The sequence below is a fragment of the Cygnus atratus genome, chromosome 3 (assembly GCF_013377495.2).
Source record: "Cygnus atratus isolate AKBS03 ecotype Queensland, Australia chromosome 3, CAtr_DNAZoo_HiC_assembly, whole genome shotgun sequence".
NCBI classification, from domain to species: Eukaryota; Metazoa; Chordata; class Aves; order Anseriformes; family Anatidae; genus Cygnus; species Cygnus atratus.
Genome location: NC_066364.1, coordinates 43,972,530 through 44,044,618, shown reverse-complemented (window position 1 = coordinate 44,044,618; position 72,089 = coordinate 43,972,530). Strand labels below are relative to the sequence as shown.

Sequence of the window (72,089 nt, the reverse complement as noted above, 5' to 3'; positions counted from 1 at the left end):
AAGGAACCAAACAGATAATGTGCAGCTTACCTGGTCATCCAGAGTGCACAAGAAATAAAGTATGTTTTATTCAGACAGCATATAATGCAAAGCCATCAAACAATTTTAATTTCCAAATCTTTTATAAGAAAGAGGTATGACTGAGCAGCAGTGTTGTAAAACCCCATTTTCAGAGGCTTAGTACTATCAGATGAAAAATACCATTTGGATGCGATTTCCAATGGATATTGTTAGCCCAAAGAAGACTTGAAGTGTGTGTTTGTGAAAATAGTTGGTAAAATCTATTCATTTATCCTAAGACAAACTGTTTTTCAGCTGCTTTTCATCTCCTGCCTTCAATATTCCTCTCCCCAGTGAAATTACATAGAACATCTGTCCAAGAAAATGCCAAATACATCTTGATAGATTAAGTAGAAATAAGAGGAGGAGCTCACCCAGCACAAGAGGGTGGCTGGAAACATGAGAGAATTGCTTATCCAAGCAGAAGAGAGGGGGTGAAAGAAGTGATTTTGGTATGTTTAAAGAAAAATGGTTACAAAACAAGGTAATAAGTCCCTGAAATTTAATCCATATGCACAGTATTATTTTTCCTGAAAAGTGTTTAGTAACATACACACTCCTGCCAATTCTTATGACAGATATGTGGTATATATGTTTTACCATTAAGTATAAGTTTATAGAGTTATACAAAAATAAATAAATAAATAAATCCCAGTTTGCTTCTTTTTGCTCTTGGCAATGGTGGTTTCTACACTTGCAGCTAGAGAAACTTAAACCCTAGCACATCAAAAGCAGGATAAAAAGTAGATTTTTTTCAATGCAGTTTCATGATTTTTAAATTCTGAATGATAACTCTGCAAATCTTGTCAGCTGAAGGTACTACATAGTATATGTCCCTGTCAATACTAACAGAAATGTTACTCATTTTATGCTAACTCCATTTGGCTCACCTCCTGCAACATGAGAAGCAGAAGCAATGTCTTCTGCTCAAAGGAGGGTAGGTACAAGATAACTGACTACTAACGTGATCATTCCAGTCTGCAGTTAGACACTGTGACTTTGGCATGCCATACATTATCAAGCCTGTCATTATCCGGATGGTTTGTCTCTATTGGAGTGAAGATGAGATGGCAGAGAAAAGAATATTGAAACATAAGAGATTGCAGTCAGATAGATATCTTATCTAACTAGGTTCAGCTATAGCTACAGTCAGGGAGAGACACTTAGAGGAGAGACACTTAGATGAGGGGAGAGTATCCTTGTAAAGTAATCAATCTCATCATGAAGACAGTATCTAAGATAAGCAGCTCCAGAGAAATTTTTTGTGGATAACCAACTTAGAATCATAGAATCACAGAATGGTATGGGTTGGAAGGGACCTTAAAGACCATCAAGTTCCAACCCCCCTGCCATGGGTAGGGACACCTTCCACTAGACCAAGTTGCTCAAAGCCCCATCCAGCCTGGCCTTGAACACTTCTAGGGATGGGGTTTCTCTGGGAAACCTATTATAGTGCCTCACCACCCTCATAGTAAAGAATTTCTTTCTAGAACTTGAAGGAGACCACTATTTTCACATGGCAAGAATTGGACAAAGTGAGAGCTAGTCAGCCTGGACAAACTTTCAGTGTAATTTACCTCAGCTGGTGTATGTTGAAGTCTCTAAACTGCTGTGACACAGTATTATCTGGGGTAGTTAAATTTTGTTCAGGTATGCATACACGTATTGCTGTTATGTGTAATTGCAGCATCATTCTATCCAATACAGACCCCACTGAAATACATTTCACCAATCTTATTAAAGAGACCATTCCAGTAACCTGACTGGACTGACATTGCATTTAAAGGGAAACTGGTTCTTGAGAAATAAGAATAGCGTCTAGTGATTGTGAGACTCTTTCATAAATGGTTACCCTAACTAAACAAGATCTGTGTTGATTTGAGTGGACTGAGAATATGGCTGTTTCTACAAGCCCCAAAAAAACAGTTAGCCAAGACTTTTGGAGGTACTAAAAATGGACTTCGGAGCAGTTAAGATATAATTAAGCATTAAAGATCATTTACACTAGAAAGTAAATGAAGGTACACTGGAAACCTGGAAAGTGGCCAACAAATCTTTACTATTCCCATGAGGTATTAAGAATCACCTTTAGATTTGTAAGGCGCATACTTAAGCCAGTGAAAAAACAACAGAAAAGAAATTGTTGGTGACTTCTACACAATATTCAAATGTCCATAAGAAACCATCGTTAAATCAGTGAAGTTTCTGTTGTCTCTTTCATGTTTTCCAGAAAATGATATTCAAAAGATGTAGCTTTCTATGTCTTCTACCTACAGAGCTGTAAGTGGTTGTTAACTGACTCTGCACTCCAAGTTAGAAAAACCCCTTATGGCAGAACGGAAATAAGTCTTCCAAAAGCCTTCAAAATTTGCCCTTAAAGCTGTGGAGGAAGTGAAAATAAATGTGTGGTTTTTTTTTTCTTGTAGGAGTTTTCAAACATCTTTGCCAGTCTCTGCCATGCACTCAACAGTGCTGCGTGTTCATTATCAGTGAGAAAATGTTAATAAATTACATGTTAATAAATATTACTAAATTGTCACATTAATAGTAAATAAATATTCTGTATGAGCAATTGCTTTCAATTATAAAACAGTTCAAATTTTCTCTCCTCATTTTCTAAATTGTAGCATTGGCCAGTTTTGGATATGTGAATAAACTTCAGGTAGAATACTTTGTTACTGATTGCTGTATTTTTCTCCAACTTTGTAGAAATCTAATGAGCTCATGACAGGACTGTTGTTTCTCTCCCGACTCCCAATGCAATTGGAGTATTTTAATATTCAGTTTCTTTTTGTAATTTAGACTGATACCATTACATCAAGGGCATGTAAGGGTCAGTAGAGCATCTGAAGCTAATTTATAGCCCCAGGAAATTACTGACTCCTAAGGTTTCATACTAGTGCCAAATTTCTGTAACACTTTCTTTTTCCAGCCGCCTTCATTTATAAGGATTTTATAATATATTGTAGAAGGTCATTAATTTTAATCATTGTGTCTATTCAGCAGGTCCAATTATTGGTTGTGGCAAGTTTAAACTGGTATTTTACCAGGAGAATATAAATCCTTACCCCTTGACTCTTACAGCATTATGATCTTACAGGCACAGAACAGTAAATTCTCACATGACTCCAACCCTGCTCTCCATACAGACATATCCTAGAATTCAATGATAGAAAGAGTCCAACTTGTGAGGTGGCATCTTGGCTCCATTAAAGTCAATGGAAGAATTCTCACTGCCTTCCGTAGGGATTTTAGTAATACATTTCTTTGTCATTGTGGTAGCTCTTATTACTTTACGTGCTGCAAGACCTTGTCCTTCAACAGTCCTGGACCACACACTGTTTTAAGAATATTAGACTGCCTTTCCCAGAATAAAAAAAAACATTGCATATTTGTTCTTTTTAACTTTTTTTTTTCCTATCTCTATCAGCCTACTGTACCAGCATCTGTGCTCATAGAATCATAGAATCATAGAATGGCTTGGGTTGGAAGGGACCTTAACCACCACCAAGTTCCAACCCACCTGCCATGGACAGGGACACCTTCCACCAGACCAGGTTGCTCAAAGCCAATCCAACCCGACCTTGAACACTTCCAGGGATGAGGCATCCACAGCTTCTCTGGGCAACCTGTTCCAGGGCCTCACCACCTTCATAATAAAGAATTTCTTCCTAATATCTAATCTAAATCTACCCTCTTCTAGTCTAAAACCATTTCTCCTTGTCCCATCGCTCCACTCCCTGACAGAGTCCCTCCTCAGCTTTCCTGTTGGTCTCCTTTAGGTACTGGAAAGCCACTACAAGATTTCCTCAGAGCCTTCTCTTCTCCAGGCTGAACAGCCTCAGCTCCCTCAGTCTCTCATAGGAAAGGTGCTCCAGCCCTTTTATCATCCTTGTGGCCCTCCTTTGGACTCATTCTAATACATTAATGTCCTTCTTATACTGGAAGCCCCAGAGCTGAATGCAGTACTCAAGGTAGGGTGTCATGAGAGCAGAGTAGAGGGGGAGAATCATCTCCCTCAACCTGCTGGCTACACTGCTTTTGGTGCAGCCCAGGACACAGCTGGCTTTCTGGGCTACAAGCACAAATTGTTGGCTCATGTTGAGCTTTTCATCAGCCAGCACACCCAGGTCCTCTCCAGCAGCCTCCTCAGGGCTGCTCTCAATCAATTTCCCGCCCAGCCTATATTTGTGCCTGGGATTGCCCCATTCCAGATGTTGGACCTTGCACTTGGCCTTGTTGAACTTCGTGAGGTTTGCACAAGCCCACCTCTCAAGCCTGTCCAGGTCCCTCTGGATGACATCCCTTCCCTGCAGCATGCCGACCGCACCACACAGCTTGGTGTCATCGGCAAACTTGCTGAGGATGCACTCAATCCATCTGCCCAGGATGTTAAAGGGCACCAGTCCTAACACCAATCTCTGAGGAACACAGATCCTCACTGATCTCCACTTGGACATTGAATGGAGATCGTAGAAGGAAGTGGATCATCTTAGAAGGTATAAATAAAAGGCAGGGGAACACAAAGAATGACAGTAGGACCACAGAGCACAGCTAAGCCATGGCACACCTGGTTGACTCATAGGTTCCTGCTGCCTATTACATCATAGTCAACTTTGCACTTTGGCCAAAGGGCACTATATTTTCTTTCTTCTTCACCACAGTACAAGCCTAAACTTTTGTAATGCTTTCTCAGCTCCTATCTGCAGTATGTGATTTGGTTTTTGGCTTGTCTCAGATCATATGTACACTTCGAGAGCCCATTATCATAAAGATTTCATTGGATGAAATAACCAGGAGCCTATACTGCACATTTCTGAGGAGTTAAAGTAGTAGCTATTTGGAGGGCAAAAGAACTTACTGAGATGCACCTTTCTGCACATATGGAAATATTTAGCTACTCGTTGTCACATAGGTGTTTTCTACAGATTTGGCATAATACACAGTAGTAAAGTTGCGACATTTCATAAAATCTGCAAGCAAGTAGTTTAAAATATTTACAGGATATACTTTTAAAGCTCCCAGGAGCAGGTAGGTTTGGTCTCAATATATCATTTGCACATTTCTTTTTTGGTTTGGGGGTTTGTTTGTTTTTTGGTGTTTTTTTTTTTTGTTTGTTTGTTTGTTTTGTTATTGGTTTGGTTTGGTTTTTGATATTTTTTTTGTAATTATGATTTTTTTAAGCAAAGAATAAATTTGAGATGAACTGATGTCATAAAGATGGCCAAGTAAGGAACTAATTTATATAAACTCACGTACCACATATCAAGCATCTGGCTCTTGCTGTAAAATGCATAAAAAACACCTAAAAACAGTATTTATGCAGGACACTAGAGATTCAGTTATCGAGCTCTACAGTGATTGCTGTCACTTTATTTTTAGCTGCTCTTTATTATATATCCTCCACTGAGTACTTTTTCCCCAGGTAGCTGGAATTCCAAGATTTTTGGTCATCAATCAAATCTTAAAGAATGATAGAAAACAAAGAAGGATTTTTTAGGCCACTAATATATATCTCATTTCCTGCAGTTCTCACATAAACAAAATTTCTTTAAACAGATAAACTGATTTAAGCAAGGGAAGTGGAAGTTAAGAATTACAGCTTTGGTCCTGCAATGAGATCTCTCTGTGTGAGAACTTGGCAAGAGTAAAGCCTAGCTCATAAAATCTTTGGAACATAAGGACACAACAGAATTGTCAGTAAAGTTAGGGCAATGAGGTAAACTCTGTAAAGCTGAGCATTCATTTAATAATGCTCATATTTTAAAACATGCATTCTGAATATTCTCTAGAGATTTAAATAATTGCCAGTATGTACAACATGATAAAATCCTCCTCCAAGTCGTACCCCCCCCTCCCCCCCCCAGTTTTGTAACTGTGAAATAGAGGAATTCATTCATTTATATATTTTTTCTAATAACTATAAATGTAGGTAAAATGTAGTTTGCTACAAATTCTTAATATAAGCATTTTGTTGATTATATCAAGTAGTTATATTATTCTAACTTTGTCTTCTATTATTTCATGTATGCTGCACCTATAGGGTCAACTTCAACCAGGTATGGCCCAGTATAACATTGCTTCTTCATGCAAGTACTCCATTATATAGTAATTGCTTTCAGAATTCTAGTGCCAAAACAAATAAGTTGTTTTAAGAATTCATTCCTTCCTAACATAAAATTTTAAAACAAACAAACAAAAAAATCTTATGAGAATATATGTTTGAATTTTAAATATGTAAATGTCTAAAGGGGATACAAATTATTCTGTCATATTTTTACTGCCCAGACATGGTACATAGTTACATTTTTTTAGTGATTTATGTTCTGTTGTACATTTTACTTCTGTTTTTTGTGTCCAGACTGTGATCCTCAAAACCAATGAGCTGACTACCCCTTAAGCATGGGGTTTCCAAAATACCTAGATTTTTCAACTTCTACCACTGAAAGCTTAGAGATAACTTATTTCTAGACATCTCTACATGCTCAGTTGTACTCCATTCCTGCCCCAAAAAATTCTCTATTTTTGCTTCTATGTACTCCAGAATCACGATTTATAGTCTGGGGACTGTCCAGTGACCCCAACTGAAACTTGTCTCTTAGTCAAAAAAACAATGCAAATAGTTTTCCATCAACCACTCTGTTGAATTGCAAATGAAAACTAATTCCATTTAAAATATGGAAAGTTTAGCGTTCCTTAATTGGCATTCCCCCTTTTTCCCCCCCCAAAGCAACAACATAAAATCATATTGTGAAATCTGTCCCCCAACAGTGTTATCATTTCTTTGGGGCAAAATGAAGTAGGAAGAAAGTAGGTACTAGCTTAGTACTGACTGACCTCAGCTCTGACTGACTATGGACTCATGGTCTTTGCACAAAGTAGGCACAATCCAGTATGATACACAGCATTTCTTCAAAGGATCATCCATTTTAAATACGTTTCAATCTATCTCATCTGCATTAATCTTCAGCTGCTGTGGCCATTTATAAGGGGAGTCTTCAGATGGTGATTAGGTTGCAGGGAATCTTCAGATGATTGCTTAGCTGACAACAGGCCAGAAGTTTTTGAGGTAATGCATCTACATTTTCTCGGTCCAGCCCAACCTGGCTATATTCTTCATTAATCCATCTTTTCTACTACATCTAACTACCACTGTATCATTGAAATGGAATCCCTAAGGTAGGGAGGAGACCTTTGGATAACCTTTCTGAAAACAGCCAAAAGAAGCATGAGAGATTATGCATTTGTTCTGCTTTAGTGACCAAGACTCAGCATTTAAAATAACAGGCACATTACCTTGTGTCTGAGCAGGCTTTGTAGGTGCATAACTGCATGGTGATCCAATGGGTCATTGTATTTGGAGAACTAGTACAGAAAGTTCCCAAAAGTGTTTGTCAGCTTCTGGTTGTAGCTTATGCTCGTCTGGTCAATGAAAGTGTTGCCACGTATCATCTCAGAGGATATCCCATTCTCACACAAGACTGTCTAGATTTTTCACTCAAATTTGGAAGCTGTTTATTCCATTTGTATATGGCTGCTTGATCATCCTCATCTCCAAGAGGTTTATTGCCATCTGTACTAACCAACCTATGCCTCAGCCTACCAGTGTGTATACATGGATGAACCCATATCCATTTTGTAGTAACAGCATGAATCATGGTTTGAAGAAGAGTTCTATTTCCAGATGGACTTTCCACCTAGAAAGTTATTTTAGTCCCTTTTCAGCTTTTATTATTTTTTTTTTCCCTGTCCACCATCAGGTATTGTATATGGGCAACAACAATTGTCTTTAAAAAAAAAAAAAAAAGCTACCAAGACACAACTTTAAAAAGAAAATGCAGATTATAGTGGTTCACAAGCTGAACATATGCTTACAATGTTATGCTGCTGACGCTGAAAACATAAATAAATAAATCCAAAGATCACATTGAAATATATAAGCAGGAGGGTGGCTTGCAAAATGCATGAGTAGTAAGGCAAATAAAGACAGCGTACCTCAAAAGAGCTTCCTTTACTGATGAGCAATCTTAAAGAAAACTTACTCCATATGTCTGTTCTCAAAACGGAAGCTCCAACTGGTCTACTGCTGCTTTTTCTGGGAATAGTCTTGGGAGACATCAAGCTAAAATTGCCTGTAGTTTCAGCAGATCTTGTTAACCATTCTCTGAGTTTACTTGATTTTTATTTCTTGAAATTCAGTTCTTCCTTTTGCCAGTTTCTGTGACTGATGAATTCTTACTGTATTCATCATCACTCTTGTCCAAACTGCTCTCACCTTTTGATTCTCAGCCACTTTTAACTCACTTAAATCTTCTGCAGATGTAATCTGTCAATATTCTGTACCTCAGATGAAGTGTTTGAACCCTTGATATTTCCTTTTCTCCCACCTGTCATTCTGAACAAGCTATACTTTTTATATGAAACAGCCACTCATCAGAGTTATCTCACCACGTTTTTGCAATGCCAATTCAGTTGCAGTTTTGGTCATGTATTAAGGATCCCAGTGCCTTTTGCTTATTTCTTGTATTTCTTGCATTACTATTCAGGCATTTAAGTTTGGTGTGTAAACTGAGCAATAGGAGAAAGAAGATGGAAACAAAAACAATGACAACAACAGCAACAAACCAAAAGTAAAACCAAACCAAAACCAAATAAAAACAAAAGCAAAAAGGACAGTAGCTCAATCTCCCCTAGTTTTAGACCTTTTGCCCTTCATGCTGCTGTGTGAACTTCCAGCTGTTATTTTCTGCTCTTAAAATATTACTCACTAGATTATCAGACAGCAAGCGAAGTTTCTTTTCTCTTTTCTCATGGGGCAGAATACACCCTTGGCTATACACTAGCACACGTTCAAGAAAGACAAAAGCTTATTGGTGACACCATGTTGCAGCATTTATTTCCAAAGCTCATTTTTCATCAGTATCACCTGTGAGGAGTAAAGTGAATATCTCCCATGGTCTCAACCTTTTTCCTAGAGTCTGGTAACAAAATTCAGTGACTCCTGAAAATATTATTGTTAATGTGCAACTGGGAAAAACAAAACAAAACAAAAACATAACATACATATTTATAATGCATGTATCATGAAATAAGTGCATAAGGTATATTCAATAATATATGCCTATTCAAAACATGCACCGTGTCCTTTATGTTGTATATGCACAGCTTGTTCTGCCATTTCCCAGCTTTGAAAATGTGAAAATGCAAAGGTAATAAACACGTTTAATATGGTAATGTGTAATAGTACATCTTGTTAAAATAATATATTTTCAAAGACAATTTCAGATCTTTCTACAAAAATCAAAATAAATGTGCAATATTATGCTGGCAGTCAAATGACTTTTATATGGAGGTGTTCTCATTCATTTAAAGATTTTATATATTCTGTGTGCAGTTTATACTAACAGAAGTGATAGCATAGTGGAAGTTGGCCAGTCTAATACCACAGACTTAGTGCAACACTTCTGTATTGAAAGTCCTTTATTCTGTAAGGGCAATTTTGCAAATTGTGCCCTGTAGCAACATTTGCAGATTTAGATACTTCTGTTTATAAGACAGGAAAGTTAAACAAATAACTTGTTAATGAAAGCAAACATGCATTGGTTGAATGGATATATACACAAGATATATACAATGGGTATATTCAAGGGAGAAGTTAGTAAATATTGAAATTTTGGTCCTTAATTTTGGTCCTGCTACCCTGGACTTTCGGAGAGCCAACTTCCACCTCTTCTGGGACCTGCTTGGGAGTATCTCATGGGCTAGGTTGCTAGAAGGCAAGGGTGCTTGTGAGAGCTGGGCTACATTTAAAAAGCACTTTAACATTTTTTAGATCCAAGCTCAGGATCGATGCATCCCTAAGAGTAGGAAATCAGGGAAGGGAGGCAGGGAACCTGCATGGATGAGCAAGGAGCTCATCGATAAGATCAAAAGGAAGAGGAAGGTCTATGAAATGTGGAAAAAGGGCCTGTCCTCTTGGGAGGAGTGTAGAGGTGTTGTCAGGGCCTGCAGAGACTCGATGAGGAAGGCTAAAGCCCACCTAGAGATGAGGTTTGCAAAAGAGATAAAAGATAATAAGAAGGGTTTTTTTTAAGTATGTAAACAGTAAAAGGAAGACTAGGGATAATGTGGGTCCCTTGCTGAATGAGGGGGGTGTCCTGGTAATGGGAGATGCCGAGAAGGTGGAGATACTGAATGCTTTCTTTGCTTCTGTCTTTGCTTCAAGGACTCCCCCCCCCGGGACTCCTTGACCCTGGCGGGAGGATCAGGGGTCTGGGAAATGGAGGGCTCCCCCCTGCTTGACGAGAGAGTGGTTCGGGAGCATCTGAGTGGGCTCAACGCACCCAAATCCATGGGTCCCGATGGGATGCATCCACGTGTGCTAAGGGAGTTGGCAGAGGTGATCTCCAAACCGCTCTCTATCATCTTTGAAAGGTCCTGGAGAACAGGAGAGGTGCCTGAAGACTGGAGGATAGCCAATGTCACTCCAGTCTTCAAGAAGTGCAAGAAGGAGGATCCGGGAAACTACAGGCCAGTCAGTCTCACCTCTGTCCCTGGAAAGGTGTTGGACCAGTTTGTTCTGGATGCCATCTCCAAGCAATTGGAAGAGAAGAATGTTATGAGGAGTAGTCAGCATGGATTCACCAAGGGGAAGTCATGTTTGACCAACCTCGTTGCCTTCTATAATGGCATCACCAGCTGGGTAGGTGGGGGGAGAGCAATGGATGTCATCTACCTTGACTTCAGCAAGGCTTTCGATAGTGTCTCCCATGACATCCTGATAGCAAAGCTGAGAAAGTGTGGGATAGAGGAGTGGACAGTAAGGTGGGTTGAGAACTGGCTGGCTGGCCGAGCTCAGAGGGTGGTGATCGGCGGCACAGAGTCCGGCTGGAGACCTGTGACTAGCGGCGTTCCCCAGGGGTCGGTGCTGGGTCCGGTCTTGTTCAACATCTTCATCGACAACCTTGATGAGGGAATAGTGTCTGCCCTCAGCAAGTACGCTGATGACACAAAGCTGGGAGGAGTGGCTGACACGCCAGAAGGCTGTGCTGCCATTCAGCGAGACCTGGACAGGCTAGAAAGATGGGCAGGAGGAAACCAAATGAGGTTTAATAAGAGCAAGTGTTGAGTCCTGCACCTGGGAAGGAACAACCAGACGTATCAGTACAGGCTGGGGGACGACCTGCTGGAGAGGAGCTTTGAGGAGAGGGACCTGGGGGTCCTGGTGGACAACAGGTTGACCGTGAGCCTGCAGTGTGCCCTAGTGGCCAAGAGAGCCAATGGGATCCTGGCGTGCATTAAAAGGAGCGTGGCCAGCAGGTCAAGGGAGGTGATCCTCCCCTTCTACTCTGCCCTGGTCAGGCCTCACCTGGAGTACTGTGTCCAGTTCTGGGCTCCCCGGTACAAAACAGATGGGGATCTCCTGGAAAGAGTCCAGCGGAGGGCCACAAAGATGATACGGGGCATGGAGCATCTTCCCTATGAAGAAAGGCTGAGAGACCTGGGTCTGTTCAGCCTGGAGAAAAGAAGACTGAGAGGGGATCTCATCAATGTGTATAAATACCTGAGGTGTGGGAGACAGAGGGATTTGGCCAACCTCTTTTCAGTGGTTTGTGGGGATAGGACAAGGGGTAATGCCCACAGGATAGAGCACAGGAAGTTCTGCACCAACATGAGAAAGAATTTCTTCACGGTGAGGGTGACAGAGCACTGGAACAGGCTGCCCAGGGAGGTGGTGGAGTCTCCTTCTCTGGAGATATTCAAGGCCCGTCTGGATGCCTACCTGGGCAGCCTGCTCTAAGGAACCTGCTTTGGCAGGGGGGTTGGACCCGATGATCTTTCGAGGTCCCTTCCAACCCCTTCAATTCTGTGATTCTGTGATTCTGTGATTAATGTTGTGAGAAGCAAGCTAGTAATGGGTTTGTCAGGGTGTTAGAAGGGGACTACTGTACCATTTATATCTCTGAATTGGAGCCATTCTGGAATGGCCAGAAGGTCTTCATAAAATTTGACAACATATCACAAAGGGCATCAAAAAGAAATCAGGAATTTCAAGGCCCAAAGTATTAGTTTAGAAGTGCATTTTTTTAACTTAATAACAAGGATCAATAATGAATACAAGAGAGAGATTCAAGTATCATTTTCATTCAATATAAATGAACCAATGTTAATTTACTTTAAGATAGTGCCCTGCCAGAAATGCTCCCTGCAAAGACACAGAGGATGAGCAACCAGCTGTATAGAGTCACCTGTTAGGCTAACAGATATGCAGGAATTTATCCATGTTGGCATTTAACTATGTAGATTCCCAGCCTCCACTTATGATGACTCTTGCTCACTTTAACAGTGCATGCCTCTAACCCATTAAAGCTGACAGTCACAGATGGTTTTGCAGAAGTTTTTCTGTTATACTGGCTACAAAAGCTGGTTTGGATTGGAATCAAGCTGTTTATTGCCGAGTATGATATAACACACTGACGGTGGTGAATCAATTAGGTGTTTCTGCAATAGCCTGCACAGCAAAAATAGCATTTACTGCCAAGCAGTAAAATGATTAAGTAGAAAATCTGGAATGTATTTTTTTCAGGTGACTAGAGAGAACATTACATTTTAAAATCATCTGGAGTTCCCAGAAAGCAATTCAAATTTATGGCAATGTAGTTGGGGGACGCATCAGCTGATGGGGTATAATGGATGAATTATGTGCTAGTTCTAGTAAATCTGGATGTATTGTCATACTCTGTACTCCAGTGACCAGATTGTCACAGACTGTTTGCATACCTTTCCTCTTCCTCAGGCACAGGCATGTTTTATCTTGAGCACATAGCTGATGCAACAACAGTATGTGCTTGTCTCTGAGCTAGGCTACTTCACCCTTTTTCTGCGGAGAGTAATCCAAAACCCAGTGAAGTTAGAGAGATTTTCTTAGAGCTTCAATACACACTCTTGATATTTTTTTTCTACCATGTACACTCAGTAAATTTTATCTATATAATTTAATGGTTTTGTGACAAAATAATTATTTGTTTAGTTCTTTACTTCATTACTTCAGAACAGAATGAATTCAGTCCGGATTCTATCAGTGTAATTCAGTGTTTGGCTGAGTATTGGGTTCGAAACTTAGTGATATTAAGAATATTTGCATATTATAGAAATCAAAGTCCTGAAGCCTTTGCTACCAGAAGAAGGAGAGAGAGAGAGAGAGAGAACAGTGACCCTTCCTTATGCCATTGTTATACTTGTTATATAGATTCTACTGGTAGGATACAAAATTCAAGCCCACTCCATTAAAATATTTTAAAATATTTCAAAAACCACTATCTTACACTTTTATAATAATTCCATGTGGGACTCAGTAGGTTCTAAGGCATTGTAAAAAGTTGTCATTCTTTTTGTCCTTTGTACTGCTGAAGAATTTAATGGTGTTAATTTGAAAGTAAATAAACAAATGATCAATCAAAATTGATTTCTTAAATATAGCCAGCATGTAAAAAGAAAGCCAATTAAGAGCCCTAGATGGCTAGTAAAATGTGAACGCATAAAGCAAATCTCTTAACATATGTCCCCTTATCCAAATGGGATCTCCATGATCTCATGATTTAATGTAAGCATATTGATTAAGCTTAATGATATAAATGTAAGCATATTACTTCTTTTAAAGATCACAGAGCACTTTCTCAATGAAGATGTGATATAGAGATTGATTTTTTTTTTTCCAGTTTGGTCAAATTAGTGGAAGAGATCAAAAGAAAGAAACCCAAAGCCATTTGCTGCATACATATTCTCTCCCAGCACATCTACCACATTTCCCTCTCCTGAGCCCACTATGTACTTGTAGTGAAATTCTACATACTCTGTTCTTTTCGTATGCTGGCTATTTGACAGAAAAATTCCCTTGGCACAAAGTCTTATTGCAGCAGCCAGATATACTAGTGAGTACTAATCTGCATCAAACATTACTTAGATTCAAATAAAATTCAACTAAACAAGCTTAGGTTCCAAATTCCCTTCCTCCTATTCATTAGTGGCCTGATTCCAAACATGTTGATGGAAAAACCCTCAAGAGCTTTAGTAGTCTTTGGACTGAGCTGTCAAATAACCACATTATAAATTCTATTCTTTTTACAGTCTCTTTCCTCTTGACCCAGCAGTAGAAAATCAGGCTATTCAAAATGCTTACCACACACAGCATACATTCTGTGGTGAGAGTGAATCTACATTTCAGATGCAGAACCCCAGGGTAAAAAGAAGGGATAGAGTTCATAGTCCTTATTGAATAGGTGAACCAGGTCTTGGTTATACCTTCCCCCATTAGAGAAGATGCAGTCTTTCTGGGTCAACTCAACTCCCTTAGCCAATGTGTTTAGGAAACTCAAGGGCCTCTGGAAGATGATCCAGACTACCTAAGGTAAGTATCCACCTTTTTCCCTTATCAGTGTATGAAATCTACTGGAATGTTTATAGTGACTGTATCTACATTGGATCCAGGCTATCCTATCTAGTGGTACTAATCCATTCTAAAATAACATCTAAGGTTAACATGGTTAACTCTTTCAGTAACACAAAATGATCAAGACTTTCTCAATAGTTTTGCAATTATTAGACTTAGAGAACTAGACCACAGATGTAGGATCTCCACTTGTGGTAGTCATGTCAAGCCAATGTCTCCAACATCCTAGTATTCATGGCATTCTGCTAGGAGCAATCCCTTTGCTGTGTACTGTTCACCTTTGGACTCATATGTGTTGTAGTATCTCCTGAAACTGCTCACTGTGTATTTAGTGTGGAAGAGTTATAGAGCCCAACTTTCACACAGGATCAGGCAGAACTGGACACCCACACAGCATTTGTTGGAAAGTTCATTCATCTAAAGGTTCATGGAATAAAAGTTGAAAAACCTATTATGAGCAGGAGAAAACCAAGGATTTCACCTACCTCATCTAACAACCCTGAAGAAAATAAAAAATATGGGTGTTCCCTTTCCCACATCCCTGATCTATGATTCTTATATTCCTGGTGACACGGACTCAACCCAAAGAGCAACACTAGCCCACCAAATGCTCCATGTATCCTCACATCAATGATTAACACAATTTCCTGGCAATGTGAACATATATACCTTCTAAGCTTGAGATATACTCAGGTTTCCTCTTCCCAGACAAGTGCTTCAGTTAATGTCATTGTATAAAGTGTGAAATATCCCATCACTATTAACTGAGATGCTTATGCAGTACAGCAGCACTGGAAAATATGTGAAAAGTATCCTGTGTCTGCATCTGGTCTATTAAAAGCAGATTCGGCCCTGAGCTGACTGGGGAGGCTGCACACCTTTAAAGGAGTCTCTATGACTATGACAGAGAAAAACTGTTCCCCTGAACATGCTCCCCTTCTCCCGTGTTTTGTAGAAGCCTAGACAAAAAAGACCTTTCTTATTTTCTACATATGAAGTTCTTATGTGAGCATGCTGTACTCTTGTCATTTCTGTTATTGACATCTGTGCTTATATGAGAATTTTTCATGGAACATGTAAAGCCACAATAAGTTATACAATAAATCAAATTAATGTGAGACAAAACATCACATTGTCACACATTTTCTAAATGAAAAGTACACATGATGTTGTTCAAAGTCAGGTCTTTTGTGTTTGGTTTTGTGTTTTTGTTTTGTTTTGTTTTAAAAGAATTTAAAAACTGCCACACTGTTTACTGTAATTATCTCATTATTTTGCCTATCTTTATTTAACCTAAAATGGTAAGTACACCTTCTGAAGCATATTTAATGCCCTGGCTGCAATTAATTTATTGTCATTTCTGCTGCCATGATTACGTTCAGCTTTGAAACTGAAATTAGGATACGCCAATTAAAAGCTTGATCAAGTTATAATGTATCAAATTGTAGGTCTATAATAAATTATCTTCCCTGATTTTTGTAACTATGTTTAGTGGTTCATAAACTACAGGGCTTATTGTAATTCCTAATTATGAAAAGGTTACAAGGTTTGGCTTAATTAGCCAGTGTCACAGAATATAATTTACTGCAGTAAGTTATGTCTAGGCTGTATTAGTCTGCATATAAACATATTTCAGTATTCCATGAGAAAATGTTGTGGTTTTGAAAAGTGTCTGTTGTATAACAATTTATTTCTCCATTATTCTTAATCTCAGTGGCCTTCCCTGTGTTCTCAAAGAACATATTATTTAACATCAAATTTGGCTATGATATTCTATTTGAAGAAAACACATCAGTGGCCACCACATACATTTTGAACTAAGCAAGGGAGTAAAAATTTGGAGCTTTGCTGATCTGAAGTTATGGGAAAAACAAAGTTTTCTCTGCTATCTCTAGATTGTAAGAGACATCAGGCTCTTACTTCAGCTCATTCAGTGACCACTGGAGAGATTCCCTTGTTTACCTTCAGCACTGAACAAATGATTATCTTTACAGAGGAGGAGTGCTACAGCTTTTGAAATGTCATCCTTTCCTAAGCCATTACTAAACTCAGGACACTAGATTAAATTATCAAATGCTTACACCTTTTGATACCTTTATTCTCATGTTTTTTTTTTTACGTTACTGATACATACATCTAAGGGACAGGTTCGGAGAATGAAATTCAGAGTACTACTAGAATGTAGACTACTGAAACTAAAATCAGTTTCCTGAAAGCCCTCCCTCATCACTGCTTTTGAAATTTGAAATTGAAGTTCTGAAATTTCTTGGTTTGTGACTGAATATACCCAGAAGCTACTCAGTTTTGGCATGTCTAAGAACTAATAGCCAAGCTCAAAAATGTCTTAAGCTCCAAAAAGCTACCTAATTCTCTGACTAATGTTTTGGAGATACCTCATCTTGTAATTATGTACTGAAGATGTATGCTTAATACACTGAGAGGCTCAACATCCCTAAAAAAAAAAAGGTGCCAATAGTCTCATTTTTCTTTTAAATCAGAACCAGAAATAAAACCACACTCTTTGGAAGTCACCCACAAAATGCAGAAGATGCTTTTGCAGGGATATGTACGTCTTCTGTGCCTATGAGAGCATTCAGACCCTTCACTAGTGATTATCCTGGCATACGACAGACAAGAGAGGAAGAAAGGGAGGATAGTTCACTATGAACTGTATTGTGGGATAAGAATTCAAACTCCCTTGTCTTGAAGAAGATCGCAAAAGCATGTTGAACTCTGTAAGTTGTCAGTGCTTGTAGGGATACTTGTATTACAGCCAACCCTTTTCAATAGCATGTGCAGACAAACAACCAAATAAATCTCTAGAACACATACTAGATCCTCCTGAGGGCATAATGTTTTTGGATTGATGGGAGAATTGGTTTAGTGTCACTACCACTATCCTAACATGTAAAGGAAAATGCCTATGGTAAAAACAACAGCAGCAAAGCCTCCTCTATTTCAAAAGATCAACCCTGGCTGTGTCTTTTGCAAGAAAGTACCTCTAGGACTGCATGCTAAAGAAGGTGTTCCCCTAAAATAACCCACCATTCTCTTTCTCCTTCATTAATTCGGAAAAGTTATATGTAGGCTTTACCCTGGCGTGATGGCTACTGCAACTACATACCTAAGGTGCCTGCCTCTGCCAGTGCAGTATACACAAAAGCTTACTTGGGCTTTTCTGATGGTTCTGGATTCAGCCTCTCTAGGACATCAAGGCTTGAGACCAGACTCAGACATGATTCTCAACAGAAACTGCTCTGCCTAAACAGTTTGTGAAAAGCATTAATATATATGTCCTGCCAGACTTAAAAGTTTTTCAAGGAACCAACTGAACTGTAGAATTTGCCAGTGGCTCGTGATTAGTAATGAAGTTGTTTAATCATTAAGAATACAGAAATGTATGAAATTCTCTCAGATGAGGCTCTTTTCAACTGAACGGAATTACATGGGTCATAGGACAATCCCTTCAGTATGAAGCAAGCCTCATTGTAGTTCTAGTGCCCTACCCAGTAACACCAGTTACCAAAGAAACTTGTGGATCTCCAAAGGAGACAGTCCAAGGATTATTTCTACCCAAGCAGTCCTCGGTTTCTTACATTCTTTACTGACGAACAGAAGACAGTCATTTGACATCATGCATCACAATAGAAAAATCTTGTCCAAAGAGGAAACTGTTTATAATTAACTGTTTCTAACAGACTTCATGTATAGACTGGCCTTTGTGTTTTATAAGCGGACCTCATTCAGTTTAGTATAATTCACTTTGGAATTTTTTATTTTTTTTTATTAGAGCAGAATATTTACATCTCACTTAATAGACAACACTGGAAAGTTTAATTTTAAAATATAGAACTCTAGTTTATTTTGAATTATTTTGGAAGTGTGTAGAATAATGACATCATTGATTGCTTTAGAGGTGAAATAATCCCTCTAGGATTGTTCCAAACAGAATATTTTGTACAGTGTACTTTTCCTGTTCCCAGTAGCTCCCCCCTTTCTGTTTCATTCTGCACCTTTAAGAGGACAGCACACATTGGGCAGGAGGTGGATCCACAGAGGGCAGTTCAGCAAACAGCAATAAGCATGAGACAAGTTTGAAAAACATGGCCAACAAGTGAAAGAACCAAATTAGTGAGCCCAATGAAAGAAATTATACTTCATACAGTTCTTCAGATATGTGAAAGGTTTCTGAATAGACTTATTTTCCCCAGTAGGCAGATATTGCAGTATATAAGGAAAAATCACCGTTATAGAAAATAGGTGACACTACTGGAAAATGAATTTGCTTTTCAGTAAGATTTTAAATCTATGGTACAAATGTTCTACGCTCAAATGTTTCTAAGACTTAACAGGCTACTGTAAGGCTAGTAAGGATAGTATTTTAGTGCTGATAGTGCTGATCCTTCAGCATTTGTCATATTCTTCTAAAACAGCTGTATAGTTTAACAACCATATTTGTCCATATTAGCTTGTCCTACTTTATTCCGTTTTAATGCAGTAATAGTTATAAGAATATATTTAGTTGTATAGAAAGATTAAAACTAATTAAAAACTAAGTTCAATATTCTATATAAGTAACTATTGCAATCTAAGCTGCCAATATATTTGAAAGGAACTTGAGATATCATAATTTTAACTTCATATTTTAATATTACAGTATGAAAAAGTTATGTTTTATCTGACCTGCTATAAAGAAATTGGGATGTTAACATTTCTTTGAACTTTAAACTTTCTAGAAGGAGTTTGAAAAGCTGTGAGAAGTACATATTCTGAATATTTCACAGTGTAATTTCTTCAAAATAGTTGATTTCCAAAGGTTTGTATTTTAAGTAGTCTAAAGAAAAAATAAAAATAAAAATGCCCCTGAACTGAAATAAATTACCTTCTTCTAGAAGTGATATGAATTATCATTACTAGATTTATATATAATCTGAATTTCTTATCAAGGAAGTTAATATCCATCAGCAAAGTTAAATGACTGCAGAGCTATACAAGCATGTACTACTTGTTAGAAGTTGTTTTACTATTCTTAAAATAAATTTTCATCATGGGCTTGAAGAAATTCACAGAACTCAAAAGAAATACTTTCCAGTTTCCTGTAGATAAAAAACTGAAAACTTATTAACTGCTAAGACTTACGGATCTCACATCAAGATGGAGTTTGAAACGCAATTATGATTATGATTGCATTTTATCTTTGATGGCAGTTGCCAGCAACTACACGAATGGAGATTTTCTAGTGAAGTACTTTTCCTGTTCTCATTATTCAGAAGATGCTTTCAACATTTTTCCTTAGGACTGAAGATCATATTGCAAGTGCTTAAAAATATCTATCAGTACCTAACACTTGATTATTTCTTCTAACTAATGAGATCATATGAATGTTCTCATCCTATCATTAACTTCTCTTCCATTAGATACTAATTTAAAAGTATGAATGCTAGCTTGATGTTTTGAAGAACAACAGTGGTCTAGAAAGGCAAAAAAAAAAAAATAGGGAAAACAGTCTGCCTACAATTTCAGTGAAGAAAACAATATGCCACAATGTGTCCAGCTAATTCAAACTCTATACATCTTTGTGTATATAACTTTACCTTTTCCTACCGTGGTATAATGTACCATACCATGTGGTATACTGTTGTATTTTAGGGACATGGTTTACTGGGTAATGTTGGTGGTTGGGGGATGGTTGGACCAGATGGTCTTGGAGGTCTTTTCCAACCTTAATGATTCTATGATTCTATTCTATAAGACAACAAAGCACATGGGCTCTTGCCTTCTGAGTGACACCTACATTACTACCTCATTTTGAGTTAGCCTTTTATCCTTGTCCTATTTGCACACATGGGGAACTCTGATTCTTGCTTTATTCCTTTGCTTGAGAAGAGCTGGCTGTCACAAACCAAAGCTGCAGAATATTAGCTCTTAGTCCTCCAGGCCCCTCTGCTACCAGAAGTGAAAACATGTAGACCCCTTGTCCAGGAAGAAATATTCATATCCTGCGGATCTTTCAAGGTCATCTTTTAAGAAATAAATAAGGAGACACATATTAATTCAGAGGAGAAAGAGATTCATAAAACTAACATGCAGGTCAATTAGAAGGACACATTTGCTCAACAGGCTCTAGGGTTAGATATCAGGCATACACGCTAGAATGAGGACTTAAAGGTACATTCGGATTTATTGCTTCAGCCACTCAAATGAAGCTGAAAAAGCTTAAACTGGCATAACTTTATAGTCTCTCTCGGTTCAGATAGAAATCTCTCCCTTTATGAATTTGTAATCTCTACTACTTCTGTCATATTGGTGCTTGTTATATCAGTCACTGGAAAAAGAACGTACCTGCAGCATAGTCAGGACTATGGTGTGACCACAAAGAACAAAGCATTGTTCCCTTATAATGTGGTCAAGGACATACCTGAGGGATTTGATTGGAAATATATATATATATATATAATATAGATACAAAATATAGAAATATAATATAGATATATAAAAATATGTAGTATAGTATACATATTAAAATATATTATATATATATACTGAAAAGACTTAACTACGAGTATATCTTGCTTAGCAAAGCAACAGAACCCATGAATACACATTTGACTTTGTTCACATGCACAAAACACTTGTCATACTGGTTTCTATCAAAAAGGGTTGACTAAGCAGAGTGTCTGAAACCTGTTTCACGAACGTTCTGATGCTACGAAAGGTTAAAATTAAGAGGCCAGATCATAGATTTGGTCATAAAGAATTTGCTCACCTGCACTGACACTGGCACTGTGGTTCATTGGATTTTCTCATCGCTAGTACAATACTGTCATGGTGCAGATGTGGATTCATTAAATTTGTGAAGAGGTTAAAATATGCTTGTGCACTGTGATTTTCGGTGTCCTCACCTGAAGATGTTAGCTTGCTGACACAACCTGGAGCCAACTGGCCAGATAGAGATTGTGCCCCAAAGCTAATATAATTTTCATAAAACAGTGTGAGTAGTAGGAGAGATGGCTAAATTGGATTCCAACTCCAGGTACTTTTCTTAGAGGCTATAGACCTGTTTCTCCATGACCTTCTTTTAGTTTCCAGGTATGCTCTGATTTGCCTAGCAAGAAGTGGTAGCATGCTGCCTATTTCTATAAGAATCAATATTAAAATAAAATAAGTGAAATAAATAAATAACTTCTCTGAAGGAATTTCTGTGAAACTCCCAGATAGAGATATAATGAAAAAAAAAATCAATTAAAAGAGAGAGAGAGAACTGGCAAAGGGGAGATGTTTTTCAGACAGCACCAGAGTGTTTGGCTCTGAAGTTATATTATATATGACTGCTGCTGTGCAGGAAAGTATGTAAATAAATGCTGAGGATATTTCTTTGACTCCATGTCAGCAAGGAAAATAGCTTCATCAAGTCTCAAATCATGACTTTCCTTGCACATGCCTACAAGTCCATCGGCTGTAAGATCATAAATGATCTGAGGCATAAATGAGTCAACTTGAAGGAAAAAAAAAAAAAAAAAGGAAATGAATACCTGAACGACCTTTTATATTTCTCTCTCAATATTACGCATAATATAAAAATATCTCTCTTAATGTCTGAAACCTTTGCTCTGAGAAAAAATCACTAGAAAACAATTTATTTTTTACATAATGCACTCTTGCTTCTAACCAATGGTAATATGAAAAACTCACATTCAAGCAATAAACAACTGCTTACTGTAAAGAATATTACCTCAAGCAATCTACAAATGAGCCAGGATGTTTTGAAGTACCATTTTATTAGCTAAAAATTGTAAGGGCGCAGAGGAATTTGTTAACATTTGTTAACGTTTAATTTCCATAAATATTTCTCATCCTGTATGCTACTGGTGTACACTTCAGAACTAATAATAGCTCTCTCCAAATAGATATTTTGCAGACATAAAGTACCTAGGGAGCAAAACAGATTTATTGTGTAACACCATGATTATATTGCTTTTGTAGTCTTAAGTACATTGGAACAACAGGTGTATCTAAAGAAATCATGCAAGAACACAGAGTCAGAAAAGTGTAATCTGTGGTTTTGAGTTCAAAACTATTACCTTTATCCTAATTCCTCCAGTTTTACTTTAAACATACCTACCTGGAACATTGCTATCTGAGTAGGAGAAGCTTATTAACAAGTATTTTATTTTATTATCCCTTTTTTTAAATTCAGTATTCAAACTCATTACTACCCCTGACTATGCAAAAGAGAGGGTGATGGCTGGACCCTGCACATTCGCATGGTTTTTCAGTGGTAGTGAAATGTATTAATTTTGTCTAGGGAGTGGTTGTCAACGTGCATGCACAGTTTCCATCTTTTAAACATTTCAGCCCAATAAAAATGCTCGTGTGTCAGGAATTATTCTCAGGTCCACAGGCAGAGATGACACCCTCCTATTCTCTTCTCCCCAGATAGAATGGCTTCCTTATTAAACTGACCAAGCTCGAATTAGCTTCTGGGTACATCTCCTTTAGACTACTTCACCTCGCTCAGGAATAAAAAGGATGCGGAAAACTGTTTCGCAGCACCACCTGGTGGTATTGACTTGTTATTGGTGTAGCCCCTGGAAGCATCCCAGCTGTGTTGTACAGGTAAGAACGGAATAGTAGCAGGGCACTGGATGGAAGCAGTGCAGAGTTTTATCACTGTTCATAGCAGTGCCTTTTCATGGGGAAATGGGAGAACAGACTAGACATTTGAGGCTTTGCACTGAATGTGCTGTGAAACCACAAAGCTTCCTTCTGAGTTGAAATGCATTTGCAAAGAAACAGGGTGTCAAATGTTATTCCTTAAGAAAATGTAGACTTTTCAACATGATAAAGAAATTCTGATCAAGAAAGATGTGACATTTTTAGAGAAGTACAATCTGGAGTCTTGGGGGGGGGGGGGCACCTGGGCGGGGGGGGTGGGGATACAATAAGCAACATAAGCACCTGTGAATTATATATGAGGTTTTCTTTTGGCATCTAAAATGCCAGAACATAAGAACAAGAGACTAGAACCAAAAATATAGAAACTTCATTTTCTCTCAGAGAAAGTTTGTTTTAAGGGAAACTACTATGAGGGGAAAAAAGAGCTTATAACAATAAACCCAAATAAATATGCATCTGTTAAGTTAATATACTGGTACATAACCATAAATAAAGTACAAGGCTTTAGTTAAACTTCAGCCACAGGGAAAATTCTAAGTGAAACATTGTGGGGTTTGTTGTTGTTGTTGTTGTTATTTTACATTAACTTTCTTCTTAACTATTTTTCAGGCTAATATATTCATAAAAATGAATTATTTACAAAAAAGTTGAAACCTCCCTCATAAACTATCCTATAAGATTTCCGTATGATGTGTAAGGAAAGCTCTGTACCAAAAAATAAAAATTAAAAAAAAAAAATCAAAACCTGCAGGAGTCAGAAATGCTACGGAGGAGGATTTGTGACCTGCTTCTGCAAGGGAATGAGGCTCCCAGCACCTAAGGAAGGGAGGCAGCTCCCTCTCCCCAGTCAGCATACCCTTACTGTCATCTGCTCTTCTCCCTTCCCCTTCCCACCCCTGAAAATTTCCAGCTTTGCCTTTCTTAGAAAGCTTCTTTTCCTTTCTTAGAAAGTAAAGAAGATGATCATGACATTTCTTCTGATTTATCCAACATCTCTACAGATTTGGTTGACTGGGAATAAATTAATCTGTGCTGCCCAAGGGAGTTTACTATAAGCATGACCTAACCATGGGCACTCTGGGGAACTCTATCATCTCTTCATGCTCTTCCAGTTGTCCTGAAATAATTAAAACTCACTGTATGAAAAAGAGAACAAGAGAAAGAATGAATACACAGAGTCCAGAGTACCAGTCTCTGCTCCAGTTAAATCTTAATTCAAAATACTTATTCCTGTTATCTCTCTATTCCAGGTAAACATCTCCCAAATCAACTGAGAGCCATTCTTTTTCTTTCATTACTTGTCCCAAACCAGTCATAGTGAGTTTTGTGCAGTTCAGAGCAGTTGAGGTTTCAGCATTTCACTGATTATGAGTCAAAGCTGTTAGTTAGTCATAACCTACCAGAATTTCAAAGATTTCCATTCTGTCATTGTATCTGCAAAGTCTGAATGTATGAATATGTACCCAAACTTTGTCCAAAGGGATAAGTACCTCACTTCCTAACTGTGGCATCAGCTTTCTCATGGATTAGCAAGGTAGTAGATAAACAGAGAGCAGTTGTTTGCCTTCCTGCAAAATAAATTTAAAATATGTTATTTGCAATTAATTCCCATTTGAGCAAGGACCTATATGTCGGAAAAATATCTGAACTACTTTAAAAGTTGTTTCGTTGTTGCAGATCATACCTGTAAACGCAATAAGTTGTTCCTATGGCTTAGCTACAAATTGATGTCTTATTACCATTGTAGTTTTTCTCTAATTCTGTCTTCAGACTGTGAGTTTAATTGCATTACTGTTTGCTGGGAAAAAAAAATGCTTTTACTTCTATTTTTTTTCCTTTTGTTGATATTCATAAACTGATGACATGATAAGCTTCTAATCTTTTCCTTGCTAAAGAAAATCTCTCCCCCTCACCCCAAATCTCTCTCTATGTGTTTGTTTTCTGGGTTTAAAGTTGTCATTCTGCTTTTTTGAATCTTCTGGGTAATGGCTATATTGTAAAAACATGAAAAGGCCATAATGCTCCTTGCACCAAATCAAGATAGTATCTCATCTCCTTCTGTTCTTCTTGTTATTAATGTTGGTATGTCTAAGGACTGCATTGGCTACTTCTCCACACTCTTTTCTGAAAGCCTGTCTCTGTTTTATTTTCCACAGTGTCCTGGTTTCAGGTAGGACAGAGTTAATTTTCCTCCTAGTAGCTGGCAGGGTGTTATGTTTTGGATTAGGATGAGAAGAGCGCTGATAACATGCTGATGTTTTAATTGTTGTAGAGCAATGCTTACACCAAGCCAAGGACTTTTCAGCTTCTCGCTCTGTCCTGCTAGCGAGCAGGCTGGGGGTGCAGCAGGAGCTGGGAGGGGACAGACCCAGGACAGCTGACCCAAACTGGCCAAAGGGGTATTCCATACCATCTGACGTCAGGCTGAACAATATATAGGGGTGGCTAGCCGGGGTGGGGGGGCCGGCTGCTCGGGGATAGGCTGGGCATCGGTCAACGGGTGGTGAGCAATTGCATTGTGCATCACTTATTTTGTACACATTATTACTATTATTATTATTATTATTATTATTATTTTTCCTGTCTTAATAAACTGTTGTTATCTCAACTCACAGGCTTCACTTTCCCGTTTCTCTCCCCCATCCCGGAGAGGGAGGGGGGAGGGTGAGCGAACGGCTGTGTGGTGTTTGGCTGCCAGCCGGGCTAAACCACAACACACAGTGACCCACATTCGTCTCTCCCCAACCCCTAACATGCTTCCCAAAGATTCTCCTTCCTGAGACAGATGCCTCCAGCATCTAGATATGACCTACAGTCCTTGTTCTGGGCTATCTGTCTCTACTTTTTCCTGGTTTACTTGGACTTATCTTCACAGAGTACTCTGACTGACACTTTGCTTCCCTCCTGTGCCTACAGAGTAGAAAGCACGCTGATCCTTCCTGCTGGAGCAGTCACCACTTAAGCTGCCTATTGCTTCCCTCCTTCCAGAGGTTACTTTTCTCACAGATGTGCCAGTGATATGCATATTATTTACCTCTCTAACCTGGTTTTGCCAGACTGACACAGATTCATTTAATTTCATTTAATGGTAAACTTTTCTAGCCCCAATCTTTTGACAAGAACCAGGTGAGAGGGATGACACCTGAAGGTGTGCTGGCACATGTCAGGGAGCAGTGAGCTCCAGCATAAGTGCTTGGGGCAGCTAAAGGCAACTGGGCTGGCTCTGTTGTGGGCATGAAAAGGCAGCTGGTGGCAATCTGGGAAACCCTCCTTTCCAGAGCTAGAAAGGGGTATATCACTAAAGAATATACCCTTGAGGCTTCCACTTGTCTTTGGATGTAAAGCATTTTCCCAACTGACTTTTTTTTCATAGCAGCCTTTCTCATGTGTCAACTCTACTGAAACAGTTTGTGTTTCCCATACTCCTATGTGAGCTGCACTTCTCTGAGTGGGTATAGAGGGATCGTATGGTTTTTAAAGGCAATTCAAAATGTTTGGGTAAGGTTTTTTTCCTACAGAAGCTGAGATGGTAATCCAAATCAAATCATCTGAGATGTGTCTTTGAAGTGGGAGAAATTGGGAATGTTTCAGCAAAAATAAATTCCAACCAATATTAAACATTTTTGCCAAAATTGCATTAAAGTGTGAAAAGCAGTTCTGAGAATAATCTGTCAGCACTATAATGCTGCAATGTCCTGGCTTCAGGAGTACTCAATTCATGTACTTATTGCATATAAACTATGAAAATTCACTACCAAAAAAAAAAAAAAAAAAAAAAAAAAACTCTATCAGTTGAGTCAAAATATGCATTCACACACTCCTGTAAGGAGGAATTTAAAAAATGTTTAGGTGACTACCTTTGCATATCATAACCAGAAACAGATGCCATAATTTGAAAAGCCTGAACCAGATCTGCCCAGTCATCTGTGGTTTAGTATAATTCAGCAACTCTGCCACAGTTCTTTGACAACTATTTTGATGTTAGACAGATATGGCCATTTCCCTCTGCTCTTCTTTCTGATTTCTTATGAAGGGCTCCGTGATATTTCAGGGAGGTTTAAAACTGCATAGATATAAGTGCTGTGAAACAGAGTAAATGGTGAAATAGGTATCATATTTTCTTTTGATATTTAAAATACATTCACAGAGAGTGTTTGTTGTTTCATTTGTTTGTTTGTATGTTTGTTTCTCCAAGGTAAATATTGTGTTGGGGTTTTTGTTTGTACGTTTGTTTTTGGTTTTTATATTTAACATATTTTTATATTTATATGAAATAAATATATAAATATATTATAATATTATATATAATATAAATATATATATATATTTATATTTAACATATTTAACACTCTGTGCAAGCGTTCAGCGATGGGCACAGCCTCGGGCTGCGTGTTGGGAGCAAGGCGCTGCTTCCTCCTGTCGTGCCGAAGATGACTCCGCCAGCCCGCAGACTAAGGAGCACAGCACGATGAGAGGTGAGTTCCCAGCCGGAGGGGGTCACAGTGCGGCAGGATGCAGCGGGAGCGGGGCGTGCTGGGGGCCACTGCAGCCCCTGGGGCACACGGCGGGGAGGGTGCCACAGGATGAGCAGCGGGGTGCAGGGATGGAGGGGCGGAGGGGCGAAGGAAGGTGCCCCGGGGGGGCTCACAGTGGCACAGCCACGGGGCGGGGGCTTCCGGACCGAGGTTGCTACTGTTTCCTAAACTTGGAGGGATTTCTTTCTTTTTCCTTTCTAATTAAAAACAACCAATCAATCCAACTCTGTCTTTGGGGGAAAGGTGTGTGTGCCTTTACGAATCATTAGAGGTTAGTTGTCTGGGAGAGTGGGGAAAATCAGCATCTCTCTAAACGCAAGCTCGTACTAGAGAACAAGATGCTCTCACACTATTTAAGTCAAAGTGCTTAGGATGGTGGTTTTACAAAGAAGAATACAGTAAGATGAAGAAAAGATTTGTGAGATGTGACAGTTATATTCAGGAGTTCAGCTTTTTAAAAGAATTATAATTTTCCATTCCTTTCTACTCATTGGAACAAGTCAGCATGACCTTTATTTATTGAAGAAGAAGCAAATTTTTTGCAAAAGAAAACAAGTCAAAAAATGAAATACAGAGGGTTTTTGCAAAGGCCATTGTGCAGCATAACTGCATTCAAATCAGGATTAAAAATCAAACGGGGTTATTATGCTTAAATATTTTTTTTCTCCTGTCATGTTGCCTTATTTTGTATGCATTTTGATATCAGAGTCACGTGAAGTCAAGTAATATTGTGGGAAGAAAAACATCTTCCCTTAATAGTTTAACCCAGGTTCATTTATCAGAATTAGAGAAGTAAACATCTGGTTTGTAATGCCAGCTACCTACTTGTTAGGGATTTATTGAAAAATTATATGGAATCAGTTCTTCTATTGAATTTATATTGGTCTTACATAGAAATCTCCAAGCATCTTTTGCTGGAATGTCAGTAAAATTCTGTGACTAAATGAAAATGTCATATACCAAGCAACATTTTCTAATCAGTGCATTCCTCTCCAACATCCCCCCCCCCCAAAAAAAAAAAAGGATCCATCAAAAAAATATAAGGATATTTTTGTCCACAACAAAGCAGTTTGCTACTCCAAGTGGGTGGGCAGTATACTGCATGAGCAGCCAAGCACAGACAAAAGAAATGCATTGTACAGGAGAGACATCCAGAATGCTTCTTCACTCTCCTAGTGGTAGGTAGTGTACCACACACAAAGACCAAGGAAGATTACATTTGATAAGGAAAAGTGATATCACTTAGCTAGGATATGAATTTGCATCCTTCAGTTTGCTTATGTGAATCAAAGATAAATTGGAGCTGTATGTGTGATGCTGGGGGACAGGGGAACATAGAAGTAGCAATTCTCCTGGCTCTGTGACCATCTCAGTGGGTTAAAATGGCAGGATATTCCCAAGATGGCCAGAGATTGTTTCTACTTTCTGATTTTATCCGTGTTCAGTTCATTGGTCATTCTCAAACTCTGTATTATGACCAGGTAATAGGTAGTATGCAGTTTCCAGTCATACCTAAACAGTTTACACAGATTTTTATATGTGCTGCTTCATACATTTAGCCTCAGTGGATGTAAGTGGTTAAATGTAAGCAGTAATGTTTACCTTCCATTTCCAGCCCAGGTCTTGCCATCATGGTACAGATGTGCTTACCGTATGCAGCACATACATTGCTTCAGGAAGGGCCTGTCTCAACTATGCTTTACAAAACTGACAGATATGGTCTGAATTTCTTCTTCAGTTCTTGGTCCAAGTAGGTAGATCTCTGTGTAATTACTTTCCTTCTCCTTTGTTCTTCATTTGAACAAAACTACCCACGCCTAACCCATTCCTGATTATGAACAATCTCATGCCTTTTCTTATTTTTCTTCACAGAAATAAGAAAAATTACATCACTTGCAAGAAGGGCACTGTTGATAAACAGGTAAACTGACATTTCTCTCATGCCTGTATCAGCAAGTTAACTTGAGTTAACTCACAGCTGCTAATTACTTTAACTGCTTAAACTATAACCTCTTGCCATGTAATGTAGGGCATGTTGCTCACATCGAAGAGGTTACAAAAATTCAGGGGAAGCATGGGCAAGATAGACAAACATAGCAGCATCCCAGCATCACCAGAGTCCTAGCATTCCCATTAAAATTGGTGTATGATACAAGAAAACAGTTTTACTTAGGTGGGAGATTAGACACTTGACAGTGCTCAGAGCATACTTACTTTAAATAATTCATAGGCAGATTTTTTTAAGAATCTTTAACAATGAAATCTTCACAAATGTTAGAGGAAGCATATGAAAAGAAGCAATGAAGGTGTTTCAATATTTCAGAAGTAGATAATGAAATCCTGTCTGATCAGAGTAGGATGAATAGCTTATTTCAGTGCAAGTGACAGCCATTTCCTTGGAAAAAAACTTGGAGAAATAACCAGCTAAATTTTCTCCACCTTTGTTGCCACATCAACAAAAAGGAAAAGATATTTTTTAGCCATTGTAAAGTCAGAGTTTAGAGATCTCATCTTGAAAACAATGCAGTAAAGATCATCAGAATCCTCACTTGCTTCCTTGGGCAGCTTTCTGGACTGCTTCAGAAACCTGACATATTTCTGGATTTCACAAATTCATATGTGTCTGCTTTAAACAAGTTTGCATAAATTTCAAATTTCTGCTCTTGAATTATGGTCTTCAGACTTGTCAGTTAAGGGCTCTTTCACTTTTCCAAAACGTTCTTCCTCCTTTCTATTTACTTTGTTCTCTTTTAAGTTTTGTTTTCTTTTGTACTGTGCAAAATTTCTTTCCATGACAATAAAATGTATCTTATCTTCACAATGTTCTTATCTTCACAATGCTAAACATACAGGTTTTGCTTTTATGGTTAAACTTAGGTGTGCTGTTTTCCTTACTGACTCATATTTTCATTTTTGGGTGGCAATAGCTTGTCAAAGGAAATATGGATACAGAGCACATATATTAAAACTTGAAGTTTCAGGGATTAACTTTTAGTTTTTAAATTCTGTCACTAAAAAAAAAAAATAAAAAAAGTAAATGATGTTGCTCTTTTGAATAGTCTCTCCTTTCAGGGTTGATGTTAATTAAATTAGAAGGCTTTTTTCTACTTTTCTGCTGAAATCTGAAGGGTAATGTCTTGTTGGAGGCAAATACTAAAACAATGCTCTTTAATAAATCAATTGAGATAGTTATAAAGCAAGAAGGGTTTGTTAGCTTGGAAGTTGCTCTGTCACATCTGAAGCTCTATTTACTAATGTAAATGGTTATTCTTTTTCCAATTCTTTCATGAAGTGCTAATCTTACATTTTAAAACACAAATAAATATGATTTTTTATTTGCTGAAAAACTCACCTCTTTTTATAAACAAAATAGCAGTCATTTACTTTGTAGAAGCTAAACACATATTTTTTCAGCCCAATGTAGCTTTTTGTTCATAAATTTCCACCAGATTAATCACTTATTAGGAATGGGAGGTTTCACTAATAACCAATTTATTTTTTATCACTTCTTATTTGAAAAATATGTATTTTTTCTATAATATATATACCATTTGCTATAATATATAGAATATTCAATGGAATGGAATGGAATGGAATGGACTTCAAGGATCATCTAGTTCCACCCACTGCCATAGGCAGGGACACCACCCACTAGATCAAGTTGCTCAGGGTCTTATCTAACCTGGTCTTGAACACCTCCAGGGATGGGGCATCCACAGCCTCTCTGGGCAACCTGTTCCAGTGCCTCACCACCCTCTGAGTGAAAAATTTCCTCCTGACTTCTAATCTAAATCTCCCCTCTTTTAGTTTAAAACCATTCCCCTTTGTCCTATCGTTATCTACCCGAGTAAAGAGTCCTTCTCCATCCTTTTTATAAGACCCCTTTCAGTACTGAAAGGCTGTGATGAGGTCACCCCAGTGCCTTCTCTTCCGTAGGCTGAACAGCCCCAGCTCTCTTAGCCTGTCTTTGTAAGAGAGGTGCTCCAGCTCCTTGATCATCTTTGTGGCCCTCCTCTGGTGCCACTCTAACAGCTCCACATCCTTCTTGTGCTGGGGGCTCCAGACCTGGATGCAGTACTCCAAGTGGGGCCTCACGAGGGCAGAGTAGAGGGGGACAGTCACCTCCCTCGACCTACTGGCCACACCTCTTATAATGCAGCCCAGGATGCAGTTGACCTTCTGGGATGCAAGCGCGCACTGCCAACTCATGTCGAGCTTATGATCCACCAGAACCCACAAGTCCTTCTCTGCAGGGCTGGTCTCAATGAGTTCTTCTCTTAGTCTGTATTCACATCTGGAATTTCCCCAGCCCAGGTGCAGTATCCTGCATTTATACTGGTTGAACCTCATTAGGTTCATGTGGACCCACTTCTCAAGCCTGTCCAGGTCCCTTTGGATGGCATCACTTCCTTACTTACCGTTGTTCACTTAACTTCCTGTTGAGGTTTAACCTCAGCATGCAGGTAAGTGTCACACAGCTGCTCACTCACTCTCCCCAGGTGGGATGGGGAAGGGAATCGAAAAGTTAAAAGTGCAATAACTCATAGGTTGAGGCAAGGATGTTTTACTAGATAAAGTAAAAGCTTCATGTGCAAGCAAAGCAAAACAAAGCATTAATTCACTATTAAGTGATGTCCAGGAAAGCAGGGCTCATCCCATGGAATGGTTCCTTGGGAAGACAAACACCATCACCCCAACATCCCCCCTTCCCCCCTTCCTCCTCCTTTCCCCCAGCTGTTATTGCTGAGCATGGCACCACATGGCGTGGGACATCCCTGTGGCCATCCTCGGCCAGATGTCCTGGCCATGTCCCCTCCCAGTTACTGGGGCACCCCCAGCCTCCTTACTGGCAGGGCAGCGCCAGGAGCAGGAAAAGCCTGGGATCTGTGCAAACACTGCTCTGCAACAACTAAAACATTGGTATGTCATCACCACTATTTTCATCAAAAATCCAAAACACAGCATTGTGTGAGCCTCTGTGAAGAAAATTAACTTTATCCCAGCCAAAACCATGACACTTACAAACTCCTTAGTGATGTATGACTTCAAGAACGTTTCTGAAGATAAACTGTTGTCACTGGGGCAGTTGGCTTTATTTTATCTTCACCAACATGAATAACTGTCTTTGTGATCTTATGCCTTTCACTTGGTCTTTATAAGCTACAAATGGTAGTTCCCCATTAAAAAACACTTTTCTGCATCACAGATTTGCTGTGAAACATAAAGTCTGTAAAGTTCTTGGTGGTGGCCTCAGAATTAAATGTATTATACAAGTGTAAATATTACCTCTCTATTTGTACTAAGGGAACATGTTGTTGCAAGTTTCTTCTCTGTAAACAACAGGAGACTACTTATTTTTAAATTAGATTCAAAAACAATCTGTCCCTGCCTTTTACTTTCATTAATTTTTCCTACTTCTGGTAGCCTCCCAGACCTGATTTGGGCAAACAAATTAAGCCTCTATTACCCATTGCCTTTCCTGCACATTGAACAGCAGAAACCTGCTACCATTAATTTGATGCTATTAAAGAGCAGCAAGTCATGATACCATAAAGACTAAAATCTGGTAAAAGGACTACTTTATTCTCAAAAACATAAGGGAATTTTACATTATAAAAAGGACTTTTTTTTAGTTCAGGCTGCCATTATGTTTACAGATACTGTATTTACTGAAATAAAGATCAAACTTGCTACAGATACAAATTTGTCTTAAATTAGGATTAAAAAATACAGAAGAATGATCTGTTTCTCATCTACTGTTTTTGTTGTTGTTGTTTTGTTTTGATTTGTTTTTTAATTGGGCATGGGAGTAACTGCAGGGCAGTATTGTGCTTCAGTTATCTGAAGTTGCTGGACTCAGCAGGGTTTGCTAAATTATTTTAAACAGAGTGCCTTTATATACTTATTCAGATCCTGTCAGCTCAAAGTTGCAGTAGACAAATAAACCAGACACTCAGGCTACAGCTCCATAGCTGAAGTAGCGTGAAAATTATCTATGGAAAAATATATCATTTTTAGTTGAGGAAATATGGGATTGCAGATCTAGACAATTAAGAATCTTAAAGGTAAAGGACTGAGACTGATTTTGTTTAGTGCTTTATGTAAAGATGTATGTTATAGATGAGAAAACTGCTAAAACCGTAATATACACTTAGATAGTATACTTACATAATGATATTCAAATTATTAGTCCATGAATTATTTATTTTATTTTGCTACTGCAGAACCAAGTATTAATGTTGCTGAAGAATGAGTGAATTTCAGCCTTCCTTACAAAATGCTACACCAGACTTCTTCAACAGGTCTTGGAATGGAAAGCATCATTACCAGGTGATCAGTGCTGCAGAGACAATCATCCTTCCCTCTCTGATTGGAATTATCTGTTCAACAGGCTTAGTTGGAAATATCCTCATTGTGTTCACAATAATAAGGTATGGAATTGAGTACATTTGATAAAACAATTTATTGCTTAACAAAATAAACAATGACCACACTAATGGAGTGAATTGCTCTGCAAAGACATGTATAACATGTTATTCGTCTTTCCTCTAGTCATCAACACTTGCTTCTCATTTAAAATAAATAAATAAATAAATAAATTGACTATAGACAGAACAGATAGAGGTAATATATGCTTGCTTAGCCTTTTCTGTTATAAGAAAACACTTAAGTGCATGATTGACTTCAAGCACATTCAAGGAAACTGAAATGAATGTCTTCTGTGACTTTCATTAGAGTTAACAGCAATCTTCCTACTGGCACCAGAAAAGGCTAGACAAGACTTCAGTTATGGCACTAACCAGACATTACAATTTGTAAAGAATTTTTTTAAGACTGAAAACTGTACTTCTACCTCAGATTATTTCAATGAAAGAGCTCCATGTACCTTTTGCCCATTTACTGCAGCTTCCTAGAACATAATACTTTTTTCCAGCATCATCTTGCTTCTGGAAACAAGGGCCTTAGTGCCAGTCAAGTATTCTCACATGACAAGAATTTATACCTCAAAATATTTTTGATGTATTCTGAGAAGATAAATTTGCTGAAGTTGCTAAAGATTTTTGGGTCATAAAATCTGAGCCAAACATCCTTTATACAATAAAAAAATATCTTCTAGTCACTTAATTTTAAGAGGAGATTTTTTGTATATAATAGGTAATTGTCTTCCAACTGGCAGATGCAATCACAGACTGTACAGCCACAAGCATGAATCATGAAGAAGGGGCTATTATCTGCAATGAAAAATTAACATAAAGAAATATGAGAGCATAAGCTAATAAATGTCACACTCAGCAAGGGATAGACTCCAACAGATAGACCTCACCCCTACGTAACAGGCTTTTAAAGGAAAGATTTCCAAAGGCCAGCCTAGGACTGAGTGTCTGTCAGCCCCTGAGCTTTAGTAAATTTCCCTTGAAACTACCAAAAATCTGATGGTTGGTGCAGTTGAGAGCACTAAATTCATGGTCTGAACACAGAAGAGAGCAAATATGGAAACAGTATGTCTGAAATGGACATGATCGCAATATGACTTTTAAAATGTATGAATGAATAGAGAAGAAAAAAAATCAATGAGTTTCTAAAAAACAGTCTTAGAGTCTCTAAAATAATAGAATGGAAGGAAACTGAGAAAGAACAAAGATATTTTCCCCTGGTGAAAGGCCTTTGTCTAACTTAAATACAAATATGAGAGACAGAGGGAATAGACACAGACAATGACTTTAAAAAAAGAATGTAATTTAAACCATATTTGCTCAATAAAATTACAAGTATTCAAATTTATGGACATGAACATTTATACATAGGAAAAGAATTTGAAAATAGTGCATTAAAAAGTTAATGTGGTAGTTACCAGCACTTAAAAGGACAACCACAAACCTCAGTCTCTGTAGATGAATATATATTTGAAATGCAACTACATTTTGAAAAATAACCATGTCAAATTCCCACCTTCCATCAAACAGATTTGATTCTACTCAATGATTCTGCTTCAGAGATGTCTCTTTTTTCTTTATTGAACATATTTTCTCATGTATACATTTCAAGATTTTTAGCATTACAGAGTCAGCACTTCTAAGAGAGAAAGAAGCTAAATTCTTTCTCTAGTTAACAAGTTTAACAAGTTTACTTCCCAGTAGGAAATCATAGAATCATAGAATCATTAAGGTTGGAAAAGACTTCCAAGATCATCTGGTCCAACCATCCCCCTACCACCAATATTACCCACTAAATCATGTCCCTAAGCACCACATCCAACACTACTACCTAGGGACAAACATTTTAAAGTGTGAATTAAAATGATATTATCTGCAATATACTGTGAGAGAATAACTAAACCTTATAACAAACCTTGCATGTAATATATGCCCGTGCACTTATCTAATTTAAAAATTATTAATTCAATGACTTTCAGCTGACCCTCCATGTGTGAATTATTTTAATCCCTAGAGAATAATAGAGGGAGTTGAGATATGTTGCTATTAAATTAAAAAGAAAATGGTGGAGAAAACGCTGCAAGAGTTCAGTGTCAGCCAGTAGGATATGATAAACTTCATCCCAGCAACCTACAAACATTGGCCCCCCAAACTGCAGTTCTGCTAGCAAGTGCTTTATATAAATCTACTGACTTTGGCAGACCAGCTGCTGGGAGAATAGCTATGGTTTTGTTTGGAGGGTGGAATGTGATCCAGATAAACCCAATCATCCACATTAGTCTAAATTTAAATTTTGAAGAAATAGTCTCTTGCAGAAGAAAAAAAAAAGGATTCAAATACAATCGGAATTACCTATAAATAAAGCTTTTCAGATTAACTTGATTTTTAATAAGATATTTAATAAAATTTCCTGAAATAGAGATTGTAAATAAGTGTTACAGCACTTATTACTTGCATTCTGAGTCTTCAGTTGGAGTTGTACTCACCACTGGAAGTAAAGCCATGACCAGAAATCTTATGAAAGTGCTACAGCATGACTAATCTACTCAGATCAGAGACTTTGTTATCAGATGTTATATATTATCATGCTGAAAAATATTGATTTGGCTAAAGAAAAATCCAAGGAGTTCAAGAATTACAAGATGAGAAAAAAAATAGTTAATGTATGGATGGTACTTCGAGTTGTTAATAAGAAACAAGTTTTCAGAAAAGATTTTCAGGGGAAATAAGTTAACTTGGAACTTTCAGGGACTGATTGTAGGGCCAGTCAGATTTATTATCTTCCCTCAGAGATCTGGAGTAAAGTGTACGGTTGTGTCAACGGTATTCCTAATGGCATACTCTGTGGAGATTTGGCTGATGTTATGGAGTTTAAGACTGTCATAAAGAAAGAACAAGATAAAGAATAAAACAGGGATGAAAGCAAAACAACTACTGCAATGTTTAATAGCACAAAGCCACAGAATTTTATTTTTCTTTTATAATAAGTAGGAAGCACTGCTGTCAGTTGGGAAAAAACAGATGAAAAACTCCTGGGATTGCTGTGGGCTGTCAGTAGGCTAAAGCTGCATGAGAGGCACACACAGATGTAATGTATGTAATATAAAGGCTCTGCCTTTCCGGAGGGAAAAGGGAGCTGCTAATGCCATTCTTCAGGCTCACAACAAGGCCTGAAATACAATTCTTACCAGCTGTTTCCAGGAAAGAGAAACTTAGTCTGGAAAAGAACAGAAAAGAACAATTGCTAGAACCAGAAGAAAGAAGAATTAAGAAAATTCATCTAAGTTTGTTTTAAAAATAAAAATAAAAGTCTCAGAGGTGTATGCTTGTTTTCTATAAATCAGGACCAAATACACCAAAAGGCTTTAAACTGAAGGCCAAGACTGGTAGAAGGGCTATTGTGCAGACTCCACTCAGCAGATATTAAAAGCTGATAACTGGAAGGCGATTTCTACTCTCCTGAGCAGTGTTGTGCTGTTATGCTGTGACTGCCTTCAGTAGGATTAGAGGAAGTTAAAAATATCATTTCTACAATGAAACTACTTTGTTATGAGAGGGTCTGTTAGAATTTGGTTGCCTGAAACAGTAGATAACTCTGTGCTGTGACAAGGGTTATCTCTTCCAATCTTAGGTTCTTAGTTTTCCTAAATCAAGGAGAAAAAAAAAAAAAACTATGTTAAACAATGTACCCAGCACCTTAAAACATGCCCCAGCTGCTCTGTTCTTTTGCCTAGCATAGGCGGAAAAGCTAAGAGTCTCTGCAATGAAACAGTATGCTGACAATTTACTCTAATTTTTGTGATTCTATTTGTTTCCGAAATACAATAAATATATGTGTTTTTAAAAGTAATGCTAGAAATATGGGACTTCCCATGATGACACTGGCACAGTAACTCATAAATGTCTTTAAGTGATGTTATGTGGCTTGACTATGAGATTCAGTTAAGCAGTAATATATTTTTGGACTAAAAATCTTGGATAAACATATAGCTATTGTTAATCTTTGATACAACAGATTAGACAGCTGAATTACTTGGAACTATTTATTGTCAGGTATGGTGTAATGAGAGAAGGCATGGAGTCAAACATGTAGAATAGAAAGGCTGTAAATTCTGTGTACAGTTTTTCATAATGGATACAGAGTAAGATTCGGTCTTACAAAAATTTTATAGGCCTTATACGACTGTTCGATGTGAGTGAATTTTTTTCAGCATAACTTTGACTGACCAAGCCAGTCACCTGGGTCTCCATGGAGAGGCACTACTGAGGGTAATTCATATCATCTTTGTCATATACCTGTCTTAGACAGGAAAAGTTACCCCCGAGTACTGTTTCTCTGCAGCACTTATAGTGCTATGTAGGTGTAGGACTGCAGCTTTTGGACCTGCTATTTTCAGGGCCCGAGGGTCTAGATAAACTCCAAGCTTGAGAGCACAGGGAAGTGATTGACCTCACTGCTGGAAACTAAAAAACACTTCCAACTCGAGCTGGTTAGTTGGAAACACTCAGATTTTGTAGTGTAGGGAGGACAGGAGAATGACCTTAAGGCTGGTGCTACCTGCTGTTGTAGCCCATGACATGTTCATTCTTCCTATTTGAAGAAAGGGTATTTTCTTGTGTTTGTAGATGTGTGATATTTGTAAACCATCTTGTCTTTGACCTGGAAGATCACTTGCAAATTAACACTTAAGCTTCTAGTTAGTGAAGAATCTGTGTCTAGGAGGAGATAAATAAATATTGATGACAATACATAATGAAGTTGGAGGGGACAAATAATGACTGATGACAACATATAATGCACTTATTATGTTCTTCAAAGTTGTGGCTTTCACAGCCAGCACATAGATTATCACAGTGTTGTGTCTGCTCAACATTTCTTTTTGTAATTGATTGGGATCATTCAAATTTATTTTTTAATGAGTTTAATCTGTAGAAGAAGAATTAAACAGAGAATAGGACTAGCTACAGATTTGACATATTCACAGATTTTTCTGAACAGCAGCTATGGTTTTGTACATTTTTCATAGGTAGATACTTGGATGTTTCAGAGATGCAAATTATTCTTCCTTGGGTGGAAAAGAATTGTCCAGTTAATATCTATGGCCTGAGAAACTGATGAGAAGCTTTCAAGTTTGTGGTGAGATAGAAGAAATTACTGAAAGAATGAAAAAAATGAAACTGAGGCTATAGCTATTATATCCCTGGTTGATTTTTTGTCTGTTTGTTGGTTTTGTTTTGTTTTGTTTTGTTTTTGTAAAGGGACTGTTTTTGGCAGAGCACAAGCACCTCTACCTTAATAAAATGTGAAGCTGTTCTACACTATAAAATGTAGCCAAAATGGTTTGATGTTATAAAGTTTACTGCATGGGTTACCATTTAAATATTGGGGTTTCTACAAAAGATCTATGTCTGTACAGGGAACTATACAAAAATCTGTAAGGAAGCATGTGCTCTATACAGGCATAGTTTTCCAAACCTCAGTGTAAAGCATGGAAGAGTGGGTATTGCAACATTTCCCATCACGTTATCCATGGAACTGCCGAGGTAGTAATTTTACTCACCCTCAGTTTTGATTTCACCTCTTGGGCAGTTCCATTTGGATGTCTCAGCTAAACACAAAACACCTACGCAATATTTCGGCCAAATTTAATGTGTATTCAAAAATATCTCCCATGTCCATCCTTTGTACTCCCTTTTGGCAGAAGTTTGGTAGCTATAAGCTGTGCACTGTATATTCTTTGTTAATTAAATTTAACATAAAGTCTGAGAGTACAGAATTCGAAGTTCTTGTTTAGAGTTTGAAAGTTTTTTCTCATTTTGTATGATTTACCCTATTAATGTGAATTAAATGGCATGTTCATGCAGTTTTCAGATGCTCTGAAACTTGTGTGTTTGAACATCATGGTACCATTTGATGTCTTACAGGAAACACAGTTTGGGGCTTTGCTTTTCCTGGAGATTTTACATCCTTTAATTTTCACAAAGCTGTAGGCATTAGAGGAAAAAGATTACATATGCGTCATTCTCTCCGCAAGTTCTAGTCGTCAGTGCCAACAGATATACTTTATAGATGTCTGGCTTTGGTTTCAGCATCATAACCAGATGGCAGTGAATCATACTTGATAATTTATCAGAAAGGTTAGAAATAAATACTTTTGTCTGGCTCCTTCCCTCTAGCTTAAATTTCTGTCTTTGGAAATGTAGTTATTTCAGAGTTTATAACATGCAATGAAGGTAACACAAAAAATATGAAATGATGAACTCTTCTCACATGGTTCCTTTTAGGAAATGATGGTCATAGAGTCAGGCTTCTGAATGCGGTATGTGGGCGGCCAGGAGGAGTTCTCCCAGCTGCAGATCCTTCTGTGTCTTTCAGTGAAAGTGACAAGTAAACTGGTACTTTGGAGCATGTTGAAAAACAAACAAACAAAAAATAGTAAATGGACTAGAGATACTGAGAGAGGGGCCAGACAAATAGCTTAGGCTAGATGTCTAATATGTAAATGAAGTTAGGTAACATGATTCCTGTATGAATCTATATAGGAATCCATAGTGTTTCTATACGAACACTGTAGGTAAGGACATTTTACATAAAGTTCTGTGAATAATTTTTTTTTTAATGTTGATGCTTTTAAAAAATGTTATGTTGCTTTCCTTGATTTGTATAGAACAAGGTAATTTAAAGTCAGGAGTTCTTTTAACTGCCTGTGTAACATTCCTCTAAGCCTAAATTTGAGCGTGTGTTAAGATAGAGATTAGAGTTTGGGAAATAAATCTAGGAAAGCATATATTTCACACAAAAACTATATAATACATTATGAAACTGGAAAAAACAGACTCTTAGTACTTAGTTGAAGACTGTGGATACAGTTTTAATTCAGTTGTGTTCCTTATGTACATGTAAACTTTATGAGACTGTCCTTAAATATTTGACCGCACATTATTTTTTTCTTGGAGGACCCTTCCTCTTTTAGCAGCACTGTTTTACCTCAAGCACTCAAGAATGTTCTACCTGTATCTTTTAGTGATTCAACTCTGGGTTAACTGCATCACCAGATCACCTGCTCTCTCTTCCTATTTGTGCTAGTTTCTATCTCCATAAGGCCTTTCTTCCTTTTGAACACTTTATAGTTTTCAAAGGAGAATAGGGATAATTGTGCTGATGTTAATAAATTAAATAGCCCATTAAACTTCACTGGAAACCAAAGCTATGAACAATCTACATATTATATATATATGTATATATGTATTTTAAGCCTAAAATGTTTATTATGAAATATCTTTGGTTTGACAAATGTCCCCTGACTTTAAAATACTTTTTCCAGCAGTGTACTTACCTATGTTCAGATCAGTTTTAATGTCCATTCTATCAGCAGCATCCTTGGGAAACAATATGGTAACTATGTCAAGGAATTGTCTTCATGTCCCCCAATTTATTGCAGAACTCAGAAGAAAACTATCCCAGATATCTACATCTGCAATCTGGCTATAGCAGATTTGGTTCATATCATCGGCATGCCCTTCCTCATTCACCAATGGGCATGTGGAGGCGAGTGGGTGTTTGGCAGCCTTCTTTGTACCATCATTACCTCCCTGGACACATGCAACCAGTTTACATGCAGTGCCGTTATGACTGCAATGAGTTTGGACAGGTATATACTTTCAGATTTTCATTCTGTACCTTTCATTCAAGGACAATAATACCTGTGTTTACGCAAATCCGTAGTAATTTAAGAAAGAGAAATGCTGCTGGTCATGGTTAATAATTTTTTTTAATTGCATGTTTCCTTTTTTGGTGTTTGTGGAGGTGGAAGAAATATTTTAAGTCTTGCTATAGCATCATGCTATGCACAAAGCTTTCAGAGATCCTGCTCAGTACCACTGTTACTGTTCTGTGGATTCTCTTTAGAGGTGCAACTTGATTTCACTGAAACTAGATTTATTTTAAACATTTCACTGTAAGATAAAAAAATGACTTCAAGGCAATCTGCAGAAATATACTGTATCTGTTATCTTTGAAAACCTTTATTAAAATGTAGTAAGAGTATAACAAGAATTTTAGCTTTTTTCATAACTGCAGATTTCAAAAACAGCTTCTCTGTGGTCTTGATCTTAAGGAAAAAGTGGCCAGGATCAGGAAAGTAAAGTCTATTTTTGACCAAAGAGGTTATTTGTATGTAAAAGAGCATGAAGAAGACAATCTTCCCATCATTGCACAAGGCACTAGTGAATCATTTAAGAGGACATTCAGAGACAACTTTTGACTTACGAGCCAGGATAAATGGGGAGGATGGTTGCTATTGAACTAGTAACATATAAGAGAGCATGCTTACATGGAAATGGAATGTAGTCACTAGAGAGGGGGAGAGAAAAAAATGCTGTAAAACAGAGAGCAGAAAGTAGAAATTTGAAAGTTAAAAATAATTTTGAAATTGATAATATGTGGCTATTATACAGAAGCTAAACTAATGAACAATATCAGAAATATTATTTCGTTAACTTGCAGTTAAAAAAAATATGCAAGAAATTATCATTTCCTTTGACGTGCATTTCAAAAGCTCTGTTTTGTATTTGCATGTGAGTAATGTGATAGAAGACAGCCTTTTCTTATGTTTCTAAAGAATTTGCACATAATAGTAACTCTAATCATTCCGTTTGGAGAAAAAAAAAATCCTTATGCAAAGGACAGATAAGTATTACGACAGGGAAAAGCCATGGTCTCCTACCGAGGAAAGGCAAAATATCAAAACTCAGTATAAAAGTTAGTTTATGTACCAAATAAAACCAACTCTTAAAAATGGACATTTTTTTTTCCCATATTCCTGTAAATACTGAGTGTAAGCCTGTGCATTCACTTCTATTTTGAGCAAGTTTTTCCATCTCAATAATACTTGCTTAGGGAAGGCTCTTCAAATTATTCTGTCCCAATCATTGTCAATAACCATTATGACAGTACTGCTGAGAGACAAAGGGTTTTCAGAAAACTAGCTCTGAAATGGTTTAGTGCTTGATAAAACCACCTCTGAATCCACCTGGGAGCTGTTATTAGGTGAAAAGATTAAACCATCTGTTTTGTAAAAAATCAGCAGAGTTTATCAGATTTTGTTTGATATTAAAATAATCACAAATCCACAATAAAGGCAAGAAACATAATCATGCCTCTGTAATGCTATAGCTAATGCATCATAAGACAGCTTCATATTCTTTTTCACATTTCTCAAAAATAAAAGTACTTCTCAAGTAAGAGAAGTGGGTCAGAACTGGGAAGGCACTTCCAAAAGAAGCTTGAGCTGAATAAAATGGCTACCACATGCAAATTAATATGTGTCATATTGCTGGATAATGTTTTTATTCCCAAAAATCCTCATCTTCATAACAGGAGAGAACTATGTCACACACTCATCCAAAGAGACTTTACTATTTCAGCATTTCCTGTTGAAAATCAAATTTCTTTATAAGATTTTAAGAAGTGGCAAAAACAGCTTTTCTCTCCATGGAGCTTTAAGGGTCATTTTATAAGGGGTACAATGGATAAAATTTGCTTTTCATTACTCACTTCGATATTAAAAAAAAAGAAAGAAAGAAAGAAAGAAAAAAACCACTAAGGATAGCTGTACAAACTATGCAAGTTGTGCATGTATATTAACATTTATGAGAAAGTTTCCAAAATAGACATCAAATGCATTTTTAATAGAGAGTCATGTTTATGTCATAGGCAAACATCACATAAATTAAACCTGAATGAAACCTTGTTATCAGAACCTTTGCCTATCTGTTAAGAGAGAAATTTCTGAGAAGCAACTCACAACGTCTTCTTTGCATGAGGATGCCCGTAGGCAAATGTAGATACCAATCCCAATGTAATTTACCTTCATGTAGATCACGAGTAAATCTGCCTGATATCATGATACAAATCTGGCCTAAGAGAAATCAGGCTTGTGTACACTGCAGGCAGCATTTCTTATTTTCCAAATATTGATTTATGTTGCAGTCTAGTGAGAGAGGAGAGATGGGTGAAAACAGGGTCCAGCGTGATGTCCTATACTGAAGTTGTTAATTGGAACATTCCAAGAAAGCCATTTGATATTCATTCAAAAGGGATTTAAATTACACTTAGTAATGTCAGTGTCTTTAAACTAGCAAAGGAACTTTTGATCTATGTTGTTTTGAAAAAAAGAGCCAAGCCTTAAATCTCCAAAATAACTAATGCAATTTCAGAAGTCACATCATACCTTATTCCTGCATGGCCCACAAGACATAGCTGATAAAACCCACCCTAGACTTTGTTTGTCTAGCAGGAGTCTGCAAGGCATATCTCATTTCCTGTACTATGAATCCACTGGAGCATGTCACAGCAAAGTGCCCCTGCTTGGCTCCCTTCATACAGGCTGCACTTCCTTCTGACTAGTTCTGCAAACTTGGGTTATAAGAAAAGGTGTAAACCTCTTGGTAGGGGTTCACTTGTCTGTGATCCCAAGCCTGCTTTTGGTATAGCACAGATGAATACAGACACAGCTGAGACTTAGTTCAGTCTCCTGGGAAAACTGCTACATGCTAAGCTGTGAGAAAGCTAGAGTGGAACCATGCATGCTAAGAAAAGTGCATGCAGAGATAAGATTGTTGAGGTGAAAACAGTTGGCAGCTCAAAGGTTCAAGAAGAGAAACACTGGCATGAAGAGGTATCAAATACTAAAGAAAACGAGAGTCTGAAGATGCCCCTTCACTCTCGTTGACGACTGTCTAGCAAAGGCTGAAGTGTGTCATATGGAGCTGATGAGAGCATTAACACTTAGCCTAGGAGCTCAGTAGTCCTGGTTGTCTGTTGGCTATTTTAATAGACAATAAATAATTTTTTTTTGTGAATATCCTACTTGCGAAGTGTCTCTGTGCATGGGAAGTGTTCCCTGAGCAAAGATGCCTGGAGTTGAAGAGTTACGTAGGGAATCAGTCAGTTTAGATAGCTGCATAAATATTTATTTAACCAATTCTCTTAAGGTTTCAGATGTATAAATGGAGAGGTGAGTCTGCGAAGATAAATCTGGAGTAAGTAGCTCTGTGACAGCTGAGAAGAGGCAGGCAGGTGTTGCCAGTCTTTGCAGCATGCAAGATCGACAGGCATGAGAAAATATGTTCCTGATTTGCCCATTGCTGTAATATTGCTCTAAGAAATATTTACCAAGGCAATATCACTGTAGGGTGGGTTATATCTCTATGAAAGTCATGGGCTTTCAGATATTTAAAACCAGAACCACTTGATTTGCCATGGACTAATCCATTTATTCAGTCTTCACACTCATTTCTCCTTTGCTCCTTGCTTTACTTCACAGGCAGTCATAAACACCCCAGCCAGAAGAAAAAGTAAAAGACATTTGCTGCATCTTCTGGGCAGACCATCATTTGCCTTTGAGTGCATTACACTTTGCTGCCTCTTGGAGCAGTCCAAATATTTTAAGCCAATGCATATAATATGTTCATGATTAACATTAATTGGATAATTGATGTTAATTAGCAATATTACCAATAATAGTGTCAGTATACAATATTGTGACAATACGTAATAATGTTAGACCATGGGATGTGACATATAATAGGTTAAGATATATCCAGAGGCAGGGAGAAAAGAAGTGAGGAAAAATCTAAGCTCTCAGACAGGTTTTTCTTCTTGTTGTTATATGTGCATGACATATGTATGACCACATGTTTATGGACTTGCTAGAAATCAGACAAGATGATGTGGAGCTAGCTACAACATTAACTTATGGTCCCACAAAATATTTTCTCTTTCAGACTGTCATCTTGGCTTTCATGATCATACCATGTACTTTTGGTGATGGCTGATTTCATAGACCTTCCTCCAAGCAGCATTGTAACAGCAAGCTTGGCAGAAAGGCAAAGAGAAGTTCAGTAATAGGTACAGGTAACAGGTACCATGTACCTGGCACCTTGCACATTTCTGGAGCTCTGCAGGCTCCATCACTGCCTCCTTGTCCAGCTCTCTGCATCAGAGACACAGCCCAGACACTCCTGTTATTGTTTGTTTCAGGTGAGTGCTCTTCAGACTATTCTGAACGAAAGACCTTTTTATTACTGATAATTACTTTGGCAGATGAGGGCCTATGTCTGCCTTTAAACTCCACTGTCTGTTTGATGCAGAAATTACCCTTATTTTCAAAACAGTATTTTTTCCCAAATGCACCTTTCATATTTTATTTCACAAATCTATAATCAGACAATAGGCAAGATTGAGAATTACCTCTAAACTGAAGCAGCCAATAAGAAACCTACCACTGCAAAAGAGTGGAGACAAAAGCTGCTTGTGTTTGGGGTGATATTTATTTCTTATTGTTTGTGGAAGACTAAGGTATTTCTCTGCATGAGTCAGAATACTGACAGGCTGGAAAAAGTTTGAATTCTATCAAGAAAAAGAATCATTTACATTTACATTTACCCTTATATTTACCTTTACCCTTGAATTTGTGATGGTGTTTTCATTCCATTCTGTCTAATTATTTTCTTTTCATCTTTAAGGTCATTAAATAACTATTTTTTCTTTTGCTCTGATGAATACTAATGATAAGAATTAGAAACCCAGGGAAAGACTACCTCTTTATAGTCACATATTGGTATATTAAAATGTACTGCAAAATAATTGATCCAGAAAATATGAAAAGTCATTTTACAATATGTAGGGAAATACAAGTATATACAGACCAGATTTTAGTACCCTCACCTGCATCATTAGTAAACTGCCTTTTACTTTTGTGAGAATCCTATGAAAACTCAACTGTATACCCAAGAAGATGATGTCCACCCAGAATAAGGAACCGGAGCCAACGGACACGTAGGCAGTGGCAAGCACCTCTCAAACCTGAAGACATGGATTCAGCACCTATCCCAGGCCAAGAGGGTTCCTTTCCACGTGCCCTTTCTTTCCCTTAATGGTCTTCAATGGCCCAAAATGCAGTTAGTTTTCTTACTAACTTCATTAGTTGAACTACTAGACTGCAGCCACGTTGATCAACATGAGATGCATTCACTGCTGGCATGTTCTGCGCTGCGCTGTGCCCTGATCCTTTGAGTAAAGGCAATACCTTCTATTAAGCCACATGTCGCACGGTGCCTTAAGCACAGCAGTCTTTTGCATTGCTAACAGCTCTCTCTGAAACTCTGTAGCCCGCTTTCCACTGGCAGCTCTGCACCCAGTCATCCAAGCTGCCGCGGCAGCCTTTCCCAGAGCCTCTGAGGCAGCCCTTTTGCCTTGTTCCCACGCTGTGGATCTTGCAGTTATCCTCCCGGCCGTGCACCTGCAAACCCAATGGCATTGTTATGGTGGGTTTTCATGGGAAGCGACTGCCACCAGCGTGAGAATCCTCCCTTCTTCCCCCCTTTTCCTACCCCATGGTCAAAACTTCTGGTTGATATTAGTGGACCCAAAATATGCATGCCCCAAGCTTAACAGCAAGGCAGCATGCAATCTCAGCAGAGTGTGCTCCCAGCAGCACCAACAGCATCATAGACAGGAGCAACTGATAAAAAGTGGGTCCTGATAAAAAGTATATTGATACTGTGGAAAAAACATTATGAGGAGAACCACCCACTGGAGAAGATGCCCAAGATGGATATTTGTCTGGAGATCCCCCATTGTTTCTCTTCCCATTTGGCCACTGGCAAAAGTTTTCCCTTTCCACCCTCTCTCCTTTAATTTTTATCTTCCCTAAAAGTAACTATAGGCCATCATCTACAAACCCTGCTAATAAATCCCGATACATATTTGTTCACCTACCTCAAAAATCTTTGTGCAATACACAGTTCTTAATGAAAGAACAAATAACCAATATTTTTGTGGTTAGGTGCACTGTGAGTTCAAGCAGAGTGAAACAAAACGGAAACCTCACTGAAACCTTCCTGCTAAGAGGTAAAAAGATATGAAGGCATTAAGGAACTTCTGTATCATCCAGCTGAACACACCAGCTGAAGTTCAGTCACCCATGAATGGCAAGTAGTAGGCATGTCTCCGAGGTGATTGATGGGTTGTAATATGGTGTCCTGTCATCTTTCATGCAGCTATCAGGAAGAGGGGGCCTGGTTAGGTGTAATTGTTACTCCACATCAGCTAGTAATGCCACTTCTCTGTGCATGAAACCCCATATGTCCTATCTCCATCCTACACACTTTTATTTTTCATAAGTACTTCATTTAATTCACAGTTTATTCACTAATGGTTTTTGTATTGTGCACTGAAATTTCTTCATTATTGATATTTGGAAATATCTCCATTGCTGATTTTAAAAAAGGGCTGTATTCTTCCCCTATTTTGTCTGGAGATGCTGTTTGCTGCTCTTGAAAAATGAAAGCAAGCTCAAAGCATACATAGTATGCCATGCTTATATGGAGACTAAGAGGTCAAATTTTGTGCAAAGCAGGACTAATCACAAGTTTTAAAAACCTTATAAGCCTGTAAATTACCGTCAATTACACTGATCCTGTAAGCAGTATCTGTGTCAGAAGCTATTTCTATGAGGCAACCAGTGAAACAGGAGAGTTGGTGTGCCAAGAATGCTACAAATCAGTTCTTACATTGCTGATGCAGAGGATTTCTGAGTTCTTTCTTAGTAGCTTGTAGGTAAGAGGTAGGATTCTTTTTTTTGGTGGTGGTGGTTTTGTTGTTGTTTGTGGGTGTTGTGTTTTTTTGTTTTGTTTTGTTTTCTGTAGTTACAGAACTACAGTAAAACCAAGATGTTCTTTATCACCATCATGACTGAGAATAACAGCATGAAGTTAGACATCGTTTTTTAAGACGCCATCCAGTAGAAATGCCTTTTGCTGATTCAACCTATAATGGTCATTACTTTAACCTTATTTACTGAAAAGAACTTGGTTGTTCCACGGCTTGAATAATGAAAAAAACTATATTTCATACTCATATTCAACCAGGAGTGAAAATAAATTCTTATCACAAGAAATATGAATTTTTCTTAACCTTATGCAGTGGTTCTTAACCTTCATTGGCCCAAGAGCAATAATACCAAGCAACTGAGGTTTACACCTCTTTTTCTTTCATGAAATACTTTTAATAAGGTATGATGTTATTATACTGAGTTTTAGTTGTTCAATTGTGTAATGGTTTCAATTGTTATTGACTGTCTCTTGCAGGCTTTTATTGTGTTTAGGTTGTATTTTTTTCTGGATTTTTCTCACTTGATCTGTGAACAAGATAAGTAGTTCTTCTGTCTTTCAGTCTTTCTGAAAGAAATGGTCTTTCATTGGCTGTGTTACTACCTATTTGTTTCAGAACACCAAAAATATTAGATTCTGGAGAAAAAAAAAAAAGAAAGAAAAAAAAAAAAGTATTCTGCAAGAAAGTTGTACCTTCCAAATCTTCTTAAAGAGCAGAACATGAGTGCTGTGGGATTCCATGTGCAGACAATAACACTTTAGAACAAGTGTGCGTTCTTAGGCAGTGCCTGAAACCACATTAACATTCCTATTACACTAGCTTTGACTGTTTTGTTTGTTGGACAGTCAATTTATTCTGCTCTACAAGCACTAAAAATCAATGAAAAACCACCAGTATTTAAATATTTTTCAGATTCATGCCTTCATCTTGTAGAAAATTTAAATACTCTGCCATAAAGGGAAATGGGATAAAATTTGGTAGAGAAACTGAATCACCAATCACTAAGAAAACAATTTCCAAGTATTGTTTAGATTCCTGATCATTTGCCTTTCTCATAACAGCTAGTAAATCACTCATTTTCAGTTACTTTCAGAAAATTACCATTTCAAAAGAATTCTGTGACTATGATTCAGAGCTTTCAGTCATTTTAAAAGAAACTGAGCTGATCTACCTCCCACAAGAGAGCCGTGTTTCATTGCCACTATGTAAAACTCTTCTGGTCTTATGCATGTAAAAAGGATTGTGATATAGTTGAAAAGGAGATAATGAAATTTTTGATTCATTTTGTAGAGGCTCATCATAAAATATTTTCTACCATAAAATATTTTCTACCGAAAAGAATGCCCCAAATCTTCCTCTCCCCTTTTCTGTGTAAAACTTTGACATCCAGGAGCTTTCTTTCATTTAGCTGCATTGCTTTTTATTAACTGAAGAATTATGAATCAATAATGGGATGAAATGAGCTTTCTTCATAAATTGTGTCTCCCCCATTTCTCTTTGATGCTTTTGTTCCTTACCACCCACCAACTCCTCTTGGCAGAGGTCGGGTTCTTCTGCCTGCACTTTCCCTGTTGCAGGGGGTGACCTGGTGGATATGGGGCTGAGATGCAGCTGTCAGCTTCCAGTCACCCATGGTCTGAGTGGTGATGGGTAGAGATGCCATTAGCAGCGCTAGCAGTACACCTCTCATCACATATCAGGTGAGACCATAACTGATCTTATCCCTAAGCTGGCAGCAATGTGACAAGAATCAGCTCTTTGCTGGAGTCTCCTCCATGAAACCCTGCTGATGAGAGCCATATCCATGGCAGTTCAAATATGCAGCACCAAAGTGAGGTCAGTTTGTGCTGGGTTCTGGGAATCTCCTGTGATTATATCACCTCAAAGGCATTTCAGAACAATTCTGTACTTCTCCCCTCATGTTGCTTTGTGGAGTTCCATGAGCTTGAGAGCTACAAAGCAGTAACAAGACTCAGAGCAATGGAAATTTTCAGCCTCTGTTACACACTCTCTGTACCCAGTACCTTCTGAACAGGCCTACAGCTGGACCCAGCATCACAGATTCTGCATGTGCAAAAGATGGAAAGAGAAAGGAAAAAAAAATCATTGTTATGTTTCTTTACTTCTGCTGAATTTATTCTAAAGTGGTCTGACACTATTCTTTCCAAAACAAGTTGTTAATCTGTGCATCAGTCATGTTAGTCGTGCACTCTGATGTCATCTGGAAATGGTGTACCAAATGCAGGGAAGTTCACACAAACCTTGTCCACTCCTGCAAAAAAAAATAAAGGGAAAATACATCCCTCCCCTTAAGTCTCCTTTCTTTATTTTGGCTTATGAATTGTTGCATTTAGTAATCTGCTTTCAGCTCAAAAATTGTTCACTATATCCACTTTGATCTGACAGATTAAAGTTCACCCTAACATTTTACAAAATGTAAAGGTCATGAAACAGAAGCTGAATTTGTTTTGTATCATAAGCCGCTGCTATCTGAAGGTTACTTTTAAGGTAGAGAAGTTTTCCAGTTGGATCTTCAGTTAAGTGGCAACTATTTTAAAAGGTGGAAAATATTTAAATTACAACTGTAACAGACTTGAGCAATCCAACAGCTCAAATATATCAGAAAGTAGTATAACTGTATTTGAAAATGTCTTGCATGTATTAAATTATCTTTTATTTATTATGAGCAATTGGCTGACGGGCAGGGATCAAAGGGTTCTGGTAAATGGGGCCACATCTGGCTGGCGGATGGTCACTAGTGGGGTCCCTCAAGGCTCCATTTTAGGGCCAGTCCTCTTCAATGTCTTTATAAATGATTTGGATGTAAGACTAGAAGGTGTTTTGAGCAAATTTGCCGACAACACCAAACTTCCCACCTCCCTCCCCCCTCCCCCCCCCCCCACTGGATTTTTAATGGAATGAATTCTAACTTTGGAGCACCAAAAAAAGAGGAAGGAAATATGTAGCAGTACAGAACGTAAAATATTTTACTGTCAGGAAAGCTTGATGCAATTCACTGCTGAAGATTTAAGGTATTAGTTAAAACAAACACTGAAATATGAGCGATTATTTTCAAGAACTTGTGAAGGACATGAGATCCCCAATGGCCTGAAGAAATCAGATAAAATCAGGGGAAAACAGGGATGAAAGGATTTGGGGAATTCAGCCTAGTCCATCCTCTCTCAGATGGCATGACCAATTGTCAGAGGTTTGTTTAATTCTGCTTCAGAAGTTTTAATACAGAAAAGTATAAAGATGAGTTAAAAGAGACTCTGGTGGATAGATTAAAAAACATTGAACTTAAATTCAGTATCCAGAAAGTTTAACAAGTTATTAAGCTCTCAGTCTGTAAGATGACAAGAAAAAAAAAGACTATGTGCACTTATCAGGACCATATTAAAACAGAAAGGTATAATTTCCTTGTTTAATGGAAATTCTCTGGTTTTTAAAGAAGAAATAGGAACAAAATATCTTAAATTTTAGCAAAATGACTGGAAAAAAAATAGGAAAGATGCTGTAGATTGATGCAAGAATGGTTGAAAAAAATGAGTGCTAAGAAAGTGGTCACCACTGGTTTACTATCAGGCTAGCAAAATACCAGGGGACTAAGAAGGTTGTGTCTTGCATAGAAGTTTGCAATAATTTTCATTACAGATGCTGAAAAAAAGCATACACAGGCAGAATTTGGAAAGCTAAGGCGTATAATTTGTGGTTGCCTTGTTGTAGTCAACAGTATTTCTCGAACTGCTGGGCATAGATTTTATTCCTAAATGTACTTACAGTTCTGAATAACTGCTACTACCTAAAAACAGGTTCCATGTATCTCTAATCAAGAATCACAAAACAGAGATCACTTTATGAAAATGTAATTTTATTTCTTTACATTTATGAGATTTTCTTCCTGTAATCACATTGTTCTTTCTCTTTGCCTTTTCTTTTACAGGTATACACTTTATCTTACTATAACAACTTTCTTTTTTCCTTTGCCACTGATACTTATTTGCTACATTTTAATTTTATGTTACACATGAGATACCTATCAGCAAAACAAGAAAGCAGAAAGGTAAAGTGCTATTCATTGTTCTTCCTGTTTCAGATTCTCTGCTCAGGCTGTAAGTTTTGTAAGCTTCTAGCCTGTAACAGGCTAAAAGGAATAGCCCTAAAATGGCATGTGGGCCCTGCACCATGTGACTTTCTGTGCTTCTGATGCTGCATTAAGTTCCCCATAAGGGATGAGACTCAGTGGAAGAAGCAAGATAGCTTGAAGGAAACTGATTAAAATCAGAAAATAAAATTATGGCAGAAGTCCTCAGCTTATCTGTGGAGAGCACAAAGGTATGGCTCAACCCTACACTTCTGGCTGCAGGAGGGCATCTGTCCAACAAGGTCTCAAGAAATGCTGGGAAGACATGGGTTCCAGGTCTGGTAGCAGCCACCATACCCTGGAGGCCCCAGCCACATTTCACAGGGAGGCACAGGCTGCCTGAGGAAGCATAGGCAACACAACAAAATTGTCAGATGAAACAAAGCTTAAATACAGTTTCCCAGCTCCTTGTCAGCAAATTTTGTTTCTAGGACTAAGTGTTTTGGATCTCAACTTAACCAATTTCCCATGAAAAAGGTAATTCATTTACACTTTAGTGTGGTTTTTAATCCCTCAGGCAGGAGTATTGTTTGCTTCTCTTCTTCATCTCCTTAAGCTCCTAATAGCCATGTTTTGAAACATGTTGCAAAACTATACAGCTTTCATGTTGAAAAAAGGCAAACATTTTAAATGAAGTAATTGTCATTGTTTCATCAATTATACATAAACAATTCTCCCGTATTTGTGTGGCATAGCATCAAATTCAGCCTAATCAGAAGAAAAAATAATGAGCAAATAAAAAAACAAGAAAAAAAAAAGAGAGAGAGCTGATCTTTGCTTGCACTGCAGGTGATTTTGGTCTCAAATGACTGCCATTCCTCAGTATGTTCAATCCATGACATCATTTTCTCACTTTGAATTTCCATGCTTAGGATCCTTTTATTTTGCAGATACAACACCAGTATCCCCAGGCAAAGAGTCATGAAGCTCACTAAGATGGTGCTCGCTCTGGTCATTGTGTTTGTGGTAAGCGCTGCCCCATTCCATGTGATCCAGCTTGTGAATCTTCAGGTTTCACACCCAACCCTAATCTCCTACGTGAACTACTACGTCTCGATCTGCCTCAGCTATGTCAGCAGCAGCATTAATCCATTTCTCTACATCCTGCTCAGTGGGAACTTCCAGAAGCATCTCCGGAGGTACATAAACATGGAAGTAAGGATGGCAGAACAGGATGTCAACCACATTGAAAACACCCTGAAGTCAAGTTTTTGAAAAAATGCATTATCTGTGTACCAATTTTATTGGTCACTGTAGATAGGCCTGATTTCACTTCCTTCATCAAAGCGTAACTCAGAAGTGGCTTTGTCACTGGAATTGTATCAGTGTAAAGTTGGTGTGAGAAGATGATCTGCTCCACTATTTGAAAAGTTATTGCTCCTAGAGGAGGGATTCTCTGCAAAAATATTCTTCATTATTGTGCCATTGCCTTTTTATGGTTATTTGTACATAGAAGAACCAAATGTATAGAGACAGAAGTAGACATTAAGCAAAAATATAGTCCTCTGGTAGTAAAAGAAAAAAAAAAACTGCTGCAAACATTCAGGACATTGTGTGTGAAGTCATGGAAATTGTTAATGACCACAAGAGACTTAGTTACTGATGACTCAGAAGGGGGTAACTTTCGATTTTTATCTGTAGATATACAGCTGTCTCATCTGGCACTCATTCCCGCAGCTATTGAAGGCAGGAGAGAGACATAAAAGACCTTTTCAGAGGAAAACTACTTTTGAATTAACCTTTGTACACGTCCTTGCAAATAAAGAAGTGAATTCACAGTGTGCGTCATTGGAAATTATTAAACCTAAGTTTTTTTAAAAACTGTACATTTCAGGGATAAGCCTTCACTTTTCTTTTCTCAAAATCCCTGCTTCCAAGACAGCCCTGTGAAGGGTCTCTAGTTCTTGAAGAGCTCAATAGTGGTCTCACTACATTGAGTACTGGGAGGAACTTGATGCATGCCCAGGATGCACTCTTACTTGTCTCAGGAAGGAAAGAAGTCCTGCATGTTGCCGATGCTTAAACCACAAGATTCCTAGCACCAAGATGTAATCAAACAATATTATTAGGACCTTGACAGCTAATAAAGAAAATTGGGGAAAAAAATGTTAAAAAATCTAATGATATTGACAGAATTTCACATTTGATGTTCACCATATTGTGGGATCATATTTGTAATATTCTCTCTTTAGACCACTTGCTCTTATCTCAGGAGTTTCACTAGGACCAAACATTTCACTAGGACCATTTATGATTACAGTCTTGTTATTTTGAGACTTGGTGAATCTGAAACACTTAAAATGCACCTCCTCACACTTGCAGTTAATCCCCAACTTCTCATCCTATCCCAATTGGCCTATTATGCACGTATTTACAGCACTCTGGAGGTTGCAATCTGTGATCCTACTCTGTGATCTTCGAACCCACTGTGGAACACATGACACAGGAAAGATGACAACATCTTTCACCGAGGGAGGGCTGGGCTGCCTTGTGACTCCCATTGAGCTGCAGATGCCCAGACTGTGGATGAGATACTGCCCTGCTTTCTTCTGCCATCACATCTTAAGAAGAGGCCACTTCTGTACATAAACCACCTTTCTTCCAGGAGCTCTGACGGAAAAACCTCTTTGGCTGCACTGTGGAGGGGTCAAGGCACCTGAAGACATATATTCAGACTACAGTGAGCAGCAGTTGGACAGTAAATCATTAAGTATGACAGAGAGATAGGTAGATAGACAGATAGATGGATAGATGGATGGAGAAAGAGAAAGAGAAAAGGAAAGAGAGAGAAAGAAAGAGGATGTCTTCTAACATGGACCTTACTATCATGGTCACTACCTTCTCCATTGCTTAAAGGAAGGCAGTGAAGGTTTTTTCACATGGAAAAACTGAATTAATTTAGTTTAACTCAAGTGAGAACAGAAAAATTCATTAACTTATTAGTGATGTATATTAACTAGTAATCTATGAACTATATATTAAGGACTAACATCAGATCTAACACAATACTAGGCACTTAGAAATGTTAGCATAAACATGTATAAATTTCTAAACACCCATCTATATCTTGTTCCACAAAACGCTAGTCTTTGTAACTCCCCGTTTACTGTTTAATCTGGTCAGCCTTCTCTTCATTATTAACAATTATGAATAGTTAATGGCAAGACAGTTTTGGGCATCCGTTTCAAACACACTGTCTGCACTAAGAATACTGTATCACCAGCCGTTATTATCCTGGCCAGAGGAAGGACCTGGCAGGCACCTTCTCAAAGTAATAAGAGCGCATATGCTTATTCTCCAACCATACTGCTTCAATCAAACATCTATCACACAAATTTCATGTCTAGGGAAGTCAGTTTACTGAGGATACTTGAGTTATTTTTGGATTTCTTTTTCAAAAAATTCTAAAAGAGAGGAAGAAAACTCCAGATATAGACAACAGTTATGCTCAGTTGGTAACACTTTATTACCAGAATGCTGAACAATCAAAAGGCACTGGTGGGTCAGTTTTAGGGACACCAGAAGTGTGAAAAGCAGACTCCAGACTTTACAGACAATCTTTTCTGGGGACATATGCTGTGACTTTATCACAGCAGTTCTGTTTTCATGCAAGGGTTTGGTTACAGATGGCAGTGGCAGATTGCTTGTCTCCATCTGCCTCCCAAACATAACAGGGTTTGGTGGTGCTAAGCTGGAAGCACTCTTCCAGTCAAAGCACATCTGAGCCCTGCAGTACATGGCATCACTCCCAGCACCTCGCCAAGCTCCAGTTTAGAAGTTGCTGTCATTCTAATGCATTTTGGTTTTGAGAGGCTGGCTGGTTGCCATCGTACCTTCCTATTTCAAAGGATGCAATTGGAATTAATCACCAAGACCTGAAAGATGCACACCAGAGAACATTCCTGATACTCTAAGAAGCTTTAGTTTTGTCCTTATGCAGATTTATTTTTTTACTGTTGAGCCTTTATCATGTTGCTAACAATGACCCAGACCTGCTCCTGATGCCAAATTAAAAAATAATATTTTTTTCTGTTTGAACAGATATGAGAGAATAAAAATATCTTGTAATTGGTGCCCTACCATACAAACTGAAAAGAAGAACCTCTGAAAGTAATAGCATAACTGAATTGTCTGGGCCACTGGCTCCAGTCTTAGTTCAAGCTCTAAACTTCATCGATGTGTTTTTTTTTCATAAAATACCCTATGTAACAGGAGGGATAAGAAGATTAGCATTCTCATGCTTTGCTTAGGCCATTTGTACTGAAAAGGAAAAAATAACAAAAGCCTTATTAAAAGTATTTTTATGAGGTCTTTAAGACGAAAGTAATGGTTTCTTCCTTTTATCATAAGTATTTCTGACATTTTGTTTCAATGAGACTTTCATTTTAAAGAATTCTTTCCGCATGGGATTTGTAAAACAATGTCTCCACACTTCCTTGTCTTCTTGAGCAGTGCAACAAGCTCTGCCAGGGAATATTCTTAGTGTTTAATAAATCACGTTAGAGAGCATATAGAGATGTCCTTTACCTTCCTGTGGACACAGTCATTTTAGAAAAAAACAGATCTTTCTATGTTGCAAACATTATCTTTTCTAAATATACTGTAGTTGCAGCTTTGATTCAGCAAAATACTTATGCACCTGTTTCTGCCTTTTCAATTCATCTGGATTTAGGAGCATGCTTGAACACTTTGACAGGCCTATCTTCTGGTCTCCTGTAGAGAAATGAGAATATCAGAGTTATTTCCTTAACTTTTTGTAAATCACTTCTTGAAGACAAAGAAACATTATCTTGGCTTTGTGATATAATGTACTGCTTTGTCTCCCTCATGGTTTGAGATTTGGAAGGGCTTTGGCCAGCTCTGAAACTCCAGCCGAAGTGGGAGGATTGAAGACACTTAAACCTGCACCCATCACCGCAGCAAATTAGTCAGATAAAGCTGAAATTTCAGCAAAGATTCTTCTGACCAGATTTCAAGCCATTTGTGTGGCTTAAGATACAGGATCAAAATGGAAGACTTGCTTGTGAGCCCAGATTTCCTAATTCTTTTACTGTATGAACCATGAAGAGAAAGAGAGCAAGATAATTTTGGTATAGGATTAATCATCAAGAAGTTAAAAGAGTTACTGAGGAGTAGGGAGACGAAAAATTTGAAAATGAGCAGCACAAGTGAAGACCCACTGTACTAAGTGTCCCGGACAGACAGCCATTCCCAGTGAGGGGTTTCTGGGCTGGGAACATGGAGCTGGACAGAAGAACTTGGTCAGGCTGGGCAGGGAATTGGGGGTGTGCCAGCTGCCTGCGGCTGGCCCACTTCCCTGGGCTCTGGGAAGGGAGCAGAGAGAAATGCCTTCTCATCCTGTTCAGACCTTTTGTAGCTTCAGCCCTTAGAATCCATCCCTTTCTCCCTTTTGTCCATTCAAGAATAGTGGCAGGGGACAAGAGAGAGAAGGTAACACAAAGAAGAAAGGAAGAAAATGCAGTTCTTCGGTGTTTGAAGAATCAGAACATGGTCTTCTTGAAAGCGTTTTCACTAAGGAAGAAGGAAAACAGAGAGAAAATAATTAACAACAAATGGATTCATTTAAAGTTGAGGAGGATTTTTTTCCATTTTTTTCTTTTCTGATGCTTTTAACTGCTGCCATTCATTAGACCAACAGCAAAAGAGAACAAAAGTAACTTGAATAGTCTCATAATCTGCTCTATTTAAATAAATAAAGCTCACAAACAAGAAAAATTAAATTAAATCCTTGCTTTTAGCTGGAGAGAGAACTAACAATTGCATTCCTGGGAAATATGCCATTTTCTCTAAAGTTTATATGTAAAGTCTAAAAATTCACTAAGCATTAGTGGTATAAAGAAAATTGAGAGGAGGGGTGGGTCTGGCTTTTTCACCACTGTCTTCTACACCTTCTGATTTGTGTGGTTGGGAAAAAAAAAAAAAAAAAAAAACCCTACTGAAATAGTGATAGACCTGCTTTGGAATTAGAGCTATACAAGCAGAAAGAGAGATGCACTTACTTTTTTTTTTTTTTTCCAATGAAATCTTGTTCAGGATTCTGCTGTAAAAGAAATGTGCAAGGATCTGGACTTTAAGGACTAATCCTTATAAATCTGCAATTACATTAATTAAATATTTAGCCTTGCCATTTTCCCATCTTATTTTAGAAGATAAAAATTAATTGCTGAATAAATAAAGTTTTACTTTATTTTACTGCACATAAAGTTTTGAAGAAACCTGCACACTTCTAGGTATTTCCTTGCATGTCCTTGACTTTGAGTTTTGCTACCAGTAGAGATAATTGGACTAACTTGAGTACCAGCTCTAGCCCAGCTGTAGCAACATGGATTATGTACTTGTCAGACATATTTACTGTGTCTTTTGGCCTTCTGCATTGTTTTAACAGCCAACTCTCTAATGGAGCATATTAGGCAAAATTCGTGACTTTTCTGTTCTAGCTGGAACACTTTTAATGTTGTTTTGTTTGTTTGTTTGTTTTAATGTTTTTACAAATTACAGGGTAACTGAATTTACCCAACTACCTCCAGCACAAATCACAAATTAAAATGTTCTATTAATTCTTTCTCTAAGTTTCAATATTTCATAGGGAATTCTGAAATACAAGCTTTTTAAAGTAAATCTTAAATGGCAGTACATTTTATACACCACTAGGAAGTTAACTAGCCACTTCACAGAGCTACATTGAAATAAATAGAAATGGAGCACCATGCAATTTTAGAAATTCTTTGCAGATCTACATATTGTGAGCTTAAATGACAGTTTATGCTGGCATTCTTAAGGAAGATTGCTATTATAAATTGTGCATTCATTTTCTCCAGTGCAAAATCCTTCACATAGCAAAATCTCAGGGTACATCCCTATAAGTTATCAGTCATTATCTCCAAAACTCAACATAAATTAATATATTTCAAAAAACTAATGTATTTTCAGTGAGTCAGCTCAAGACTCCAGTCAAGTGAAAAGTTCCCATTTTACAGCATAACAGGTTCAAAAATTTTACTAATTATTTTTCTGCTGAAAAATACCATCTGTTTCTTGGAAAAGAAACAGCTTGTAATGAAATCTGCTGTGAGTGAGAGCTGTAAGCAACAACAATGAACAGTCTGGTGACAAAAGCACTCAATGAGTCTGTGAAAACCTTGGTGCAATTCCAGTCTTCTGGCAGGTAGAAAGTCTGCTGTGACGGGCTCTAAAGATTGAGCAAGGGAGTCTGTCTCTTGTACTTTATGTTTAAACACTATTTAAACACTTAGTTTCTCCAAAGGAAACCTGAATTTGTAATTCAATACCTGAGATTCCCTTGGATCTATGGCGAAGCCGTCCTCAGTTTGTGACCACCCTTACACTGCAGAGGCTTGAACTGCTGCATGAACCTCATAAAAGGGTGACTAAACCTTTTAGCAATAATGAGTGCAGGTATGTAGCTTATTTCCAGCTGCAGCTGAGAATCATTTTATGAGTAACCTGATATAATACCTGATCATAAGCCCATTCGTACTGTACTGCTTGAGTGATCCTATTTATATCAAAAGATTTGTTCAAACTACTACTCAAAGTCAGTAACACTGGGAAATCAGTTTGCTCACACTGATATTTCTGGTACAGAAAAGTAGCAAAAATTTTTTGAATCAAGCCACCATTTGTTATTTCATGCTTCAGCAGAATGTAATTTACCATACTATAGCAGAAGATTTGTGGCAAAATGGGCAACAAGGTTTTGTCATTCTCCTGCTAACCTTTAGAGATATGGAGGGAAAAATCTATGTCTGGGACAATTCATATGAGTTATTGTAGACATCTGTATTAGAATGAGATGAATCATACCCATTTACTGTTCTTCCACTGATTACAAAACGAGTCTAAGAGGCCAGTTATGATTAGACACGTGCATCACAAATGTGACATTTGATAAGATGAATCACACTTAAAGTCTGAGTGAAACATGTACAGACTACCCATATGTACTAAATAACAATTGTGCCATTTACGGTACTATTACAAAGCATTCAAATGTTATCTTGATGACTCTGAACTCAGATCAGAATACAAAACAATACAATGCAATACAATTTATATTAAATAGGCAGTTATGATCATACATTTCTACGATGATTCAAGCTTTTTAAAATCAAATTTTGGGGTCCTACAAAGATCTAGTCACAAAGCAAAAACTGACTTATTATCTACTTGAAATACTTCATCCTTAAGACTGGGATTGGAATTAATTTTGGAAAAAGTGCATCTTAATATGTTGTATAGCACTTTATGTAATGCATTTCAAATTTCACATAAAAAAGATCAAGTAAATAGCTCCGAAGCTGATACAAAATCTGTTAGTTTGAATGAGCTCATGTTCTGTGTAGCATAAAAGAACTGTTTAAAATTGGTAAAATGGATTGAACAAAATGCACATTTAGGAATTAAATTAAAGAAGAAAAAATCTGTATATTATTACAACCTTGGATCAATTTAGGTGCATGTAAATGTAACAGAAGTAAGAGCACATGCAAATCCTTTCTACCTGAATACCTAGTAATATGCAGGCTCTTTTAAGTGGATACCTACTTAAGAATATCTTTACTTTAAAGAGCTAATCAGTTACTCTAGCATTTATTATGATTATGATACCTAAGTGAACACTGTGGGTCAGGACTTAGAAAAAAAAATAAAAATAAAATAAAAATAAAATAAAATAAAATAAAATAAAATAATAGCTCTGTGCAGACCAGGAATATAAGCTTAATGAGAAAATATTATATTATATGATAAGCAATAGGTTCAGGAAAACAACACACCTGAAAACCAACTCACATTTTCTGGAGGCTTGATGTTAGGCACACTGAGATTGCAAAAGTCAGACATTTCTGTACTTTGTCTCCTTTCCGTTGCATGATCACAGCAGTGAATATAAGAAGACACATTCATCGCTCTGTCTGACCTGTAAAGATATCTTGAGTTAACAGACTAGTGCAGTGTATTAGCAATACATTGAATACTGAAACGTTTATTTAGTTGGAAAAAATCTCCCATCACTTCTCTGCTGCTCTTTGAGAGGAAATATAAGCATAACTTGGTCTCTTGAACACTTCCCAGGATCCAGCATTATGTTTACTCATTGCTTGGTGAGAAAAGGAGCTTTGTAAATATTTTTAGGGCCAAATCACACTTCGGGGACCCTTCTCACCACTGCACTGGTGGCAATGACAGTGTTATCTCTGCCCCTTTGTCTGGCAGCCAGATTAAGGAGAAGGCTCATTTCTCTCCCTTTTCCACCCGGGCACCCTATAGAAAGGACAAAGTGCCTCCAAGGACCAAGACCAAGGTCTGCAGCTGCTTGTGCCTTCTGCTGCCCCATAGCTGGCCTCTTCGCCTATGTGGTGTAAACTGAAAAGCTCTGGACTTGGCCTTCCAAAAGGTCCTTTCCAGGACAATTCCAAAAACAAGTGTTTAAGCATATGCTTACTCTAAAATATACAACTTCAGTGGAGCTGCTTAAAGTGCGCCAGAGCCCGCAGTTCTGCAGGGCTCCCTCCTCAGGCAGGTGCTGCTGGTCAGGCCCAGCATCTAGACTCCTGTGAAGGGAGCCGAGTTGTTTGTGCCATGGGCCAAATGTGGTGCAGTGTCACAGGTTTATGAGGTAAAGCAAATTGCGCAAAGAATTTTAAAAATGTAATTTGGGCTAATATATGCAACCAGTTGAAAAGTGTAAGCTGGTAAAGAGGAAAGAAATCCTAACACTAATTCAGACCTTGTGAAAAGCAAACTGTTTTCAGTGGCAGATGGAACAAGTGTTGTCAGAGCTAATGTGCAATGTGGAGGATCAGAAGTCTTACCTCAGTGTTCCTAAAAATACGGGAAAGTAAATATTGGAAAAGACTGGTAATGATTTCAATGACTGTTTGAAATGAGCATTTAGATTGGAACCAATTGTTGTGATAAACCTATAAGATTTTTAAAAGGAAAAGCATATTTACTGGCAGTGGGTTATATAGTATATAAAAAAACTCATTCAGACTTCCCTTTGCACTTTTAGCTTCAAGGGACCCCTGTCTTGCAGTTGCAAAGAATGCTGCATGTTGGATGGCACACTGCTATATTTCACCTCACTTAATGACCAGTCATTAAAAAACTGCTCAGGTCTGGGGCTAGCTTCTGCTATAAGAATGCCTTGGGCAAAGCCCACCAGCTGAAAGAGGAGGTCGATACATATTCATCCTTGTTAACAGTCATGTTCTGCCTTATGCATTTGCTGTCATATCCATTTTTCATGGTGTCCATTTGCTATCATGCTTTGTGAGTTTTCACTGTTACTCTTGAAATCTACAGCCAAATTTGCAGAACAGGATTTTCATAAATCAATTAGATCTGAGTATTTCAACTTGACTTGCAACAGGAAGAGATTTGATGATATATGGCCAGGGCATCCTTTCTCTGTAAAACTGCAAGACTGAAACAAAAGTAGTTGTTTGCAATTTGAACCCAGGAGAATTGCTCTTGCATCCTGACCATTCAGTCTGGACAAATATTTCCACTTTGGAAATATTCCATGAGATGCTGAAAAAAAAAAAAAAAAAAAAAAAAAGAGGTCAAGAAATTTAAAGCAAGCCCAATTTTGCAAGGGCAGATTAAGCCCTTGCAAAGGGGCTTTTTAAGAGTAAAGACTTCTGGCAACCTGAACCAGGTATTGTATACGACTGTCCAGGACCCCACTGCACAACTTGACCATCTGGACAAGTGAGATAACTGAGCTGACAAAACTCCCTCATAGACATGAGTTGTTGCAGCAAACGAAAACCTTTCTGGCTTCCTGGATTATGCTGCTTGGAGTGATGGTTAACTGTACTGGAAAATGAGTCAATTTTCCTGTATAATGGGCCTTGCTATCAAGACAACTCTGTGACAGACACAACAGCAATGTGCAGGCTAACCACAGAGTTTATGAAGGAAAGACAAGTCTTGAGTCATTCAAGTGATTCACCTCCAGAACAACTAATGCATCAAACAATTATCGTTAAGGTGAGAAAGAGAGGGTGGAATTACAAAAGAGGTCTCAAAGGCACTTGACAGTCTTCGAGGAAGACTCGGGTTGTGCAAGCAAGCAAAAGCAGCTCTGAGATCAGGGTATGCAAAAGAGGGGGCAGGGACCGGGGCTGGCCAGACATCAGCATTAGCACTTCGGCGTTGGACTTCCAGCAGATGACAGGGAAAGGAAAGAAGCCACTAGAAATATGTGGACGGCCAAGACTCCAGACGTATGTGCAGCAACTTTCCTGAGGTGTTTTTTTTTTCATTGATGTCTTGGGAGCCATCTGTTCTATTCATAGCCCAAACCACCTCCATCAATGTTCTCAGCAAGAGTTGCAGGATTTAGATCATAACATCCAAGCCCAGACTGAGCATAGAGGATGGTTATTCTACTTTCAAAGCTTTATTGCAGCTCACTGTTTAACTAGGTTTGATCTGCTGGTCTATCATTGTTCATTTTATACCTGTTGTTTAGTGGTAGAAAAATGAATTTGAGATCTGCACTGCAGTGTCACCTTCACAACCACACCATCTGTATAGCAGACCCTGCAGAATTATAATGAGGTTAATTGATGTTTATCTAATTAGCAGCATATTAGATATCAGAATGAATACAAGGACAAAGTTTTCTTATTTTCCCAGTGCTCTGAGCTGTGTTCAAGGTTACCCTAAATTCCCAGATCCTGGAGCCACACTCAGTGAGGTATCAGTGAGATACTGGGAACAGAATATCACTTCACTAAATATTATGCTGTCAGAGTGGAAAGAGATTTACCTCACATCAGCTTGGTGAGTGCCCAAAGCTATTATACATGGCTTTTGCCAATGAATTTATGCTGCTATTAATTCTCTGTCTTGTATTACTTTAAAGCTTTTTCAATATGGAATGAATAAAAAAAGGAGAGATTTGGGATTCTTAAAATATAAAACAAGAATGGACCATTAGATCATTTTTTCATTACTTCCAGTTTCCTCCGTACCTTGTATTTGACAAAATGTAAGTTATGTTCAGCTAAAGCACGTCTTTCCAAAAGGTAAACAGCTTTGATATGTAGATATCAAGAGATAGCAAATACAATTCCTCTGTATATTCTCTAATCAATAGTTACTTTAAGTATCGAAAGTATGTCATTTGCATGCCTCTGATTCCACAGTCTAGCAATTGGACTTTGTCACCTTTCTGTGACACTGCCAGAATCAAATCGCTTCTTCACATGCTGTTTGAATAATCCAAGAATAAGTGCCTTGACTGTCTCATTGTAGTTTTCTCCATTATTCAGACAATTTTGTGAATTTTTCCTTCTTCATTCAATTTTCAATGCTGTTGTAAAAACATGGAGCTGAGAGCACTAATGATAGATGAGATACAGGGAGATCTAATGTAGAATTTAGGCACTTAGCTTCAACAGTATCATCCTGAAAATGTATAGACAGTTTCTATCAGAACCAGGACATGCATGATCATATAACACACCTTTATTTTTTATGCTAAGTTCCCAAACTCCTAAAATCATTTGCCCAGAACTATTTTATACTTAAGGGTAAATAACTTGGCTCTCATCTAAGCAGCATATTTAGGCATATTTCTGTGTAAAATATCTGAAGATCTCATTTTGAAAATATTCAAAGGTTTTTGCACAACATTTATCAATGGTCATTCTCTCCCTTTAAAATATTGATGCTATTACTCGCTAGCACACTCTTAAAGATGCTCACCTGTTAGGAGGTGAAAAACATAGTTTTTCTCTGTCTGAGGGAACCCAAACTATAATTTCCTCTTCCTGTAGTGTGCCTTAGCTCCTAGTTGACTTTAATTTTCTTTAAATTCCCCTTTAAGGGCAATCCATTGACAGGAGTACATAGGTCATGTCCAGTGTGCCAGGAGAGTGCCCTAAACATTGCTGGGGTGACAGGACATCAGGCAAGTTCTGTACGGCTCAGCTTGCTTAGGAATTAAGCACTAATGGGCATGTACAGAAGAGATGTTTGGAAACTTCCATGCAAAAAAAGAAAGCCAAGGAAGCTGCTGACTCAGTAATTCCAACTGGATATTCCACTTGTATGGAACAGTTAAAGCTACCATCCAACAAAAAGAAATGTGGGGCCAGGTGTTTTGGAACTTGTATTGGAAGGGGAATCTTAGATTCTAGCATGGATTTCTGGGACTGTCAATCCATTTTGTCTTAGATGGATTTAGAAATACCTCAACCCTAAGCTGTTCTAAAGCTACCAGATTTGGTGCTTGTGTTCATTTTCTTTCTCTCTGATGTGATTAATTCTGAAGCTCATTTTCTCCTCCTCTCACCTAACACTTCATGCTTAGGACATTTCCTTTGAGGGAAGTTTGACAGATCTCAAGCACAACAACTTCAATTCTTGTCTCGTGTTCTATGTGAGTAGAGAGGCTCATGAGCAGATACCTCTTGGAAAGAAATAGACACGCTGAGCATCCTTTCTGAAATAAAAATAACTTTTGCTGGCATCTTCTTTTTTTAAAGAAAACTTGTAATTAAATCTCACCTTGTCTGGTTATAACTGCATAGTGATGTTTTTCCATAGTGATTAAATAGTTTTAGATAGGATGCACAAATTTTGACACTGTGCTGTCTGGCCCAGTTTCATCACATTAATAACGCCCCTATGGCAGTAGAGCTCTCAAGTGGTAGACCTAAACACTATTCAATCATGATCACTTCTTCTGGAAGAACTCAATTTTTGAAAAATTATTTTGCGGAACAGATCAGCATTTCAGAGACACAAGTATGAGGAAAAAAATAATTGTGAAGCACTGAAAGTATATTAAAAGCAAGAATTTTGATGTCAAGACCTCAGTTAGCGTGAGTTTTGCACTGAAGAGCTGGCCAAATATCATTTGTCATATTTTTAAAGACCTGAAATCATTATTTTATAGAAAAATATTTTAAAAAACATAGCAAAAGAAGCAAATTGTTACCTGCTACATATTTAAACTGTTTGCTTTCAGCTTAGTTTGACAAGGTTACAGAGGAATTTTTTCACAGTCTAAGGGAAGGCTTACATGCCAAACAGTCATAACCTAGAAAGACTGCCCTGAAATCAACTGCAACAAAACAGCATATTTGCTTCATATTCATACCCTCAGGGCCAAAAACATTAACTTTAAGAGCAAAATAATTTTTTAGATACGGAAATTTGTTTTGAAAATGAAACTTTTAAAAATAAATTAACCATTTGTCTCTGCTGACAGCTTAATAGGAAGGTGAAGTCGGTAACAAATTCCTCTCTTCTAGTGATAAGTTTAGTTATATACTTCCATAAGTTGTTATAAAAATGGAGTGGGGACAAAACACTTGGAGGAAATTATTGTGACTTGTGTCTATAACACTGTGACCAAGAAGCATTTCAAAAACAAAGTTGTCTGTTTAAATGTTATTCTAGTTTTCAGTCTAGGACTTCCTACACACTATAATAAGCACATTGAAGCACATTCTTCCAACGAATACTCATGTGGGAACAGAATCTGCACAACCAAAATCATTTCTGCCTACGATACCAGCATGGCTATCACCACAAAAAATATACGAGAACTGTTCTATGGACAGAATTGAACAATCATCAAGTCTCTACCATATGCTTACAGCAGCTATTTGAGAACATTAATACTACAAATACCGTGACAGTGGTGCAATTATGCTTTTAACAAGCCCTAAGTTGTTACATTCGCCAGATGTATAAACACCAGATAAACACCTTGACACAGTGTTTATCCATAAGAAAACTGACGTGAGCTTTATGTTCCAAGCTAATACCCTTAGGACTGGCAAGGGAACTGCAAAGTTTTAGCATTTGTTTTTGTTCTTCAGTGAAAAAAAAACCTTGGGGTTATACACATTCTGCACATAATGGAATTGTGTGACATGTCTTCTTCAACATACAAGGACTGTTGCACTATTGCCAAATTCAGTTATGATTTTCCTGGCACCAACACTGTTCTAAACTCTTCCCGGTCCTCTTGGATTTCATTAGTAGCTATATCAATTGGTACTAGTCTCTTTGCTGGGACCAGTGTATTTAGTTCTGTTAGACTTTGTTACCCCACCTGAATCAGTCACCTGTACCAACATTCATATTGGTGACAGCCACCGCACTCAAAGTGCAAATCATTATGTGTTAAATCATGTTTCAAAGATCTTCACCCCTGCTGGAACGCATGCCGTACACTGAGTCCTCAGCTGCCATTTTGGAGGGCAATCACAGATTTCTTTTTTGCCTTCTAACAAACAATGCTTCTTTATTTATAATGCTTTTTAGATATTTGGCATTGCACATAGAAACTTTGATTCTCTTTCCAGTGATCACAGTAACCCAAGCATTACAGCATACAAGATCTGACTTCATTTTTTTTGACTGAGTGGCACTTCAGTGATCCATCAGGTTGACTGACAACACAGATACCTACTGAAGACAAACTGGGTGTGAAATCCTGCCTGGAGTCTTCCACAGCATGAGTATGAACATTTAAAGTCCACTACTTACCAATCAGCTAGAGCTCTCTGAGCTGTGTCAACTGCTGTATATTTATTACACTCCTTATGTTGCTTCCCCTCTTACTCAAAGTTTCTTGTATACTAATAAATATAATTCTGGAAGATCCATGCAACATGTTTCTCCTCATCATGAAGATGAGGATGATTAATTTTGGGGGGGGGGGGGGGGGAGGGGGTGAGGAACAAAAAGAAAGAAATGGAAGTGAGAAAAATCTAAGAACATAAGAACATTTGACTTTTGTTTTCAGAAACATCATAGATTCACAGAATGACAGACATACAGGCTTCAAAAGAGTTCTTGAGACATCAACACACCCACTCTCCTCAGGATAATGTAAAAGGTTATGTCACGCCTGACAGGTATTGGTTGGGAGCCATGTAGTAATAATCTACAACTTCTTAAGCAACCTCATTTACTACTTCATTATCCTTACTGCTACTTCATATTCCTAATATCTAATCTGCTACAATTTAAAAACATTACTTCTTGTCACCTCATTCTCGAACATGGAAAACAGATTATTCCCTTTGTCTTTACAACAGTGTTACGTAATTGAAAACTGCTCTCATGTTCCCCCTTGGGCTTTGCTTCTTTGGCTGAACACCATATAATTACATTTTTCTAGGCTTCTGTTGATTCTGATTTCCTCAGGACTCTTTCCATTTGGCTCAGATTTTTCTTGGACTGCAGTCTCCATTGCTGAGAGCAATGAAAGAATTATTTCTGATGCCTTGCAAGTTACACTCTTGTTTATGCACTGGAGAATGATGTCAGCTCGCTTCAGAACATCATAATGTTGCTGATGCATATTTGGCAAACATCAAAATCTCAGTGGAAGAGCTGCTACCTAGCCAGCCGTTCCCCAACTTGTATATGGGTAGCTAATCATCAAGCATCAGTGTATGCTTTATCAGATTAGATCCTGTAACTTTTCAGATAATTTCTTCAAAATGTCTGCCTACTGAGCATATTGGTGAGGAAATGCTTATGTCAGTGAATCAGACTATTACATTGTATTCTGACAGACAAACCACCATAGGGGGCACTTGAAGGGGATACAGCATTATGAATGAGCTGTATGACTTCTTCACAGGCACAAACATTCCACCTTTACCAGGAAGATATCAAAGGACAAGTGCCAACAAGGGATTTCTTGAGACTACTCTCCAAAATTCTCTTCTTGGAGAGGAAAAGGGGTACAGATCTCTCTGCCTGCTTTTTAAAGCATAATATTGATACAGCATGTATTTAGCATATACCCTTGGAATATGCAGATCACTGAGCAAGACTGAGATTTCATGTCAGCAACACCTTCTCCCAGAAAGTAAGTATAAGTAAGTATATATTTAACAGTTCAATGAATCACTACAAAGTGGTTTTGCACTTATCCTTAAAATCATCTCTGTTTTAATCTCAGTCTGGCAGAATTCCCATCATTCTCACTAAGAGTGGCAGATGGGCTTAATGTTAAAGTTGACATCATGGGTCTTGCAACACTTTTTTTTTATTATTTTAATTAGGATAAAACTATGCTTCCTAAATATGCAAGCAGTTTAAACAATCACGTTTGCCATACATATCAGTATTGCCAGCAGGTCAAGGGACGTAATCCTTCCCCTCTACTCCACACTTAGAGTGCTGTGTCCAGTTCTGGGCTCCCCATTAGAAGAGAGATATGGACATAATGGAGAGAGTCTAGTGAAGGTCCGCTAAGCTGGTTAAAGGACTGGAGCATTTCTCATATGAGGTGAAGCTGAGTTAGGACTGCTCAGCCTGCAGAAGAGAAGGATCAGGGTGTGAATCTTATCAATGTATATAAATACAAGTTACTATGCTCAATGCAGGAGTGACTAGGAGAAATTGAATGACATGAAATAACTGGTTAGAATAGATTATCTAAAATACCTTTTGGCTCTACATTGATGAATACAATTATATGGCACAAGACATCAGGAAGAAGCAGAAACTAGCTGTGAAAGATTTTATTCATTCTTGAATATGTTCTCTTGCTTTCTGGACAAATGGAGATTACAGGCATTGGTAATATTAAAACCATCAGTATTTGATCCTCACAGTAAAGAAATATAAATAATTTCTTGCATGGGAGAAAGTTTGAAATATGATGGGGAAAACCAAAGATAAGTCAAAACTTTTACAGTAATCATTCCTACATGCTCCTAATATTAGATGAGATTAATCTTGTCCTGAAGAGGTATTTTTTGCTGTTTGCTTTTTTGTTTGTTTGCACTTGTTCTAGAATAAGAGCACTGTAACATATGCAGATATCTTGTAAGTTAAAGTGTATGTGTGGTTAAGTAACACCCAGTGTTTTTGTTTAGTGATAAATGCTCTCCATACTACCAAGCAAGAGAATGCAGCCTACAGCTATGTTCATTCAAAAAGTTATGAAGGCCTGCAACCATACTGCCACCTCCACCCTACCCAAAAAACAGTGAATGGCTAAAGGCTGAAACAATAGAATTTACCAAGACCCATAACAAAGAAAGGAAGGATTTCCATCCAAATTGCCTGCATGCAGTCTGGGCTACCCAAAAGTAGTTAAAATATTGCCTTCAGAAATCCTTTTTTTTTTTTTTTAATCTCATAAGTGTGTTAGAATCATGGAATCACAGAATACCCCGTGTTGGAAGGGACCCACAAGGATCACTGAGTCCAACTCCGGCTCCACACAGGACCACCCAAAAACCAGGCCATGTGTCTGAGAGCATTGTCCAAACTCTTCTTGAACTCCAGCGGGCTCAGTGCTGTGACCACTGCCCTTGGGTGCCTGTCCCAGTGCCCGACCACCCTCTGGGTGCAGAACCTTTCCCTAACACCCAGCCTGACCCTCCCCTGTCCATGCCGTTCCCTCGGCTACGGTCACTGTCCCCAGAGAGCAGAGCTCAGCGCCTGCCCCTCCGTTCCCCTCGTGAGGGAGCTGCAGGCCATGAGGCCTCCCCTCAGCCTGCTCTGCTCTGGGCTGAACAAACCAAGGGACCTCAGCCGCTCCTCATAGGTCTTACCCTGTAGGCCCTTCACGATCTTTGTAGCCCTCCTTTGGGTACTCTCTAATAGCTCTACATCCTTTTTATACTGTGGTGCCCAAAACTGCACACAATACTTGAAGTGAGGCCACACCAGGGCAGAGCAGAGCAGTACAATCCCTTCCCTTGACCAGCTAGCAATGTCATGCTTGATGCACCCCAGGATATGGTTAAGAATACTTTAAAAAAAAAAAAAAAGACTAATTTTATAAAGGAATCTGGTCTTCTGGTCTCAGACCTTTCCTATTGTTTAAAATGCTCATGTTAGAAGTGTACAGGAATTCCAAAAAAAATGTTAAGTTGCAGAGTCATTTAATATCATGTTGTCTTAAGAACATATCCAGTCTGCTCTGTATTCTAATAAATAAATAAATAAATAAATGTAGTTTAACAAAAAGAAAAACTATTAAATTTGGAAAAACATGACTGAAAAATTTAGGACATGACTGTCCTAAATTATATCCCAAATTTAAAAATTGAAAGCCCCAAATTTTTTT

The 72,089-nt window shown here is 38.0% G+C and overlaps 1 protein-coding gene and 1 long non-coding RNA gene across 18 annotated transcripts in view; both read left to right on the top strand.

Annotated features, from left to right (window-relative positions):
* Nucleotides 1-25,436: 25,436 nt before the first annotated feature.
* Nucleotides 25,437-54,942, top strand: MCHR2 (melanin concentrating hormone receptor 2). Of its 17 annotated transcripts, none has more exons than XR_007708101.1 (9): nt 27,157-27,293; nt 27,545-27,660; nt 29,341-29,470; nt 29,593-29,641; nt 34,023-34,151; nt 41,597-41,806; nt 45,942-46,197; nt 53,866-53,941; nt 54,088-54,942. XR_007708101.1 is itself a non-coding variant. In XM_035561755.2 (7 exons), exons 3-7 carry the CDS (start codon nt 29,352-29,354, stop codon nt 45,990-45,992), a joined length of 558 nt encoding a protein of 185 aa, XP_035417648.1. In that variant the 5' UTR covers nt 27,157-27,293; nt 27,545-27,660; nt 29,336-29,351; the 3' UTR covers nt 45,993-49,763. The 17 variants fall into 17 exon arrangements, 6 of the variants coding, with proteins under 6 accessions (XP_035417648.1, XP_050565916.1, XP_050565920.1 ...); XR_007708099.1 differs by adding an exon at nt 52,775-52,894 and having other exon boundaries at nt 53,866-54,942; XR_004780977.2 differs by adding an exon at nt 52,775-52,894 and having other exon boundaries at nt 29,336-29,470; nt 33,945-34,151; nt 53,866-54,942.
* Nucleotides 54,943-68,393: 13,451 nt separating this feature from the next.
* LOC118255511 (uncharacterized) overlaps nt 68,394-72,089 on the top strand; it is a 7,602-nt gene continuing 3,906 nt past the window's right edge. Inside the window, exons 1-3 of the long non-coding RNA XR_004780963.1 lie at nt 68,394-68,508; nt 68,796-68,907; nt 69,642-69,872. This is a non-coding gene — a long non-coding RNA (uncharacterized LOC118255511). The remainder of the gene's footprint in view (nt 68,509-68,795; nt 68,908-69,641; nt 69,873-72,089) is intronic.

Excerpts from the sequence above, each read along its gene's own strand:
- MCHR2 (XM_050709959.1), top strand. Across the intron at positions 34,152-41,596 it reads ATTGTGTTCACAATAATAAG|AACTCAGAAGAAAACTATCC; the intron begins GTATGGAATTGA and ends AATTTATTGCAG. Across the intron at positions 41,807-45,941 it reads ACTGCAATGAGTTTGGACAG|ACTGTCATCTTGGCTTTCAT; the intron begins GTATATACTTTC and ends TTTCTCTTTCAG.